General features: G+C 42.8%; 1 protein-coding gene across 2 annotated transcripts; it reads right to left on the reverse strand.

Moving 5' to 3' along the window:
• Positions 1 to 21651: 21651 nt before the first annotated feature.
• On the reverse strand, positions 21652 to 44066 carry SEH1L (SEH1 like nucleoporin). 2 transcript variants are annotated; one of them, XM_081251770.1, is made up of 9 exons: positions 43848 to 44066; positions 41199 to 41249; positions 37943 to 38089; positions 34911 to 35122; positions 29008 to 29106; positions 27597 to 27737; positions 26706 to 26863; positions 25337 to 25487; positions 21652 to 22473 (listed from the first exon to the last, which is right to left on the reverse strand). In XM_081251770.1, exons 1-9 carry the CDS (start codon positions 43956 to 43958, stop codon positions 22269 to 22271), a joined length of 1275 nt encoding a protein of 424 aa, XP_081107896.1. In that variant the 5' UTR covers positions 43959 to 44066; the 3' UTR covers positions 21652 to 22268. The 2 variants fall into 2 exon arrangements, with proteins under 2 accessions (XP_081107896.1, XP_081107895.1); XM_081251769.1 differs by lacking the exon at positions 21652 to 22473 and adding an exon at positions 22600 to 24073.
• Positions 44067 to 52737: the final 8671 nt, after the last annotated feature.

The following is a 52737-nucleotide window of genomic DNA, read 5'->3' on the forward strand; positions in this document are numbered from 1 at the left end:
CTAATACTCACTTGACCCCTTTCCATGCAGTATTTCATTCTCACAAAAGCCCTGTTACTTATTAGCTATGGGATTCTGGGCAAGTTACTTAGTTTCTCTGCACCTCTGTTCCCTCACCTGTAAAATGAGGAATAATATTAACAGCTCCCTTATCACAGTGGGGGAAAGGTTAAATGAAGTGATTTATGTAAATTGCTAAGATCAGGAGCTAGGTGTACTCTTACCCTCACTATTCATAAAGAAACAGAAGCTCAGGGATGTTAAGAGACTTGCCCAAGGTCACACAGCCAACATGGGGTTTTATTATAGATCACGGTGCATTGTTTTTAAAATGTTCAACTGTAGGGCTTCCCTGGTGGCGCAGTGGTTGAGAGTCCGCCTGCCGATGCAGGGGACACGGGTTCGTGCCCCTATCCCGGAAGATCCCACATGCCGCGCAGCGGCTGGGCCCGCGAGCCATGGCCGTGGAGCCTGTGTGTCTGGAGCCTGTGCTCCGCAACGGGAGAGGCCACAGCAGTGAGAGGCCCGCGTACAGCAAAAAAAAAAAAAAAAAAAAAAAAAAAAAAAAAAAAAATGTTCAACTGCCAACACCGAAAAATAGAGATGACTTTCTGTTTCTCTTGAACATTGGGGAAAAAAACTGGCAGCACTGGGCTCACCTTTCTTTCCACCATATTTTTCTGCTAACCAAATCTGTTCCCTCCCATCAGCTAAGCCCAACAATGCCTAAATCTGCCCACAGACTCTGGAAAAAAAAAAATTCTGGGATTTTGAGGTTTACTAGAATGCCTGGATCAAATGCCTGAGTGTGCCCTGGAGCAGATGACGCTGGCCAGCAGCTGCCACCATTCCACGGGGTTAGGGCTCCTGGTTTACCACAGCTCCCAGCACTCCCTGCTGCCCTACACCTGGCCTACTTCTCATGTTCGCAACGCCTGCCTGGCCTCTGGAGGCACCTGAGGCTGTGGAATACATTAGCACACTCGAACCCCTGAGGGATGTGCCAGCGTCATTCTCAGGTGCCGAAGCACAGTCATGGAGACCGTGACTTGCTCAAGGTCACCCAGTCAGTGAGCGTCAGGACCGAGATTCCAACTCAAGCCTACCTTCTCCCAGAGCCAACCTTCTTTGTCCTTTGCCGAGTTTCCTTCCCAGGCTCGCAGGCTACGTGAAAGTCTGCAGGCAGAGACAGGAAAGAAAAATCAGTAACAATCTCTCACCCTGGGGAAGGAATGTAAAGAGAGTCTTCAAGTCGTCTTTCAGGTCTCACAGCCTCTCCTGAAATGACTCTTCTGAGGACAAAGGCCTGTTTCCAGTGGTTAATGGCTTGGTCTGTGAAAGACCCATAGCGGTGAGAACACAGAGCTTACATGTGTCCCTGTTTTGTGACCGCCACAAAAAGTCTCCCACGTTCAGGTTGCCGTCCCTTTTTCCATCTTCAGACCTCGCAGGAAAGAGGCAAGGAGGGCTGTGGCTGACAGACACCCCACGCCAGTCCCGACCCTAGGAGGTGGCAGCACCTAGGCCCCTGAAGAGACGGCTCCCCCCACCCCAATGAAAGCAGCCCCCGTTCCTGGCCCCAGGGTTCGGGAGGTGGGGCGGAAACGGAGGCGGCGCCCGGAAGAGAGATTTCATTTTTTCTCCTCTTCCAGAGCTGACAGCTTGGACAGTAGCTTCTGAGGAACAAACTTTATTCTCAGGCAGACCGACAGGCCTGAGCTTTAAGTGATACCATGAATATTTATGGCTTTTCTCCCTGCTTCTTCCTCAGCCTTGGCCATTACACAAGGTTCCCGCTCACCGCCGGCAGATGCCTCATTATTGCTCCGCGGAAGCCGCTTCTCTGTCCCCGGGATGAAGAGCCACCAGGTGGCGCTGTTGTCTCTCGTGAATGTCGGCGACGATAAATCTACATCAGCCTCTGTAGTTTATGGAGTGCGCTAAGGGCTTTACACAGGTTATATCATTTAATCCTCGCAACAACCCCGAGGAGGAGGCAGTGAGGCGCAGAGAGGAGAGGCTGCTTACCCAAGGTCACACAGCTAGGAAGTATCGAAGACAAGATTCAAATCTATACGCCGGCGGCAGAAAATTTCTGTAGCAAAAATGTCAGTGTACAAACACCGACTGTCCCTGCCTGGGAAAGGCTATGGTTATTCTTTTTTCCTGAAGTTATGTCCTTCTTACGTTTAAGTGTTAAGATGGATTTTCTTTTTTGAAATGATGGAGACGGGATGTGTGGTGGGTTTTCATGTCTTTAATAAGCAAAATTTTAAATTTCCTAGCCAATGGACCTAGAGATTATCATACTAAGTGAAATAAACCAGATAGAGGAAGACAAAAATATCATATGATATTGCTTATATGTGGAATCTTAAAAAAATGATACAAATGAACTTATATACAAAACAGAAATAGACCCACAGACATAGAAAACAAACTTAAATTACTGAAGGGGAAGGAGGGGGGAGGGATAAATTAGGAGTTTGGGATTAACATATACACACGACTATAGACAACCAGCAAGGACCTACTGTATAGCACAGAGAACTATACTCAATATTTTGTAATAAACTATAAGGGAAAAGAATCTGAAAAAAAATATATATATATACGTATAACTGAATCACTTTGCTGTACACCAGAAACTAACACAACTTTGTAAGTCAGCTATACTTCAATAAAAAAAATTTTAATAAATAAAATTTCCTATCCAAAACTTTTTCCCCCCAATTTTCAAGCCCCAGATATTCAAGATCAGGGACCATTTCCCTTAATGGACAAGCTCTGGTGTTCAGTTAGGAGGAAATTCAAGTTTGTACAACAGAATTCTGTTGGTAACCCAGTCACACAGAAGTACAATCAGTAACGCATCGTCTGGTACAAGTGGATGTAGACAGGGGACCCAAGCTCTCTGGGCCTCAGTCTCCTCACTAGTAAAATGGGATAATTACAGCAACTCACGGTCTTGTGATGAGGACTGAGTGAGATGATGCGTGTAACTTGCTTATCACATTATCTGGCCAACAGTAGGTAATCTGGTGTCTGATTTCCTTCCTCTGTGAGGTTCGTCTATCTTGTTCCATGCAGTTGTGGTTTGCTCATTCTCTGCGTATGTAGCGTCCCACTGTGTGAATATGCCACGCTTTATTCATTCTGCCATTAATGGGCATGTGGACTGTTTCACATCTGGGATTTCACAATCTTAGGGATTGTGGTCCTATGAACATTCCAATACATGTGTATTTGTGAACATAAGTACACATCTGTGTTGGGATTATGCAGAGGGGAGACTGTGGTGTCCAAGGTATGGATGTACTCACTTTTAGGAGATACTGACACATAGCTTCCCAGAGTGTGTGTCAACTTACCCAACTGTCAGCCCTGGAGGAGTTCCCGTTCCTCCACATCCTCAGCATCACTAGATATGAGAACTTTTATATACTTTTGACATTCTGGAAGATGTGTGGAACTGTCACATTGAGGTGTCAAACTGCATTTCACTGAAGACTAATGAGCACATTTTCATTTGAGTTTTAGCAATGGATATCCTCTGTTGGGAAATGTCTATTCACGTCCTTTGTTCATTTTTCCTTTTTTTTTTTCCACATCCTTTGTAGGAAATGTGTTTTGAAGAAAGCCTTTTCCATTGCACTTTACTGTCTCTCACTTAATGGTGTCTATTGATGAATGGAACTTCTTATTTTAAAATAATCAATTTTTTCCCTTCATGGTTAGCACTATTTTATCCTAGTTACGTAATCTTTGCCTACTCCCAAAGTCATGAAAACATTCTCCTTTGTTTTATTCTACAAGTATATTGTTCTACCTTGCATAATTAGATCCACAATAGACCTGGAACTGATTTTGAGGTCGGTTTAAAGATCTCCATATGGAAAATTTATTGAAAAGCATGGTCAAATTTATTCTTGTTTTCACTTCCAAGAGTGAGGTGTTTTAGCTGCAATCATCTTTAAGTGCTTGTTGTAGAACCTGCAGTAGTTTATTCATTTATTCAGTCAACATTAACTGAGGTTGTACTTTGTGCCAAGCTCTGTGATGGGCACTGTGGACGCACGGGTGCTGCCCTCAAGATTCCCTGGGGAGTGGACACAGGACATACTGTCCATTGAATGGATCTGTCATTCATCTCTGTATTCTCCAAGCCCCACACAGTGCCCAGTCCATAGTAGGAGCTCAATAAATAGCAACTGCCTTGGGCAACAGAACAATATTATGTCTCTGGCATCTGGACTTGGACAAAAACTTTGTCAAATCACAGCCTGTCCAGTTATGTGCTGTGTGACTCTGGGCAGGTCACACCATCTCTCTGAGACTCAATTTCCTGGTATGTAGGATGGGAGTTTACATTGCAGGGTCTCCTGGGGGTTTAAGGAGCTAATCCACGAAAAGAGCCTGGCACACACTGAGTGCGTGACAAGTTATAGCTTTTGGAGTTAATATTGTCACCATAACGTCAACAAGCCCTGGTAAATACTACGGTCTCCATTCTCCCTTCTGGAAAATAAGGAGGACGGACCACATCACCTCTGTCTCCTCCACACCAGGACCCTAAGGGATCAGACACGGCTGCTGTGAGACCTTCAAGATGGCGGAAGAGTAAGACGCGGAGATGACCTTCCTCCCCACAAATACATCTACCTGTGGAACAGCTCCTACAGAGCACCTACTGAACACTGGCAGAAGACCTCAGACCTCCCAAAAGCCAAGAAACTCCCCACGTACCCGGTTAGGGCAAAAGAAAAAACAGACAAAAGAATAGGGACGGGACCTGCACCTCTGGGAGGGAGCTGTGAAGGAGGAAAAGTTTCCACACACTAGGAAGGCCCTTCACCGGCGGAGACATGGGATGGCGGGGCGAGGGGGTGGGTGCGGAGGGGGGAAGCTTCGGAGCCACAGAGGAGAGCGCAGCAACAGGGGTGCAGAGGGGAAAGCAGAGTGAGTCCCGCACAGAGGATCGCGGCCGACCGGCACTCACCAGCCCGAGAGGCTTGTCTGCTCACCCGCCGGGGCGGGTGGGGGCTGATAGCTGAGGCGCAGGCTTCGGAGGTCAGACCCCAGGGAGAGGACTGGGGTTGGCGGCGTGAACACAGCCTGAAGGGGTTAGTGCGCCACAGCTAGCCGGGAGGGAGTCTGGGAAAAAGTCTGGAGCTGCCGAAGCGGCAAGACAATATTGTTACGGGGTGTGTGAGGAGAGGGGATTCAGAGCACCGCCTAAACGAGCTCCAGAGATGGGCGCGAGCCGCGGCTATCAGCGCGGACCCCAGAGACGGGCAGGAAACGCTAAGGCTGCTGCTGCCGCCACCAAGAAGCCTGTGTGGAAGCACAGGTCACTCTCCACACCTCCCCTCCCGGGAGCCTGTGCCGCCCGCCACTGCCAGGGTCCCGTGATCCAGGGACAACCTACCCGGGAGAACACATGTCGCGCCTCAGGCTGGTGCAATGTCACGCCAGCCTCCGCCGCCGCAGGCTTGCCGGGAGCTCCGTACAACGCCCCCCACCCCTCCCTGAGTAAGCCAGAGCCGCTTAATCAGCTGCTCCTTTAACCCCGTTCAGTCTGAGCGGGAACAGACGCCCTTACGCGACCTACGTGCAGAGGCGGGGCCAAATCCAAAACTGAACCCTGGGGGCTGTGCGAACAGAGAAGAGAAAGGGAAATCTCTCCCAGCAGCCTCAGGAGCAGCGGATTAAATCTCCACAATCAACTTGATGTACCTGCATCTGTGGAATACCTGAATAGACAATGAATCATCCCAAATTGAGGCAGTGGACTTTGGGAGCTACGATATATATGTTTTTTCCTTTTTCTCTTTTTGTGTATATGTGTATGCTTCTTTGTGTGATTTTGTCTTTATAGCTTTGTTTTACCATTTGTCCTAGGGTTCTGTCTGTCCGTTTTTTGTTTTTGTTTTTTTTAGTACAGCTTTTAGCACTTGTTTTCATTGGCGGATTTGTTTTTTGGTTTGGTTGCTCTCTTCTTTCTTTTTTTTTCTTTTTTTAATTACTTTTTAATTTTTTAATTTTTAATTATTTTTTATTTTAATAACTTTATTTTATTTATTTATTTTTCTATCTTTTTTTCTCCATTTTCTTCTAAGCCGTGTGGCTGACAGGGTCATGGTGCTCCGGCTGGGTGTCAGGGCTGTGCCTCTGAGGTGGGAGAGCCGAGTGCAGGACTTTGGTCCACCAGAGACCTCCCAGCTCCATGTAATATCAAACAGCAAAAGCTCTCCCAGAGATCTCTATCTCAACGCTAAGACCCAGCTCCACTCAACAACTAGCAAGCTACAGTAATAGACACCCTATGCCAACCAACTAGCAAGACAGGAACACAACCCCACCCATTAGCACAGAGGCTGCCTAAAATCATAATAAGGCCACAGATACCCCAAAGCACACCATCAGACGTGGTCCTGCCCTCCAGAAAGACAAGATCCAGCCTCATCCACCAGAACACAGGCACCGGTCCCCTCCACCAGGAAGCCTACACAACCCACTGAACCAAACTTAGCCACCGGGGACAGACACCAAAAACAATGGGAACTACGAACCTGCAGCCTGTGAAAAGGAGACCCCAAACACAATAAGTTAAGCAAAATGAGAAGACAAAGAAACACACAGCAGATGAAGGAGCAAGGTAAAAACCCACCAGACAAAACAAATGAAGAGAAAATAGGCAGTCTACCTGAAAAAGAATTCAGAGTAATGATAGTAAAGATGATCCAGAATCTTGGAAATAGAATGGAGAAAATACAAGAAACATTTAACAAGGACCTAGAAGAACGAAAGAGCAAACAAACAATGATGAACAACACAATAAATGAAATTTAAAATTCTCTAGAAGGAATCAATAGCAGAATAACCGATGCAGAAGACCGGATAAGTGACCTGGAAGATAAAATAGTGGAAATAACTACTGCAGAGCAGAATAAAGAAAAAAGAATGAAAAGAATTGAGGACAGTCTCAGAGACCTCTGGGACAACATTAAACGCACCAACATTCAAATTATAGGGGTCTCAGAAGAAGAAGAGAAAAAGAAAGGGACTGAGAAAATATTTGAAGAGATTATAGTTGAAAACTTCCCTAATAAGGGAAAGGAAATAGTTAATCAAGTCCAGGAAGCACAGAGTCCCATACAGGATGAATCCAAGGAGAAACACACCAAGACACATATTAATCAAACTATCAAAAATTAATACAAAGAAAAAATATTAAAAGCAGCAAGGCAAAAACAACAAGTAACATACAAGGACATCCCCATAAGGTTAACAGCTGATCTTTCAGCAGAAACTCTGCAAGCCAGGAGTGGGTGGCAGGACATGTTTAAAGTGATGAAAGGGAAAAACCTACAACCAAGATTACTCTACCTAGCAGGAGTCTCATTCAGATTTGATGGAGAAATTAAAACCTTTACAGACAAGCAAAAGCTAAGAGAATTCAGCACCAACAAACCAGCTTTACAACAAATGCTAAAGGAACTCCTCTAGGCAGGAAACACAAGAGGAGGAAAAGACCTACAATAACAAACCCAAAACAATTAAGAAAATGGTAATAGGAGCATACATATAGAAAATTACCTTAAATGTGAATGGATTAAGTGCTCCAACCAAAAGACATAGACTGACTGAATGGATACAAAAACAAGACCCGTGTATATGCTGCCTACAAGAGACCCACTTCAGACCTAGGGACACATACAGGCTGAAAGTGAGGGGATGGAAAAAGATATTCCATGCAAATGGAAATCAAAAGAAAGCTGGAGTAGCAATTCTCATATCAGACAAAATAGACTTTTTTTTTAACTTCTTTATTGGAGTATAATTGCTTTACAATGGTGTGTTAGTTTCTGCTTTATAACAAAATGAATCTTTTATACATATACATATGTTCCCATATCTCTTCCCTCTTGCGTCTCCCTCCCTCCCACCCTCCCTATCCCACCCCTCTAGGTGGTCACAAAGCACCAAGCTGATCTCCCTGTGCTATGTGGCTGCTTCCCACTAGCTATCTATTTTACGTTTGGTAGTGTATATATGTCCATGCCACTCTCACTTTGTCACAGTTTACCCTTCCCCCTCCCCATATCCTCAAGTCCATTCTCTAGTAGGAAATAGACTTTAAAATAAAGACTATTACAAAAGACAAAGAAGGACACTACATAATGATCAAGGGATCAATCCAAGAAGATATAACAATTGTAAATATTTATGCACCCAACATAGGAGCACCTCAATACGTAAGGCAAATGCTAACAGCCATAAAAGTGGAAATCGACAGTAACACAGTCATGGTAGGGGACTTTAACACCCCACTGTCACCAATGGACAGATCATCCAAAATGAACATAAATAAGGAAAGACGAGCTTTAAATGATACATCTAAACAAGTTTTAAATGATACATTTAAACAAGCTTTAAATGATACATTAATTGATATTTATAGCACATGCCATCCAAAAACAACAGAATACACTTTCTTCTCAAGTGCTCATGGAACATTCTCCAGGATAGATCATATCCTGGGTCACAAATCAAGCCTTGGTAAATTTAAGAAAATTGAAATCGTATCAAGTATCTTTTCCAACCACAATGCTATGAGACTAGACATCAATTACAGTAAAAAATCTGTAAAAAGTATAAACACATGGAGGCTAAACAATACACTACTTAATAACAAAGAGATCACTGAAGAAATCAAAGAGGAAATCAAAAAATACCTAGAAACAAATGACAATGGAGCCACGATGACCCAAAACCTATGGGATGCAGCAAAAGCACTTCTAAGAGGGAAGTTTATAGCAATACAATCCTACCTCAAGAAACAAGAAACATCTCAAATAAACAACCTAACCTTACACCTAAAGCAATTAGAGAAAGAAGAACAAAAAAGTTAGCAGAAGGAAAGAAATCATAAAGATCAGATCAGAAATAAATGAAAAAGAAATGAAGGAAACAATAACAAGGATCAATAAAACTAACAGCTGGTTCTATTTTTTTTTTTTTTTTCCGGTACGCGGGCTTCTCACTGTTGTGGCCTGTCCCTTTGTGTAGCACAGGTTCCAGATGCGCAGGCTCAGCGGCCATGGGTCACGGGCCCAGCTGCTCTGCAGCATGTGGGATCTTCCTGGACCGGGGCACGAACCCGTGTTCCCTGCATCAGCAGGTGGACTCTCAACCACTGCGCCACCAGGGAAGCCCTAAAAGCTGGTTCTTTGAGAAGATAAACAAAATTGATAAACCATTAGCCAGACTCATCAAGAAAAAAGGGAGAAGACTCAAATCAATAGAATTAGAAATGAAAAAGGAGAAGTAACAAAAAAACAGAAAAGCCAGCTTTGAGAGGTGACTGGCAGGTACTTGTGTCCCCAGCAGTGGAGGTAGACAAACTGCCCTTGGCTGCACTCAGGACTCCCTCTCATGTGCCTGAGCCCCACGTACTAATGGAAAACTCCCCCTCCCCAGGCCTCTCTGGGTGCTGGGTCTCTGGGTCCTGTGGGCTCAGAGGCTCATCTTCCATGTTCTGCTCCACCTGCCCCATGTCCAGCTAAGGGCATTGCCTCCGCTGCCCCCAAGTCCCCAGCTCTCAGGATAATTAAGACCATGTAAGTTAGCAATGTTCAAACACATTTTTCTGTTTCCATGTTTTGCTACTCCAAGTGCAGGAGCAATCTAAGGCCTGACTCCAGCCTTTTGTTTTCCTTGTTTGTAAACAAATCAATTTTCTCTGTGGTCCTGACAGGTCATTGGTCTGCAGCATCTTCATGTGACAGAGTCAGGCAGGACCTCTGTAGGTTCAGATCACAATTTTACTGGGAGCAAAACCTGCGAAGTCTTCTTAAATAATGTATCACAAAGTCTTCCACTCTGTGAACACAGGATATCTTTCCATTTATTTGTCTCTTCTGTATTTTGGTTTAGCAATGCTTTGTAGTTTGTGGGAGATGGGATATCTCTGCAGATTGCAGTATGGGGACAGAGGTACCATTGCTGGACACCAGGAGGTGTCCATGGACAGAAAGAGGATGTGGAACTAAATGGAAGAGTATTTTCCATACTATGTGGGACGTGAGGCCTTAAGCAAAATAAAGAGGAACAATGAATCTCCAGATATCATGGAAGAAACTGGTCTGATTAATTTGACTGATTAAATTGTGCTTAATTTGTGATATAACAGTTTTGTTTTCAAGTTACAAACAACTTGAACATAATCTTACTGTTTTTCCCCACCTAAAAATGTATCATAAATTAGGTATCTTTTCTTTCTTTGTATACATTTTTTGTAAGACTGAATTTTGGTCCTATTTGATAATGATTTATCACGTGATTAGCAGACACAGAGAACAGACTTGTGGTTGCCAAGGGGTAGGGGGGTAAAGGAGGAATGGACTGGGAGTTTGGGATTAGCAGATGCAAACTATTATACATAGGATGGAGAAACAAGGTCCTTCTGTATAGCACAGGGAACTATATTCAATATCGTGTGATAAACCATAAAGGAAAAGAATATGAAAAAGAATGTGTATATATATATCTATATATATATATCTATATATATCTGAACCACTTTCCCATACAGTAGAAATTAACACCACATTGTAAATCAACTATACTTCAACAAAATTAAACAAAAATTTTTTTTTAAATATCAAAAAGAAATCACGTGATTAGATGACTCTTACAGATTCCATGTTTTAGCAATGGGAATAAAGACTCGGGGAGATGGTCTGTGAGAGGCCAGGTTAATTCTAAATGGTTGGATTAAATTGTATTGCATCTAGAAAGTAATCACCCGGTGTTTGCTTTTTGCTGAGTTCTTTGGTCATTGTAAAGACAGAGCCCAGCGCTCCTGTATTATCTAATTAAGAAAAACTGAAAAAGTCGCAACTCTAGCTGAAAACTGTGATCCGTGTTCTGTGAGGTGGGGGCTAAATTTCAAGTGTAAAAACAAAAGACAGTGGAAATAATTTATCTCAATATAAGAACAAGTTTATACAGCGTGCAACCAGTGAGCTGGGCTTTCAGTTTTCGTGGAGCCAAACACGCTCATCTCTGGGCTGAAAGGACGGCATGTGGATGTCGCTGGAAGAGTGAAAACAACATAGGCTGGTTTTTTGTTTTTTACCTTTTGGCCCCGCTACGCGGCATGGGGGATCTTGGTTCCCTGACCAGGGATCGAACCCACGACTCCTGCATTGTGAGCATGGAGTCTTAACCACTGGACCGCCAGGGAAGTCCCCTGTTTATTAATCCTGTAGATGTAACTTGTAGGGAATAGGAGGACCCTGATGACCGCACTAATGGACAAATGCACAGTATGTCCACGAGGTGGCGCGAGGACGATATTCTGTGACCTGTGGAAAGATGTGCAGTATTTGCCTGCGGTGCCCCCAGCAGCTGTGCTGATGAGCATCTTGCGTGGCGGGAATGGCTGGGTGCTGAGACCAGGATGAAGACAGTCATGGTTTTGGGGAAAGTTAACAGAGAGCAAGGAGCTGAAGTCTTGGAGCAATGACGGGGTAGGCCCGGCAGCTATTGCGTCCCTGCAGTGAATCCATGTATGGCCCTAAGCAAGATGCTGAAAGAGCACAGTCCCCAGCAGAGAGGTCCAGCAAGGCAGCAGTGTAACCAAGGAGACGCCAACTCCGGTGATGGAAGCAAAGGGTGGAACCTTCAGAGAATCAGCTCAGGACATGTGGGAACTGTGGGTGAGCATCCACGATTCTGAGGCAGCCGGTGGAGGGTTGATGAGAGGCCAGAGGGTGAGGCGCTACCAGGCCCCACCTGCACGGAGCCAGGGGTGATTCAGGCAGTGGGTGGGCTGTGAGGTCGACACCTGGGGGCAGGAGCATCAGACAGCAGGTGTGCCAATTTTTCAGATGTTGGTTACTACTATAATTAATTTTGTGAATGATGGAAATATTGATGGCATCATCGCTTAAAATTCACTGTGAATAACATTTGCTTTGTTTTACCAAGAGCCCAAATCGACCTTTTTTAGTCTTTTATATTATGTACACATTACTTTGATAATGTTATTTAAGAAATAAAATTTCCAAATTGTGTTTCATTTTTAAACAATATTGAATATCTTTAAATTACATTTTCAGAAGCTTCTTTTCTGAGTGTTCACCAATCTCCCCACGTATTGCTTTCGTCCAGTGTTTATTGATGTTGCTTTGACCTTGAAGAAGAGGTTTACATTATCAACAAAATTAAATCTAGACATTCTACTTTATTGTTGCATGTACATATATAATTATTACTGTATAAATATATATATAAGTACAGTATAAATATAACATTAGATACATATATGTGTGTATATGTGTGCATAAATATTTCATGCTTAATCTTTAGCCAGGGCAATAGTGGGTTTTTAAAACAAAAACAACTCTCATTTTAACTTCACTTGATGGCTTTTTAAGATTTAAAAAGTTCATTATCACACAAATCGTATCAATGTTTTGTTAGGTCAGTCTCCCAAGGCAATAGAAGTAAAAGCAAAAATAAACAAATGGGGCTTAATCAGACAAGTTTTTATACAGCAAAGGAAACCACAAACAAAATGAAAAGGAACCTACGGAATGGGAGAAAATATTTGCAAATGATGTGACTGACAAGGGATTAATTTCCAAAATATCCAAACAGCTCATACAACTCAATAACAAAAAAAACAAACAACCCAATTGAAAAATGGGCAGAAGACCTAAATAGACATTTCTCCAAAGAAGACATACAGATGGCCAACTGGCACATGAAAAAATGCTCATGATCACTAATTACTAGAGAAATGCAAATCAAAACTACAATGAGTTACCACCTCACACTGGTCAGAATGGCCATCATTGAAAAGTCTACAGATAACAAATGCTGCAGAGGGAGTGGAGAAAAGGGAACCCTCCTACACTGTTGGTGGGAATGTAAATTGGTACAGCCACTATGGAGCACAGTTTGGAGGTTCCTCAAAAAAACAGAATTGCCATATGATCCAGCAACCCCACTCCTGGGCATATATCTGGACAAAATTATAATTCGAAATGATACATGCACCCCAATGTTCATTGCAGCACTATTTACAATAGCCAAGACATGAAAACAACCTAAATGTCCATCAACAGATGAATGGATAAAGATGTGGTGTGTGTATACACACACACACACACACACACACACGCACACAATGGAATATTACTCAGCCACAAAAAAAAGAATGAAATAATGCCATTTGCAGCAACATGGATGGACCTAGAGATTATCATACTAAATGAAGTAAGTCAGAAAGAGAAAGACAAATACTATATGATATCACTTATATATGGAATCTAAAATATGACACAAATGAACTTATCTATGAAACAGAAACAGACTCACATGTATGAGAGGGGAACTCAGCAGTGGGACAGGAACATCGCCACTCATGTCCCTGTCAAACCTGCCAGAGGAAATAGGGTCTGGGTTTCTTCTGAAGCCTTAGCAAGTAACAAGTCAAGGGAGTTGTTTGAAGTCAAAGCAAATATAAAATGAGGCAGAGTCTGACCTGAGGATCCTTTTGTTTCATGGCTCCTGTGTGAAATGCGTGGCGTTTTAATAGAATTTGATTGTCCTACAGGAGTGTTGATATTTTTCCCCACAAAATAAAAAGAGTAGACTAGAACTTCCCTGGTGGCGCAGTGGTTGAGAGTCTGCCTGCCGATGCAGGGGATGCGGGTTTGTGTCCCGGTCCGGGAGGATCCCACATGCTGCGGAGCGGCTGGGCCCGTGAGCCATGGCCGCTGAGCCTACGCGTCTGAAGCCTGTGCTCCTCAACGGGAGAGGCCCGCATAACGCAAAAAAAAAAAAAAAAAAAAAAAAAAAAAAAAGAGACTACTTGATTAAAAAGATCAAATTTTCTCCCAGAAGCAAGGTTCTCATAACAAGATTATCCTAGAAATCCTTCACCTCTAGATCACTGATTCACAGGGGTGTTTGAGGGGACCCTGGCCGTGTGTGATTAAAGGTTACAGCGAGAGATACCAAGAGCAGCTGCCCAGTGGGTTCCATAGGAGACATCAGGGCCCAGAACCTTGGGCGGGACCTTGAGAGGGAAAAGATATGGAGAGACACAAGAAAGACACAAGAGTACCCAGGCCATGGGAAGGAAGAGGGGTGATAGATTCCAAAGTCTTCAGATGGGAAAAATCAGTAGAACATCACCACCTGTGTCCAGCCATGGCCATCTCTACCTCTGTGCTCCTTCCATGTGGGGATGAGGGAGGATGAGGTGCAGTGGCTGCAGTGAGAATAACAGGGACATCCACCTTATTGTCTGCAGAGAGGAGCTGCCTTCCTATTCTGTTGTCTTCTCCATCAGCTGGAACATACCTGGCACTTTGCATCATGGCTGTTGGTGAGAGGCAGAGAAGAGGAGTCAGGTCTGACCTGGGTCAGCAGGAATGGACTACAGGGTCCGGCCAGAGACAGGAGGCTCTGAGACCTCTTCTCCCTCATGCTGGGACAGGGACCAGTTTTTACTTTTCATCAGCTTCTAGAGGTTGCATGACTACTACTCCTTTTCTAGACAATATTAACCAAGGATTTTTCAGCCCAGAAAAGCATTTAAACTGAAGAGAGATCACAGCATGTGGCCAGGCAGCTGTAGAACACTCCAGGTGCAGTGGAGGTGGGGAGGGGCACAGGCATTAGCACCGGGCAAGCTCAGCAAAGACATGAGGGATGTTCCTAGAGTCGAGGTGGTCCTTGCTACTCTTCTCTATGACTGAGAGGCATCAATTTGAGAGTTTCTTCGAAATCGTCTTGGAATTCTCAGGCCCAAACTCTGTGTCCTCCCACTTGTGGGGACAGGAACTTTGGACATAGGTGACCACTGCAAGGGCACTGCCTGTATCTTCCTCATCAATTCTCACTCCAGTGCTCAGCCCTAGACAACCTGTGTTAGGTCCCATAAATGTCTAATGTACATCCCCCCCACCCCGGACTGGGATCCAGTTCAGGGGTGGAGAGGGTCCCTCCTCAGCTTGTCCAGGCCTTCTGGGTCCACACCAAGCCAGGGGCCTGCCCAGGTTCTAATCCAGATCAGGAATGAGACAGGTGGGCTCCTGAAGCATCCCTCCCTCACCCCTGACCCCACTGTTCTGATTACATCTAGCACAGGTGCGCCCGGCCTTGCTTTTCATCTCTGCTGACAGGTGGGCCCCCTGCTGGGAATCCTCTAGGACCTGGGTGTTGACCTTACTGTCTGTGTCCCCAGGGCCTCACTTAGTGCCTGGCACGTGTACGTGAGGCCAGGAAGAACCTACAAATGCATGGTCAGATAAGACCAGCAAACTATACTTACAAGGAACAAGTCAGAGCAGGGGAGGCTCTGTCTTCCTCATCTTTGGATTCTATAGCTGTGACATCCAGTGTGGTGTTCCCTTGCCAGATTTGCCTGTTTATAACTAACTAATTAATTAATTATAAATAAAATGAACATTCAGTCCATCCATCACACCAGCCATGTTTCACGTGCCTTATAGAGTTATGGGCTAGCGGCCACTATATTCAACAAGGCAGAGAGAACATTTCCATCCTCACAGGACATGGTCTTGTGCAGCTGACCTGATCCGGGCGCAGGTCTATTGGTTGAACTCATCTAATTCAAAGTGTTTCAATCACAGGTGGAATTTCAGGTTGATAAATTTGCAGGTGAGAGTGGTACTTATCTGGTGGGAACTGGGGTGGTGAGAAGTTGAAGAGGGACCCTCTCTCTCATGAGAAGATTTGCAGCTATGATCTTGGTGAAGGGCTCTGGCTCCAGGGAGACCAGGGAAGGCTGAGAACCCAGAGGAAAGAGCCGGGTGATGCCAAGTGAGCCAGCATGGCCTCCACTGGAGTAGAAGGAAGGAGTGAGCCACTCTCTCTAACAACCTTATTGCTCAAGTTTGTGTTTCTAAAGAATGGCTTGAGGAGAGCATATATGACTCAAGCAACGAGGATGAAGACGCTCCAGGTAGGGAACAAGGCTCAACTGCTTTAGTAGGCTGAGGAAGAAAGGTGTAAAATCAGAAGGAAGAGGAAACATGGAGGCTTGTTTTGTGTTTTCCGCATTTTTAAAATTTTATTTATTTATTTATTTATTTTTGGCTGCATTTTATTTTTGGCTGCATTGGGTCTTCATTGCTGTGTGTGGGCTTTCTGTAGTTTCAGCAAGCAGGGGCTACTCTTTGTTGCGGTGCACAGGCTTCTCATTGCAGTGGCTTCTCTTGTTGCAGAGTGTGGGCTCTGGGTGCACGGGCTTCAGTAGTTGTGGCTCGCGGGCCTAGAGCACAGGCTCAGTAGTTGTGGCACACGGGCTTAGTTGCTCCGCGGCATGTGGGATCTTCCTGGACCAGGGCTCGAACCCGTGTTCCCTGCGTTGGCAGGTGGATTCTTAACCACTGCGTCACCAGGGAAGTCCCATGTTTTCTGTATTTTAACGACCTGATAGGAAGAGGTGTATTATGTCTGTGGGCTTTGAGGGTGCTGTGTTTGTAATCACCTTTTCTTGCTTTGTTATTTAAGATAATCATTTCCAGGAGACCAGTTCTTGCTGCCTTTGCCACTGCCAAATACCAGAACCTTTGCTTACGTTTGGTTGGCATCTCTTGGGAATAAAGCACAAGTGTTATTGGGTTGGGATTTTGGGGTTGAGCTGGGATGAGGCCATCTGGTGGGACACGACTCCCTCACGAACACTTGAACCTGGAGACACAGTTCTCCGTGTGCGATCCCGGTGCTGGGTGAGAAGCAGACGCTCTCCCTCTGCACATTCAGGTCTTGTGGCGGCACCTTCACGTCCTGTCCTCAGGTTTACTCCTGGTTTAAGGGCGCTCCCAGGGGTGGGGAGGTTAGACATGACGTCCTCCCAGCTTCCTGCACGGGTTCCTGGGTCCTCCTGGAGAGGTGAGGGGGGAGCACACCCTGGAGCACATTTCTCGCCTCCACTGCTCACCCACAACCCAAATCCTGGGACCAGGAATGAAGTCCATGTTCAGCTGCCCCTTGAGCCCCTCCAAGGCTGGCTGGCAGGAATTCTCGAGGATGCTGTTAAGGGTTGCCGGGCTGGCCCCACACACTTGTCCTCATAGCCCTGCTGACCTGGTCCTCTGGGACTGACCTGCCCCAGGACCGAGCATCTGGGAGGCAGGGCCAGGGGGTCGCTTCTCCTCTCAGAACCCACTGCTGCAGCCAGGCAGCACTGCCCCTGCTCCCCCATACCCCAGCCATGCCCAACCTGTGCCCTTCCCCCAGGCCGGCCCAGGTCCCCTCCTCCCCAGTCCTTCCAGGACTCCAGGAAAATCTAGCAGGTACTGTTTACTCATGTGGGCATATATCCTCCTGCTGGAGAACCCTTGTTGCATCACTTGCAGAGCAAGAGAATTTGGACAAGTTACTTTACGTCTAAGCTTGTGTTCACCCCCTCTAAGGAGCTAGAAAACTTACAGGGTTGTGTGAGGACTAAGTATCTAGCAAGTAACTAAGGTCATCGCCTCAGGCACAGGACAGATAAGTTGTATGTGGAATTGGCTGCCATTCTCTCCCAGGAGGCCCATCGAAACCCTAGGTCCATGACAGGTGCTTCCTGCATTTGGTTGGATTGGTTCATCGATCCATTGATTGATTAGGGAGAGTGGCAGGATACCTACAATTGTTCCTGCAATGTTCCCCTATGTTGGAGAACAATATGGTTGGTGGAGGTTGTGAAGGAGAAGGGACTTTAAGCCAACAAGGGAGGGAAGAAGTAAGGAAGAGGAGGGAGCTGGGAGGAGGGCAGTGTTGTGCACAGAAAGCCGTGGAGATGTGACTGGCTGTTGGAGGCACAGGAGGACACAGGCATGGCTTCCTGGTCATAGTTACAGAATTCGAGGGCTGGAAAAGGGGCCCTAGAGATCCTAGACCCTCTCCCTCATTGCAGAGGTGAAGCCATCAAGGCCCTGGGAGAGATGGAGACAGAAGGGGCCCCGAGTTCTGACCTTGACTCTGATTCTCAGCTCTCCTTTCACATGCCCCCACCCCCAGTATCATTGCTGTCCTTGGGCACTAAAATACTCGTTTGCTGACAGTGAAGACTCTGAAGGGGAAGGCAACTATCTGCATGTAACTTACTCTTTCATCTCCTTTACATTTTCTCTCTTTTTCTAATCCATAAGCTCCTCTATGTAGCTCTTCCCCATCCCCTCCTTCCCTCTTTTTAATGATTCTCATCCAGAAGGACCTGTTCTCATCCAGGCACTTGAGGTCCTGGGATCTTCTATAAAATCTGTACAAACCCTCTGCAGCCATCCTCCTCCACTTTCCTAGCATTGCCCAGGCTCCAGAGTGCCTGCCCACCACCCTGTCTGTATCACTGAATCGTGTTGAGCAGCCCTGAGTGCCCCCCTCCCTGGGGCAGGAGGCAGGTCGGAGTCAGAAGGACTGGGCCCACCCTGCTGGAGCCACCCCAGCCCCACCTGTGAAGTCTGGCTCTGCCCTGCCCCCTCCCACCACTGCCACCAATGGGTGTAGTCCTGCCCTGGGCGCCTCTGACATGCGCCATTGTTTTCTCTCCAGCTGTCAAGAAATTATCTCCTACTCTATTAGAATGAAGGAAGGAGATAAAGTGGAATAAGAGGAAATGGGAGTATGAAACAAGTAAACTGCGGAGGGGAGACAAATAAGGGCACATGGGTTCCATTGCTTCCTAACTTTCTTTCTGGCACTTTGGTAGAACCAGCAAAACTGAGGAGCACACTGGGGTGGCCAGTATCGCATGCAAGGAGACAAGAGGATGGTAAAAATCTATACAGACAAATGAAGGGTGCCCTGAGAACATCTTTCCTGGAAGCGATAACCCACTCCACATAACCTTTTAAGGTTGCTGGGCCAAATCCTCCAATGGCTCCTCCATTTGGAGGAGAGGGCTGTAGGTTACTGTAAGGCCACCTGTGCCTGGCTCCAGGCTGCGTTGTTCACGTCATACACGTTTGTACGAGTCTTCCAGGATTCATTTAATATCTTAGTAGTGCGGGACCCAGCTCTGCTCCACCAACCCCCTTAACAGCAACAGGGGGCATCCCCCACTCAGCGGCTGAATGCTGGATCCGCTAACATTGGATACGATGGGATAGCATGGCGTGGTCCTGACCCTCCCCCTCCCTCAGGCCTCCTAGGAAAAGGGTGAGAAGGACAGAGGCACCTGGGACTCCTTCTCATGCAATCAGGACAGCTCACCTGGGCCAGCTTAGAGCCCTGTCTGCCTGTAGTAGTCTCAGGATCAAGTAGGGGACTCTGCAGGATCCACACCCAGCTGGGAGGGAGCCAACCCCTGGGGGCCCCTCAGCCTCTACAGAGCCCTGCAGAGGGCCTGAGTCACCTCATGGCAACGTTTCTCAGGCTGAGGTTCTGTAGATTTGTCATATGTATGTAAGAACAAAACACACACACAAAAATGGAAGGAAACTCAATGCCATGCTCATCTGGGATAGGGTAAGGGGGCAGAATTATAAATTGCTTATGTTTCTTTAATTTCCAAATTTGTAAATAAGTAAAAAAATTATATATTTGATTATATTTCATCTTTTATTTATTTTTAAAATATTTATTTGGCTGCATCAGGTCTTGGTTGTGGCATGTGGGATCTTTAGTTGCAGCACGTGGGATCTTTAGTTACAGCACGTGGGATCTTTAGTTGTGCATGCGGACTCCTAGTTGAGGCATACAAGCTCTTAGTTGGGGCATGTGGGATCTAGTTCCCCGACCAGGGATCGAACTTGGGCCCCCTGCATTGGCCCTTAGTACTACTTCCACACTTGTTTTAGTTTATCAGGACTGGCCTCCTGTCAAACTCAGTGACGTCTCCGCAGTTCTCTTGACATCTCTTCTTGAAACCTTCCAGCCTTGGCATTTAACTACGCCTGTTCTACCTCTGTCCACACTCAATGAACAAAGATTAAATGGAGAAAATCTCAGTATTTTCTGAATCTTGAAAAACAAATCAAATCCTTAGCTCTAGAGCTGAAAGGATGCTATTTGAGTGTAATGAGCAACGCTCTGCCTACACCATGGCCACACGCTGGCAATGAACTGCTGGAATGTGCCCAATGTTCCAGACTGTCACTCACCCTGAATCCCTTGTACCCAACTCACTGTCCTTCCTTCATAAAGTTCAAGTGACTGGAGGTCTCCCCATGGCACCCAGCAACCTGACAGTGACAGGGATCTACACTCCAAAGTATTTGCAGGAAAAGAGCCTTCACTGTGATGCCAGACTGCCCAAATCTCAATGCTCTCACTTCCTAACTGTGCAGCCTCGCACAAAGAGCTTAAACCTGCAGATGTCCTCATCTGTAAAATGGGGATAATCAGAGCACTTGCCTCAGAGTTTGCTGTGAGGATGAAGTCACTTAACTTGCATCTAAAGAGCACTGGCAAGTGGAGGCACTCAGCAACATTAGCTATTATCTGACCAACTGAAAAGGAAGAAATAGTAATTCCAAACCTCCAATTCCAGGAAGAGCTTGAAGTGGCCCCATGGCCAAGGGTACCTTCCAGGGAATTAGAAGAGACACCTGTCCAGTTAGGAAAGGTGGACGTCTCACATGGCTTCCCTTTACCAACTGCTCTGAGTGGTAACACCTCAACCTCCAATATCCAGCACCTTCTACAGTGTGACCACAAGGTATGCGTCCAGGTTAATCTCCCACTAGCTCCCTAAATGAACCTTGTTCTTTCATTGGACTAAAACTTAATCCTCTGCCTGCACACGCCCTGTCCTCTTCTACATTTGGGCCATCACCCTGGACTCCGCCCTCTTCCACTTTAAGTACTCCAACATGTCACATCCCTTCCAAATCCTGCTGACTCATATAAATCACTTTCTTTAATGCCTCCTGCACCGTTCAACCTTTTTTACAAAGCTGAATCCTCATTACCCTTTGTAAATTCTGTAACTGCCTTCTTCCACTAGAATGAATGTGTGCCGACTACCTTTCTGTTTTTTTTACATATCCCGAAGTGTTTAGCACAGTATCTTGCATATAGAAGATGCCCAATGTTCACTGAATGGGAGGACCTGTCTCAATTCATTACCCCATCCTACCCCACGTACGTCTATAATGATTGAAATCTAAAAGACTTGAATTCTTAATTCTGAGCTAGATCCAGACTTAAAGTGAGACCTCTTGCTTTGAAACTCGAGAAGTCTACTGGTCTAAAACAAGTCCTTTAACAGAAGGAAGACCTTGCCTTAAATTAAAATACAATATACTTTATAAGCTCTTTTTCCTTTGCATGTTAAGAAGCTCTAGCGGTTTGACAGGAAAGTGTCTATTGATAGGAGAGTGTCTGTGAAAATTAGATTATAAGTTATAATATACATTTATAACAACTATACCATCTGTGTGATTAGCTGATAAGACACACGAAATGCTGTTCAAATGTCAAGTAGACATTTGTTGATTCTAGATGTTAGTCTGCATACTAACTTTCTACCTTCTAAATAAATGCCATGATCATCCCCTAATTTCCGATTGTTTGGATTTTTTTTTAGCAATATGATATTTTAAGGAGATATAAATAAGCTGTACCAACCATCAAATAAACTACATTCTATTTTTATATGGCAACAGATTCATATCTTTAAAAATATATTTTATTAAATAATCTACTTGGAGAATAATTACAAAAGCTTTAAACAATAATTCCAAGTAGTGAAAGGCAGTTTCCTGTAAAAGAAAAAAAAAAAAAAAAAAAAGACCAAACAGTCCATATTATGTTTTGCTGCTTTATACACAGGAATGATTTATTTTAAAAACTAGTCAGTTGCAACATTAGCCTGTAAAAATCAAAAACATTTTTTATTATGTCTCAAAGGCAAAGTTAACTTTATAACGATATGTTTTCACATTAACCAGTATGACAAACCATAAGAAACTTAACGCCATAACAGTTCAAAATAAAATGTACAGAACAGGCACTTTGAAGTCAGCTATTGTGTGTAACTCTCACAGTTAATGTTATGTGTACACATCTCATATTTCATCAAAGGTTATCAACCAATGAAGCAAATATTCCTTTGATGCAGAAGCACAAACACATTTAGGTTCCAAACACCATGTTCTGGTTGTAATACGTGCAAGACAGACCCTAAATCAGAAAAATCTTCTGAAAGAAAATGAAGAAAAACAAAAAGCCAGGAATGAAAGCATTTACAAGCACTTGAATAAGGCCTTTAAGTGTTAAATCAGTGTTTTTTAAACCCCTTCATTCTCAGGTAAGGGATTAAGAGGCCGAGAGAGAGATCGTCTGCGAGGGTGAGGATACTGGAGGCTGGCAGTGTCAGCATCGCAAGAGTGCTCTATCAGAGGAGGAGGAGGAGGAGGAGGAGGAGGAAGGAGCTGGGCATAACTGGACCATCTCGATCCAGCCCGTGGGGAATCCAGAGGGGGAAAGAAATACCTGAAACAATGAAGACAGGAACAAAACACCAAAACAAAACAAAAACAACAGAAAAAAAAAAAAAGAAAAAACAGAAGAAAAAGAGAAAAGTAGTAAATACAAAGAGAACCAAAGAGGAAAAAGCACATGCTAGAAAAAAAAGCTTTACTATATTCATGCCAAAACTAACGGAACATAATAGCAAAATCAAGACCCTTACTCAAATCAGGCTCACTTAAGCAAGTATAGAAACTTGAAAAAAGAAATACAATCTGTTAAACTTAAAATGTTAAAAAAATTATCAGTATGAATGTTACAAAAAAGACATTAATTTTATAATTTAAAACATTTTCTAGTCTCTCAGAAACATATTGATGCTCTCCTGTAATTTACAAATCAAATAAGCTTTTTCTTTAAGCAACACTTCACTTGTAGCAGCAGCACATTTTTTAGTGCATACATGATACTGAGGACCAATTCAGATAGACTTTCACATAGTATGGCCAGCTACTGCAACATACTTTTGAAGAAACACAATCTTTGAATGTACTTAGATGTTTTTCTGCAAAAAGATTAGTACAAAATTTTGATAAGTAAAAGGGCTCAAAAATATGTCCTATTGTTATTCTTCTGCCATTTTAAAACTTACCCGTAATACTTTAGCATTTTCTCAAAAAAAGATTTATAGCTTTGTCATCAGAGGATATGAACTAAATGAAGCAGCCAACAAAATTAAGAAAATCCTGGGACATGGAATGTGGAGGTTAACATGCATGCACAATTTTAACAGAGTTTTATCTGCTTCTTATACTATGTTTCCAAATTTTGACTTGAAGGAAAACTTAAGCCATGAAATCACACCATAAAAATATACAAGCACATATTAGAAACATTTATCTCTTTAGTGAATATGAACTGAAAACTTACAAAGATGTTTTCATTTTACTTCTAAATTATAAATGAAGCAATACCAAATGTTGTTTGGCTACAAACTGTACAGTCAAGTTACTTTCACTACTACTTCTCTCACTCCTTCACTAATACTTTTTAAATATTACAAAGAAATAACAGAGTTGTACTGAATAATATCATGTATAAACCAATTCTACAAAAGGTAAACAAATTAGCACTCAAAACAATCTTTATGAAAAATATTCAATCTTCAAATTAAAATTATAAAAATTCATTTTAGCTTACTGTTTTAGAAAATAAAAGACATAAGTCTATATATAGTCTCCAGATGGAATAAAGTGATATTTTCCCTCCTCCCAACTAGCAATGAGGATGGTAACAATTCTTTAATTTTAAATCCCATGTTCGTTTCAGAAACATTTCAAAAAATTGTTTTGGTGACAATGTCTCAACAAAAAGCCTCTCCATTTATATTTCAAAAGTTTCAAATAATGTCAATAAACTGGCTAGCACAAAAAAAATGATATACACTGTATTTTTAAAGGCCTTTTGGACTGCGTTTAGTAGTAAGCAGGCTGTTGGTGTATCTTGGGAGAGGTCAAACGGCGCTGGGGAAGGGGAAAAGGAGCTTGCTTCCCATTCCTGTGTGCATGCAACAAGCAGCAAAACAGCAAAGTTACTCCAGTTAGCTGGTACTCAGCTGTGCTTTCTGTTAAAGGACATAATACAAATGGAGAAGGGAAAATGCATCACAGATCTAACACACATGGTTATTGGCACAATAAGAACACATCAAAACTTCAAAGATCTTTACAAAAGAAAATATGCAGTACAGGCAGCAACCAAAAACCAGATTAAAAAAAAAAAATTAACACTAGTATCTTTGCTTCATGAAATAATCTTTATAATCTGATATCTTCTATGGTAACCTGAAATTGTTTTCATGTAAATACTTAAAAATCAAAAAGCAGGACTCCTTTATAAAAATATAACAATATAAAAATAGTTGAGGAGGGCTTCCCTGGTGGCGCAGTGGTTGAGAGTCTGCCTGCCGATGTAGGAGACACGGGTTCGTGCCCCGGTCCAGGAAGATCCCACATGCCGCGGAGCAGCTGGGCCCGTGAGCCATGGCCGCTGAGCCTGTGCGTCCGGAGCCTGTGCTCCGCAACAGGAGAGGCCACAACAGTGAGAGGCCCGCATACCGCAAAAAAAAGAAAAAAAAAAAATAGTTGAAGAAACTTAAAATACAATTCTCTTCTTTCACTTAAGTTGACAACAGGACAACCACGTGACAGTTTGTTAAGGCTGTGCTTTGAAGTTTCCTAAATAGTGTTCCAAATTATTCACGAAGGCATATTAAAATAATTTTAGCTTACAAACTCACATTTGAAATTTGAATATGAAAACAAAAGGACAACTCTTTAGATAACATTAAACATTCTTTGAGAATCTAAAATACACTAACAATTCTAAAAATCAAGAACTCAGAATTTACCATATCCTCTTACAATCGCCATGAAAATTTTAAACACACACAAAAAAACATTTAATGTACTCACTTTTACAAAGCCTTAGTTCGTGTGTTTTATTTAAAATTTCAGTTTAACCTAACTCAAAGGCCACCCTACCAGCACTAGCAACACTAATGCTCATCTGGGACTACGATCCTCAGTACTGTCCCAAACTTCCTCCTCATCTTATTACTTCAAAGTTATATATGTTTCTGGAAGACCACTAAATTTCAGCATATAATTGAGTTTGTTTAACGGCCTCAGAACCTACCTGTAAATATTATGACCAAGTAATAAGCCAAATACAGAGCTACCAAAGTGCCTCCTTCTCTTCTAGTGCCACAATTACGTGTGAATTTCTTGATTCAATCTTAAAATCCATGAAATAACACACCTTCAGTATAGCTACCAGAATGATTTAAAAAGAAGATAATTTCTAGTTTTCTCACAAAACAGCCTACCTGCCAGCAGAAGATCCGTTTAATGAATTCTGAAGATTTGGGATATTTGAACCTAGGGAAGGATTTGAGTTTCCCTGCTGAGAGCTCCCATTGACAGGGCTCCCATTACCTTTCAGAATACCAGTACACTTCCAGTTGTCCATATAATTAGCTGAAAGGAAAATGGTCAAACTCATTAACATGACTAATACCTATGTTCCAGGACACAAATCTACCATTAAAGAAATAAAAGAGACCTACAGGCTACATATCTCTCAGGATAAATGGTAAAGACATTTTTTTAAATGAAACACATATATCTAAATTTTAACAATTATTTTTTGAAGTTTTTAAAGAAATACTAATTTAAAAACAAAGCTCTCACCACCCATTTCCTTTCCTTACAAGATAAATATTAACAGAGACAATTCTCTAAGCTACCACATTATTACATTAAGTTAATATCAAAATAAAATTCTGTCTTCATTATAATGAATTTCAGTTCTGATGTGTGGGTAACGGAGTCACCTTCTCGGTTAAGCAAGTACAAGTCATGTCCTCATGGATGTAGGTAACAGAACCTCTGGGGTTTGAGTGGCTTATCCAACCTGGCCTAATTGTTTGGATGCAAAACTGGTCACTGCAGACACTGAGCCCAGGAGATCCAAGTTAGGCAGGACAGGGCACCAAAGACCCTGAGGAAAGGGACACCTGGGCTGGTTCTACCACAGCCTAAAGCTGATCATAGGAGACTCAGCCAAACTGCAGTTTGGGAGCAGTAACTCCTCAGGGGAAATGAACGAAGCTATAACTTCGAATCCTAAAGATGGGATGCCACCGACTAGAGTGGTACACAGAGCCAGTGGATAAACATCCGTGGAGAAGTGCAGACCACGCCACAGCACCCACAGTCTGTGTCGACCGTCCAGACCGCCTTCTCTGCTTGGCATTTGTAAGAAACTTTTAGAATCAGTGGCCTCAAGATTCTCTAACTTTGGGGAGCTGTAGAGAAGAAGTGGGGAAGATACTGGATTTTTCTTCTCTTAAGGGCTTGTTGGCTAAAGCAATTGTTTAATCAAGTAAGAGATGACTATATGAGTTTGTAGAGAAGTCCCACAAGTTACACACATAGCAAATGGTATCTTTGGAGGTAGTGTATATTCTGTTACAATTAGTTTTACTTTGTTCCACATGGAAACTTAAACAATTCAATTAGTCAATTACTGCTATGAACTAGGTAAAATGATAAAGATTCAACACAATACGAGACATTAATTTAAAAGTAACTGTAGAAAGATAATTTTTTTTCAAAATACTTCAGAGTTTACATTGCTAAGTGAAAATTCTCAAGTAGCATCATAAAGCAACAATTCCTCCAATGAAATCTTACCTTTCCACAACCTGACACAGCCATCATCTCCTGAAGATGCCAGCACTGTCCCTGTTATATTCCAACTCACTCGCCAGACCTGAGAATTATGATTATCAAACTGAGCCACTATATGGATTTCAAATTTTGTTGGCCCACCAGAGGAAGTAAGTTCTTTCCTGTTAATAAAAAAATTTTCCTGAGGAATTCTGAGTACACACACACACACACACACACACACACACACACACACACACACTGTTCTAAATTAAAAAATACAAATGGTCTCACATAACACGCCATATCAATGTCATATCCATACTTGCCCCCCAACCTCCATAGCTTACTGAGAGATGGGCCATGTCACTTTCATTTGATTCCCCAGTACCTGGCATGATCCTACCACATAAAAGATATTAAGTGACTAAAGAGGATTTTATTCCCCCCAAAAGGTTGAGGAATAAAAGAGTTGATAATGATTAATTTTAAAAGAAAAAGTAGTAGGAAGGGAAGAATAGGAGAGAAGGAAGAAGGAAAAAAGAAAAGAAAAAGAACTGAAACTCACAATTCCAAAGTTAAAGCTAAATAGATTATTCACAATAATGTCTCAGTGCTAATTTAATTTTCCCTAAGTAGACTGCCACCTCTCATTCCTTCAAACATTTATAGAGTGCAATTATATTCAGAGGATCCAATTCATTCTAGTATCTGCCTAAATAAAACACAACTAAGAAAACATAAATCTCCTCTCTTTACTCAATTCCCTATTCCCAAAAGTCATATATTTGTAGATAAAAGATTCATTAAAGAATCCAGTCTTCAGACCACTGTTGCCTCTACACCCTCCTCCACAAATGAAAACAAGCAAGAGGTAAGAGAACTTTCAAATTAGTAATTGTTTCAAAAACTCACCTCACAGGCTTTAATGTAAAAATTCTCACGTCTTTGGTTGCTATGGCAAGAATGTGGAAAGACCGTCCCAAGTTTGGAGCAAAGGCGATATCATGGACAGGATCTGTGACTGTCAGGAGGGTTTCAGCTTTCGCATATTTCCTAAATGAAAAAACAATTTACGTTAAAATTATCAGAAATGAAAATTTTAAAAATCCACATGTCTAGGTATCTCCATTTTCTCCATCTTGCTCACAATGAAGTAGTGTTTATCTTTGCAATATATAATATGTCCAGCCCCAACCCCCAGAAACTGTGAATGTGACCTATCGGAAAAGGGCCTTTGCAGATACAGTTAAGGATCTCAGGATGAGAGAGAAACAGACATTAGAGAAGAAGCCATGTGAAGACACAGGCAGAGATTGGAGTGATGCAGCTCAGCCATGGAATTCCTGGAGCCTCCAGAAGCTGGAAGAGACAAGGAAAGAGTCTGAAAGCAGCACAGCCCTGACAACACTTTGATTTCAGATTTCTAGCCTCCAGAACTCTGAAAAGAAACATCTCTTTTAAGCCACCAGTTTGTAGTAATTTGCTTTGACAGCCCTAGGAATGTAATATAACCTCCCAGGTTTCTTCCTTTAATTTTTTTTTAAGTTTAGCTTAAAACAGAGTAACTAAAACTTAATTAGAATGAGATCTTGATTTGTTAGCCATTAACATCTTTTTTAAGAAAAAGGGTACCTGAATTTCCTAAGATTTGAGTGTAAAGAAAAAAGTTAAGCTGACAACAGCAAGAATTGAGTTTTTAAGTGATGATAAAGGAAGCTACACCAAAGTCTATTTCCACACCTCAGGAGTGTTAAACTACCATCTGATCCTGTTATTCTCCAACTGAGAAGTCTTTCAATGGCTTCACATTACCCTATAAAAATTAAACGTTGAATAGTAGGTCTTGCAGGTATAAGCCTTCCAGATTTCTCATCACACTCCCTTTTACCTATTATGTTCCAAGCACAGTGAAAATATATTGGCTCTTTCTCAACACACGCAGTTTTCTCCATCTGGAATGTTTTGCCCTCTTTGTCTGGCTAACTTCTATTCATTCTATGGGTCTCCTTTTGAATGAACCTTCCTTGCCCCCTCCCCCTAGGCATAATCTCTTAACATCCTGATTCTCCCAGTTTATAAAATTCATCACCATTTTTCACCTTTTTTTTTTTGTTTTCCCTTCATGATGGTACATACTGGGAGATCAATTACCTTTTCCTCTACACCACTCAATTTTATATTACCAGAGCAGAGAACTTAGCGTATCATAGGAAATCAGTAAATATGGGACAAATAATGCATAACTGAGTTAATGAATAAAGAAATAACATTTTAAAAAATTAAATGCAATTCAGAACAATAACTAAACCAAAGCAGTACTGACCTGGTGTTTTCATTATATTCGAAAATCTGAACCTTGGCCATTGCGTTTGGGCTGCTGTCATCACTTCCTACAGCGATCATGGGGGAATGAGCACGAGAGCTAGAAAAGAAAAGTAGAAGATATTTTACATAATTATAAAGTTAATGCACATTTAGTTCAGAGAATTAAAAATGCATCCAGCAGCCATGCAACCCACCAGTCAGCGTGTCACTGCAGACTAGACCCCTGCCACGCCCGGCACCACACACCCAGGAAGGGTACCCCAGAGGTCTCAGCCTGGGGACTGAGGACACCGGGCTTTCACCTTGTTTTTAACCACATTTTCTTACGGCTGAGATAGAAAGTAGTCCTTTTCCCAAAACAAAAGGCTTCAAGCAGTTAATAGATTTTTTTTTTTTAAAGACACCTAAGAGGCATTAGAATTTTTCTTTCTAAAAGATCTGGTCATTAACTATAGAATGAAAAGTAATTTTATGGTGACCAAATTCATGGCAAAAAGATTTTTACGTGCTTCGTACAAAAAGAACGCCACCCCGATGGAGGAGGAAAAGTAGAAAAAGACCACCCTCAGGAAGGCATGCCTGTCATTCTCTAGTCTCCAGACTCATTTGTGGTCAACTGCGTTTTGAAAAAGGCAAAAGATAAGCAATAAGAGAGTGAACTCTACTGAGGTGGACTCTAGGTTGAATCATTTTTTTTCATTTCTATGTCTAATTTCCTAGATATTGATACCCTTTGCTTCCCCCATCCAGATTAAGTAATACCTCTATGAACATGACATAGAGGTATTGTTTAACCTTTGATCTTGATATTGTGATCTGCCAATTTCATAAAGCTGAAAACAATATGCGATAATTAAAAAAAAAGGTTTAGGTGTTTATTACTAAAGCTTCTGATAACGACATCACCTAATATAAGGAAAAAACCAGGTAGGGACTTCCCTGGCGGTCCAGTGGTTAAGAATCTACCTTCCAATGCAGGGGACACAGGTTCGATCCCTGGTCGGGGAACTAAGATCCCACATGCCTTGGGGCAACTAGCCCACGTGCTCTGGAGCCTACACGCCACAACTAGAGAGAAGCCCAAGGGCTGCAACTAAGACCCGACGTGGCCACAAATAAATAAACATTTTCTTAATTAAAAAAAAAAAGAAAAATACCAGGTAAACTACAAAGTGTTATAGTAATAAAATAAAATTACAAGTTACTTATTATAATTCTTGGCTACTCAAAGGGATGTAAATCATAGTAATTTCTATATCTCGAAAAATTTCTTTTTTCAATGTTCCACAAATGTATTTATTTGAGCAAGGACAAGTACATTTACAGTAATATATTCTAAAATTACTGAAAATATAAATTTTTAAAATATTCTAAAAAATAAATTATGAAACATCCAGATAACAACCTGAAATGAGGATTATCTCATTTATATACCCATAAATAAGATGACCACATTTAAACCATTTTCCAAATATGACTCATAATTAAACAGTGAGCAAAACCATCCAACTCTCTGACTGAATACAGGAGACTGATCACCTCCATCTCCTTCCTACGCCTCCAGGGAAATGATGAAAAACTAACACTGTAACAGCGCAGAAATCAGAATGTGCCATCAGAAATCATGAAATCTGGAGGATTCCAGGAAGCAAAAGGAGATCAGACAGTTAAAAAATGCTAAGGTAAAAAGAGCTCAACAACTATCATTAAGGAGGAAGTTCTAGAAGCTCCAACTTCTAATCAATAAGCAAGTAAATAACGAATCAATCAATCAACCAATAGTAATGAGTAATGGGGCAATCATGAATTGATTCATTTAATAATCTGCAATCAGAAGAGCCCCATGGTTGGCAGCTGACTCTGCTCTAGGCTAAAGAAAGTCTGAGGAAGGATCCTAGTGAGATGATTAGAACTTATAAGAGGAGAGATATGAATCTGAAATAAAGTAGCACTCCAAAGCTGGCAGGGAGAGGGACAAGAAGAAAATACATTAAAGTGCTCTATCCCCCAAGTCAAAACCTCCTGACTTTGGCAATTTGGGGGTAATGCCCCCCTGCCAGCTCCCTCTTGGTTGCCCTACAAGGAAACTCTGCCAAACCACTCCACCTACTTAGTCAAAACTCAGCCAATCCCCTAAGTAAGAGAATGAGCTGTTAAGAAAACAGCATCTAACAGGAGAAAAATACCAACACCAGTTCTCTCTAGCAGCCATCACAGTCTCCTGTTCATAAACACAAATACATGAGCAAAGACTAACATGCACTTGAGAAAAACAAGGAGTGTGACAGTTAAAGACCAAGATATACAAACAGTTCTTTGAGGAAACAGATCTTTGAGAAAATATAAAACAGCCTACAGTCCACATCATATGCAGATTCTACATTTGTAAACTGACCTACTTGCTAAAATTTATTTGCAAAACCAAAAGTCCAATACTTGGGGCATTCATGGGCCTTCCTGTTTCACCTTCATGCTGAAAAACCAGTGTCTGTTTTGCACTCTATTTACCATCATGTTTTCTGCATTTTGTTCTTTGTGTTGATGATTTCGCTGTGCAGTGCTGACGTGTTGCCTTGTGTTCCTAAGTTTAGCAAGGTCATGATGTTCCTTATGGAGAAAATACCTGTGTTAGATAAAAGCTGCATTCAGGTGTGAGTTAGTGTTGTTGGCTGAGTTCAATGTTAATGAATATATGCTAAATAAGGTGTCTTTAGACAGAAATACACATAAAACAAGGTTAAGTACTGATCAGTTAACAAAAATGTGATCAGAGGCTGGTGGCACCTAATCCTGTATTTCCCCTGGGAGGGGTGGCTCAGTATTAGCTAATTCAGTGTTCGCAGCAACTTGATAGAACATAACTACTACAAAAAAGGAGACTTGACTGTAAATCAAAAAACGTAAAATTTTTAAAAATTTTAATTAGGATCCTCAGAGAAATGTTGTATCCATGTAACAAAAACTGACTGGCATAAAAAAAGGAGTTATCAGAGAAAACGAAAGACTTCTTAACAATTAAAAATGATTGCCACCCCCACCAACCCCCAACATCACTGGATGGTATAAAATGGACATCTGAAGAACAAGTTGGAGATCTGGAAGACAGAGTAGTAAATCTCCAAACAATTTTAAAGAAATAGAGAGTAAATCCAAGAATAATCAAAGATGAATTCCAGAAGGACAGAATCGAGAAAACAGAAGGATAAATTATCAAAGAATCCTAAAATATCCCCAATCTGAGACAAGGACCTTCACCTTAAAATGGACCACTAAGCATCAAGCAGGATGAATTCAAAAAAGACCAACATCTAATAGTGTATGTCTGGATTTACTTTAAAATAATCCAGTTTTGGGCTTCCCCGGTGGCGCAGTGGTTGAGTCCGCCTGCCGACGCAGGGGGCGCGGGTTCGTGCCCCGGTCCGGGAGGATCCCACGTGCCGCGGAGTGGCTTGGCCCGTGAGCCATAGCCGCTGAGCCTGCGCGTCTGGAGCCTGTGCTCCACAACGGGAGAGGCCGCAGCGGTGAGAGGACCACGTATCACACACACACACACACAAAAATAATAATAATCCATTTTTTTTTGTTTTGTTTTGTTTTGTTTGTGAAGGTGGGGAGGAATATACAGATTAAACAAGAGTAGCTTTGAATTACTGTAGCAGGTGATGGATATGTGAGGCTCTGCCTATTATACTTTTAGTATATTTGAAATCTTCCCTAACAGAAAAATGTTTTAAAAGAAAAAATACCTGGAAACATCCTAGTATATAAATTTTAGAATTCTACTACCTTAAACCATACAAAGCAATTCTAGGAGTTTTAATGACCCAAGTGTGAAAGGCAAAACCAAAAACCTTTCAGAATACACTTAACAACATCAAGGTGGGGAAGAATTTCTCAAATAAAAAAACAAAAAGCACTATAACAAATATAGAAAGACTGTTAAGTGTGGCTATATTAAAATTCAGAACTTTCTGCAGACTATCAAAAGTCATGATAGTGTCAAAATAACAAACCACAAACTCGGAGAATATACTTGCAACTCATAGTAAGACAAAGTCCTAAAATCTTCCAGAAAGACTAGGCTACCTACAAAAGATCCAGTATCAGACTGACCTCAGACATCTCACCACCTAAAGTTTAAAAGATTCAAGAATAGTACTTTGAAATTCTTACATTTGGAACTTGGCCGAAGTTCTAAAACTAGCCAAACTACAATTAAGCATGGAGAAAAATTAAGACATTTTTGGGTATGCCAGAATTCAGAAAGTTTGCCATCCATCCCATATAGGAAAAAAAGTTACTTTAAGAGGTATGCGACCAAAATGAAAACAAAAAATCCAAAGGCAACTCGTGATATGGAAATTGTGACAGCCAAGTATAACCCAGAAGTAAAGGAATCAGTAAAGAGAAAAGAGCACCCATCAGGAGTTAATGCCATATTATTCTGTGTGAACGACAGTTTTCATGAAATAGATTACATTTATGTCTGTAATGAATATTTACATAATCTAGTCTTATAAATTTGGTTGCTACTTAATATTTAGAATCAACTTGTAGTCAAAAGATAAAGTACTTATATGTGTACTTAACACATATAACTTAACATTATTAAATGTTTACAAAACGTAAATAGAAACATTGTAGATCTTGTCACTGTATAAGCAATATAACAAAATATTAGGAAATGGGAGGGTGAATGTGTGGTAGAAGCAAATAAAAGCTAATTTCCCCTTTTTTAAAAGAGAGGTGAGTCAATATATAGTCTAAAAATTGATAAATCACTAGAGAAATAAGTATTTGAAATTAAGATAATTACCAATATAACTAAACAACTATTAACACTTACACAAATAAAATATCTTGTCATACCTTCACAAGTGGAAAGCTTTGTAAGTGTGCTAAAGTCATCTTTCACAAAATGAGTATAAATACTGTCTAAAGATAACACAGCAAGAACCAAAGGTATAAATAAATCATTTAAAAATAAAATAGGGCTTCCCTGGTGGCGCAGTGGTTGAGAGTCCACCTGCCGATGCAGGGGACACGGGTTCGTGCCCCGGTCTGGGAGGATCCCACGTGCTGCGGAGCGGCTGGGCCCGTGAGCCATGGCCGCTGAGCCTGCGCTCCGGAGCCTGTGCTCTGCAGGGGGAGAGGCCACAGCAGTGAGAGGCCCGCTTACCGCAAAAAATAAATAAATAAATAAATAAATAAAAATAAAAATAAATAAAATAGTGACTACCAGAATTAAAATCTAAAAACAAAACTACTAATAGCGTTTGGTTTTAGGGAGTAAGGGAACTTTTACCTCTCATTTTGTACTCTTCTAGATTATTTGAATTTTTTTATCAGGTGACTCATTACTCTTTTAATTTTAAAAAGTTTAATAAAAATTAACTACGATACCGTCTTAGAATCACACTCTACACAGCAGTTAAAGGAGTAAGGAAGGACTAGTTACACTGACACATGGGAAAATGCCCATGATGTATCTGTAAGTGAAAAAGGCAAATTGCATGAAAGGAAAATGTTATGTCTAAACATGTCTGTGTGTTTTGTGTCCACTTGTACATGATAGCATATACTTTTATTTGCATATATTTGTGTGTTTATAAACACACAAATTAAATATTTGTTATTAAATATTTATTTTATATGCATGGAAAAAGTCCAGAAGGCACACCAGAATATTTACAGTGGTTGGCTTCTTCTGTGGAGTAGAAATAGGGGTATAAGACACATGACAGGGTGGAGAAGAGAGAATTTTTATTCTACATAATATACATTTTTTAAAATAATGAACAAGACTACTTAAGAAAAGCATTTTCAAAAAAATAAACCATCTGATGCTAAGTGTAATAATTACTAGGCTTATATCACCAGAGGATTGCTGTGTAAGCATACCTTGAAGGGTTCCAAGAAATACAACTACAGCTTAGCTTGCATGAGATCTCATGTTGCAGAGACCACTGGCTGAGATTCATGACATCTGGTGCCTCGTAGATTCTGACTATACCATCTGCTGAGCAGGTTGCTAACATAAGACCCATATGCTTAGGAGCAAATTTCACGTCGGTAACGGATGTTCTGCTGTCCACTAGCGTTGTCCTCTTGACCTGAAAAAAAATTAACAATTTAAATTAAATACAGGGACTTCCCTGGTGGCGCAGTGGATAAGAACCTGCCTGCCAATGCAGAGGATACGGTTTTGATACCTAGTCTGGCAAGATCCCACATGCCGCGGAGCAACTAAGCCTGCACACCACAAGGAAGAGTAGCCCTGCTCGCCACAACTAGAGAAAGCCCTCGCGCAGCAACAAAGACCCAACATGGCCAAAAATTTTTAAAAATTAAATTAAATCTTAAAATAAATAAATTAATTAAATACAAAAAAAAAGGATGGCAGAGTGGAAAGAACACAGGCTCTGAAATCACACAGAGCTCCTCTGCCACTTACTAGGTATATAACCTTGAATAAGGTATTCAAAACCTGTGTGAGCCTCAATTTCCTCCAAAGCACTTAACAAAATACCACATACACAGCTAGCAATCAGTAACAAACCAGTGACCTATAATCAATTACTCCCTCTATGGCAGAAGAAAGAAGGCCTTACGAAGTCTAACTTTATTAAATTAGGTAAGTATTCTCTTCTTAAGCAGATAGGTCAGTAAACCAGAAAATGTTAGAATTTTCATATGGGCAGTTTTGTCATACAAAGCAGGCCGCAAGCCGCAAAGTAAAAGAATTAAGATTCTTTAACAGCAGAATGGAGGGTGTGAAACTTCTTCCATCAAGTGTAAGTGTTAGTCCTACTCAGACTGCTACCATCCACTTTTAAAAGAAGGCATGTAGTAGAGACCAAGCGAATGGTACGAAGCTGGCATTCCGGTAATTAGAGAATATCAGCATAGCATGTACCAGTTACTGTCTGGCACCTAGATGAGATGATTTTTGACTGAAAATGTCAATAAAATTTAGAAATCAAGAGTTTACTATCTATGGTTACTGAAATACATCTTAAGGTGTCTGAATATCAAAAGAATATCAAACTTCAAAGATAGCATAGCATCTTTGCAAACTTTTGTCTAAAAACACCACTGAATAATTAATAACACAAATGCTGAAATATCAAATGTATTAATGACAGTGGATGTAACTAAAGACAAATAATTAAGTTCGAAGAAAAATCCTTTCTATGCCACCACTCCTAAACCCAACCTATAGTATGCTAACTGATCCATCTCAGACTGACTGCTAGAAAAATCCTTTCTATTCAAGAAATGTCTCTGCTCCCCTGCCCTTAAGCAACTGTTTGCCTGAGGAAGGCCCTGGTGCAAAGGCAATGAGGCCAACCCCTCCCATCATCTTAAAAAAAAAAAAAGTCAAACAATATGAATAGTATGCAAGCTACAAACCTACAGTAATTAGAACAATGTGTTATGGCCTAAGAATAGACAGACACCAATGGAATAGAGTCCAGAAATAAACTCTCCATATATGGTCACTTGATTTTCAACAAGGATGTCAAAATCATTCAATGGGGAAAAGACAATCTTTTCAATAAAAAGTGTTAGAAAACTGGATATTGACATGTAAAAGAATGAAGTTAAATACTTACCTTATACCATGTACAAACATTAACTCAATATGAATCAAAGACCTAAACATGAGAACTAAAACTACAACACTCTTAAAAGAAAACTTTGGGGAAAAGTCTCCATCACAATGAACTTGTCTATGATTTATGATACCAAAAACACAAGGAAACAAAAGAAAAAAATAAAAACCGGACTTCATGAAAATTTTGTGCACCTACGGACACTATCAAGAGAGTGAAAAGGCAAATCACAGAATGGGAGGAAATATTTGGAAATCATATATCTCTTAAGGAATTAATATCCAGAATACATAAAGAACCCCTACCTACAACTCAACAACAAAAAAATGGGCAAAAGACTTGAAGAGACATTTCCCTAAAGAAGTAAAAGGTTCTGGTAACAATTCCAGTTCCAGTGGGGGTGGGGGGTAGAGGCTGTTCCCCACACAATTCTGACGCCAGCAGGGTGTCCAAGGAGAATTCAACTCAATTTTGACACTAACTACCTGGAGATAGCATCAGATTCCACAAGCTCAGAGTTCAGTCTCACAAGGCCACCCTTCTTCAGATGCCAGTCGAAAACCCAGGTTGTTACCTGTGCTTCTAACTGACTGGTGTAACTCAGGGACAGTCACATGGAAGAGATGCACAGGCTGGGGACAGGTGCCCAAGGCTGGGGAGAGGTGTGGAGCTTCCATGCCCCCTCCAGGCACCACTCTCCCCAAATCTCCAGGTGTTCACCAGCCCAGAAGCCTCCGAACCCTGTCCTCTAGGGCAGGGGTCCCCAACCCCTGGGCCATGGACCAGTCCCAGTCTGTGGCCTGTTAGGAACCAGGGCGCACAGCAGGAGGTGAGCAGCAAGCAAGCAAGTGAAGCTTCGTCTGTATTTACAACCGCTCTCCGTTGCTCACATTACCACCTGAGCTCCGTGTCCTGTCAGCATATGCTGAGTTGTATAATTATTTCATTATTTTATTATTACAATGTAATAGTAATAGAAATAAAGTGCACAATAAATGTAATGTGCTTGAATCATCCCGAAACCATCCCCCTTTGCCCTCCCTGTGGAAAAACTGTCTTCCACGAAACGGGTCCCTGGTGCCAAAAAGGTTGAGGACAGCTGCTTTAGGGGTTTTATGGAGACATCATTACACACGTGTGAATGACTACCTCATTGACTATTGGTGACTACATCAATCCCCAGCGCCTCTCTCCTCCCTGGATGTCAGGGCGGGTGGGACTGAAAATCTTACCACCCCGAAGTGTTCTTGGAAAGACCACTGCTCCTCGGGTGCTCATGTTCCCCACCCACCAACCCACTGCTAACAAATGTCTCACCCAATGGCTCTGTCCACGCAGTTTATCATTCGATTCTCCTACTATTTCTTCCCAGACAGCAGCTGTTCGGTCAAAAGAACAGGAAGCCAAAACCTGTCCAAATTCAGGATGGGCCCATGTCACACGCCACACAGATCCACTATGTGTCTGAGGAATTACAAAAGCAAAAAATGAAAAAAGCTGAGTTTAGTCACTTGAAGAAACAGAATACAGATATTTTTACTTCAACAAAAGGAGAAAGCTATTCAATTTAACATTTAAAAAGTTAAATTCTAGGGAATACCCTGGTGGTCCAGTGGTTAAGATTCCACTTCAGGGGGCATGGGTTTGATCCCTGGCTGGGGAACTAAGATCCCGCATGCTGTGCAGCGCAGCCAAAAAAAATGTTCAATTCTAGCATTTTTAATGTTTAGAAGATACTCTGTATTTAGGATTGCAGCCCTTCTAGAGTCAAATTCTTCTAACATTTTACTAATAAAGAAAAATCCAGCTGGATAAAGTTGACCTCTTTCAGTGCTAATAACAGTTGGAGACTCGGTTCAGAGTTTAGCCTAACAAAGCTTTTAAACAGAGATTCTATCAGTCCACTGTTTTTTTTTGTTTGGTTGGGTTTTTTTTTTTTGCGGTACGCAGGCCTCTCACTGCTGTGGCCTGTCCCGTTGCGGAGCACAGGCTCCGGACACGCAGGCTCAGCGGCCATGGCTCACGGGCCCAGCCGCTCCGCAGCATGTGGGATCTTCCCAGACCAGGGCATGAACCCGTGTTCCCTGCATCGGCAGGCGGACTCTCAACCACTGCGCCACCAGGGAAGCCCTGTTTTTGTTTTTGTTTTACTTGCAAATTTCCTCTATAGGAAACATCCACCTGATAAATAAGAGTAATCAAAATTATATGCTTCAAAAGCCTGACAGTATAAGAAACCATAGCAACAAACTGCTTAAATGATTCTGATGTCTGGCTAGACAATGGACTATTCTAGGAAAAGAGGCAATGAGAACAAATATAGAGAAGTCCAAATCCTTGTATTCTGAGGAAATAATTTAAAGTTCAATAGCATTATCTTTATAGATGAAAAATGTCAAATTAGTTCAAATTACTATTATCCAACTTTTTGTTGACAAAAAAAAAGGCAGAAAAGTCTTAAAGCATTTCACATCAACAGAATTCATTTGTGCTTTCCAGTAAAAATACTGTATGACAACAAGCACCAGTCCACCAATGATGTTTACAAAATCTGTTTCAAGCTTCTGTATATCTAACACTTTTATACTCAATAATCTCAGAACACTTTCATAATCCAATAATTTCTACATGGTAACAGCGTCATCATCCAATGGTAAACTCTGCACCCCTCCCTTTTTTTTTGGCCGTGCCATGCAGCATGCAGGATCTTCATTCCCCGACCAGGGATTAACCCATGCCCCCTGCAGAGGAAGCATGGAGTCTTAACCACTGGACCACCGGGGAAGTCCCTGCACCCTTATTATTATTATTTTTTTTTTTTGCGGTATGCGGGCCTCTCACCGTTGTGGCCTCTCCCGCTGCGAAGCAAAGGCTCCGGACGCACAGGCCCAGCGGCCAGGGCTCACAGGCCCAGCCGCTCTGCAGCATGTGGGACCCTCCCGGACCGGGTCACGAACCCTTGTCCCCTGCATCGGCAGGCGGACTCCCAACCACTGCGCCACCAGGGAAGCCCTTGCACCCTTATTTTTTATCCTTTGTTCTGTCCAGTCTTTTTCATTTCACCTTTCTTATTTTTACAGGCTATTAAGTAAAAGATGCACTAGGGCACTGAGATTCTGCTAAATGTTAGATTCCCAGTAAAGCACAATCTAACTAAAGAATAAGGATTGCACAAAGGTGTTCACCACAATAAAAAGGAAACAACTTAAATATCCATCAGCTAAACAAAATCGGGTATATTTGTTGTTATATTTGTTTTGTTGCTATAGTTATGTTTAAAAACAAACCAAAGTACTTATGAAACATGTTGTTAAACTAAAAAGCAAGAAATATGAGTCTCCTTTTGGAGTGATAAAAATAAGTTTTGGAACTAGCCAGAGGTAGTAATTGTACAACACTGTGAATGTAATAAATGCATTCACATTTATTTGTTTACTTGAAATGGCTAATTTTATGTTGTGTGACTCTCACCTCAATTTAAAAAAAGGGGAGAGGACAAAAGATTTGAATAGACACTTCACCAAAGAAGATAAATGAATGGCAAATACACACATGAAAACACTATCAACATAATTAATCATTAAGGGCATACAAATTGAAACCCAGTGAGACACCACTTCACACCCACTAAGATGGCTATAATCAAAAAGACAGACTGGAACCCTCATACATTGCTGGTGGAATATAAAATGGTGCAAGCACTCTGGAAAAGAGTCTGGCAGTTTTCAAGAAAGTTAAAACATACACAGCCCAGCAATTCTATTCCTACATATCTAAGAGAATCGAAAATGTTTGTCCACACAAAGACTTGTATGGCATGTTCATAACAGCATTATTCATAAGTGCCAAAAACTAAAAACAATCAAATTGTCCATCAAATAGTGAATGAATAAATAAAGTGTGGCTTCATCTATACAAGGGAATACTACTCAGCATTACAAAGGATCGAACCACTGACACATGCCACAACATCAATGAACCTCAAAAACATGCTAAGGAAAGTAGGCAGAAACAAAGAACTACATATTGTAGAATTCCATTTATATAAAATGTCTAGAAAAAGTAAAACTATACAAATAGTTCAGTGGTTGCTTGGGGCTTAAGAGGGAACGAGGATTGACCCCAAAAGGCACAAGGGAAACTTCAGGGTTGATGGAAGTGTTCTAAAACTAGATTGTGGTTATGGTTGCATAACCGTGTAAATTTACTAACACTCGTTGAACTGTACATTTAAAATTGATGATTCTCAAGATACATAAAAATCTACCTGAGTAAAACTATTTTTTCTAAAATGCAAGAAATAAAACTATGTACAAAACATCACAACTATTAAAAAATATATAAAGGAAAAAGGGAAGAAATACTGAGATGCAAAAAATAATTAGAATGATACAGAATTTCAAATTTCTTATTCTTAAATTTTCTGAAGTGTATTTGTTACTTTAATAGTGAAAAAAATGTAAGTAAAAGATATAAATTTTACAATTCTCTCAAAGCTGAACAGCAAGTCACTAATGCTACCAAATAGTAAATGTTTCAATTCTTTCAAATCACTGTAAAAATAAATACTAACCTTCCAGCTAGCAGTGCAATGCCAATCCCCACTTTCACTTTTATCCCAGACCTGTAAGAAAAAAGATATTTTATACCAAGAATTCCTACAAATTAATAGGAAAAACATTAACATTAGTCAGTACGAGGGCAAAGGAAGGGAACATAAATTCACAAAAGAATACAATCAGTAAGTAAACATTCACTCATTCAACAAAATATTTATTGAGAAACTTGGATACGTCAGGCACTGTGCTAAGCACTGGGGTCAAGGAACCATTGCTCTACTAGTTAATGGAGACAATATCAGTTACAGTCAAGTCTGGTTACTTATAGCCATTATGTCCTAGTTACGTCCTAGAATGTCACAGTAAGCAGTGAATTGGCGAATACCAAACCACTCCTCCCGGGGAAAATATTGATAGGTGAGATTCACAGGAGCCTCTGGTCACAATATATTTGTCAGCCAATCGATACATAACCTTGTTTTATGTGTGTATGTTTAAAAACACCTTAGTTGGTATACATTATTGATTCAGTAACACTGAACTCACTGCCAACAGTAGCATAACTCACGTCTGAATGAAGCTTCCCTAACACACACTTTCTCCATAGGGCACATCACAGCCTTCTTGCTTGTGGAAACTCTATGCAGCACTACACTTGGGGACCACTTCAGACAGTGGAAATCACCAAAAAAAGAACAAAAATGTGAAAAATGTGACAGTAAATAGACAATGAGGACACTTGTTTACATTATGAAAGCCTGAATCATAAGGCAGAGTGTCACCTGTCCAACCTCAGCTGGGAACGCACATCTGAAAACTCTATAAATTTTTTTGCCACCCAGCTCATGTCAACAAACAACCATGAGCATTGACTTTGGGGTTACAAATAAATTTTAAAGAATAAGCAAATTCACAAATACAAAATTTGCAAATAATGAGGATCAACTGTATATATAACGAACAAAAACAAAACATTGAACATTACTACCAACAAAAAATACAGATTACAATAACAACATGACATTTTAACCTGTGTTAAAAAAATGTAATGATAAACAGTATGGTGGCTCCTCAAAAAACTTCAAATAAAAATAGAATTGCCGGGCTTCCCTGGTGGCGCAGTGGTTGAGAGTCCGCCTGCCGATGCAGGGGACATGGGTTCGTGCCCCGGTCCGGGAAGATCCCACATGCCGCGGAGCGGCTAGGCCCGTGAGCCATGGCCACTGAGCCTGCGCGTCTGGAGCCTGTGCTCCGCAACGGAGAGGCCACAACAGTGAGAGGCCTGCGTACCGCAAAAAAAAAAAAAAAAAAAAAAAAAGAATTGCCATGTGATCCAGCAATTCCACTTCTGGGTCTGCACCCCAAAGAGTTGAAAGCAGGGCCTCAAGGAGATATTTGTTCACCCACATTTATACCAGCATTATTCACAACTAAAATGTAGAAGAAACCCAACTTCACTGACAGATGAGTGATAAGTAAAATGCGGTATATGCAATATATATTTTTAGCCCTTAAAAAATTTTTTAAGTTTAAACATTCCCTTTTTCAGGAAAGAAATTATGACATATGCTACATGTATGAACTTCAAAACATTATCCTAAGTGAAATCAGCCAGTCACAAAAAAGACAAATCCTGTAAGATCCCACTTATATGAGGCCGCTAGAATAGCCAAAATCAGTGACATAAAGTACAAGGGTGGCTGCCAGGGGCGGAGGCCGGAGGGACCGGCTAGTTATGCTTAACGGGGACAGTGCGAAATGAGAAGGTTCTGGAGATGGATGCAAAGATATGAACATACTTAATACCACTGAGCTTCACGCTTAAAAACGGTTAAGGTGGTAAATTTTGTTACGTGTACCTTACCACAATAAAAAATAATTAAAGAAAAAAAACTGCAATGATAACGCCCGACACGGACAACTATCACACTGATACTCTTCACCGGCAGTTGTAACACAGTACAACCTGCAAAAAGGTAATTTGCCAATTACTCTCAAAAGCTTTTAAAATATTCACTAATTTCTCTACCGGAATGAGTCTAAGGAAATCATTCAGAAAACATAAAAAGCTGGATTAATGAAGATTTTCACTGCAACACCACGACAGACAAAAGCTCCGTACTGGACGACACACTAGGTCCTAGTGACTTGGAGGCTGAGCTCTACTCGGATAAGGAAACACACTCGGCTAAAGGACGCTAATTATCGCGACACTCCCACGGCGGGGCGGGCGGAGGGGCGGGTGAGAAAACCTGGGCCTCGCAACACTTGCAGCCCGGGAAGTGGGGCCGGCTCACCCCACCCACTGTGTCGGCGCCCCCGCGACCCGGGTCCCAGCCTGACCAACGAGGAGCAGGGCCTTGGCGCCTGGAGGCCAGCCGGGCGGCACTGCAGAGTCGGCGGGACCCGCGCGCCCGGGATCCCCCGCGGCAGGAGCGCGCACGCCGCCGTGACGCACGCACGCCCCCGCAGCCGCGCGGAGGCGGCCCAGGCGGCGTTGACTCCACAATAGCTAGGAGGAGGGCGCCCGCCAATCGGCCTGGGCTCCGGACCTCGTGCCCGCAGCGCGCCTCAAGTCGGGAGTCCACTCTCCACGCACCCCTCCGCTCGGACGGCGGGCCGCGCCCGCTCCCGCCCCCTTCCGGGCTCGGCCCCGCGCGCACCTTGACGCTCTGGTCACTGGAGCAGGTGGCCATCCGCCGTCCGTGGAAGTCGAAAGACACATCGTGGATGAGATCTTTGTGGTCCGCCGCGATGCTGCGCGCCACAAACATGGCTGCGCCAGCCCCTCCCTCTTCCAACAGGACGGCGCGGCGGCGCGCGGACTGCAGCCCACCCGGACCTGGCTCCGGGGCGCGCACGGCTGTGCTTCCCGCGGGCCGCTCGCGCGCCCCGGCTACGCCGCGTCCCGCCCCCCAGCCCGTCATACCCTGCGGGACCCCGCCCCCGCCCCATCATACCCCGCGCGGTGGTGGCTACTGGACTTCTTGGGGCGCTGGCCAGCCTCTTGGATGCGGCGCTCCCTGTGCCCTGAGGAGAGTTAGAGGACTCTGTCGAAGTGTGGAAATTGGGGAGAATGCTAAGGTTAAGACTGTCGTCTGCGGGCCTCGGCCCTGAGTCAGTCTCGTACGTGTTTGGGCGTGTGTCCCCGGGAGACGGGCCGGGCAGGAGTGGGCGCGGAGAGTGGGCGGTGCGGTCTGTCCGGGGCTGTGCCGGGCGGCCGGAGCGCAGGCTCCAAGAAATAGCGGGTGGGCCCGGCCGTTTCCCGCCCCCCCCACCAACCCCGGGAGGGGCTTAGCCTTGCTGGAAGTTCCTTCGTGTGCTTTCCCCCCCGCGCCCCCCCTAAAAATGGTAAGATTTTATTGGTACTTTTAGAGGCAAACCCCCAAACCCGTGAGCTGCAGGTGTGATAACTAAGAACTACTGTAACTGCTCTGAGGTCAAAGACATCATTTCCAGAGAGAGTACTCACTATCTGTGAAGGTTTGATAGATTTATAAAAGCTCCAAACCTTAAAAAACTTTGTATAAGCGAAGTTTAGAGACAGTAAACACAGCGGTTGTTGCCAGAGATTATCCGGGTGAGAGGTTGAATAGGAGAGTTTTTTTTTTTTAAAGAGACTTCATTTTTTTAGAGCAATTTTAAGTTCATAGCAAAAGTTGATCAGAAAATACATAGAGGTCTCATACTGGCAGCTACCCTCCCCACTCTCAGTATTAGCAGCACAGTCGTACATTTGTTACATAGCATATTACTATCACCCAAAGTCCATAGTTTACCTTGGGGTTTGCTCTCAGTGTTGTACATTCCGTGGGTTTTGACAAATGCATGGGGACATGTATTCACCGTGATAGGGTTGTACAGAATGGGTCCACTGCTCTAAAAATCCTCTGTGCTCCACGTAGTCATCCTCCCCTCCCCCCATCCCTCAGTCTTGGGCAAACATTGATCTTTTCACTGTCTCCATAGTTTTGCATTTTCCAGAATGTTCTGTATAGTTGGAATCATACAGTTTGTAACCTTTTCAGATTGGTGACTTTCACTGAGTAATATGCGTTTAAAGTTCTTCCATGTCTTTTCATGGCTTGATAGCTCATTTCTTTTTCACACTGATTAATGTTCCATTGTCTGGATGTATCAAAGTTTATCCATTCAACCCCTGAAGGACCCATTGGTTGCTTCCAAGTTTTGGCAATTAAGAATAAAGCTGATACAAACATCCATATGCAGGTTTTTGTGTGGAGATAAATTTTCAACTCCTTTGGGTAAATATCAAGGACGATGATAGCTTCCTCATATGGCAAGTATATGTTTAGTTTTGTAAAAAACCTCCAAACTGTCTTCCATAGTGGCTGAATCATTTTACATTCCCACCAGCAATGAATGAGAGTTCCTCACCAGCATTTGGTGTTATCAGTGTTCCAGATTTTGGCCATTCTAAGAGACATGTAGGGGTATCTCATAGTTTGTTTTAATTTTCATCTCCCTCATGTCATGATATAGAACATCTTTTTATATGCTTATTTGCCATCTGTATATCTTCTTTGGTGTCTGTTAAGGTCTTTGGCACATTTTTTAATCTGGTTTTATTTTCTTACTATTGCGTTTTAAGAGTTCTTTGTATGTTTTGGATAACAGTCCTTTATCAGAAGTTTTATGTTGTTTTTCGCAAATATTTTCTCCCAGTCTGTGATGTGTCTTCTCCTCTTGACCATTTCTTAAAATTACATAATTATTACATAATTATTAGACTGTTTACTGTAAGAAATGTCTTACAATACAGGTACATACAAAGGAAAAAGTTAAAGTCCCCATTTACCCCACAATCTAATCTCCCTGCCTAAAGAATATGATTGTTGCTCTGTACGCCTCCACACATTTTCTATGGGATTATAGAGTACAAAGCATACATGTGTACCTAGTATCAGAACGTTTGTTTGGGTTTTTTAAAGTAAATTTACTATACTAGCTTTTGCTTTTTAAAAAATGTCTCGTATGTCTTAGACACCTTTCCACATGGGTCTAGTTCATTCTTTCACTTTTTTAAAAAATTTATTCATTAATTTTTGGCTGCATTGGGTCTTCGCCTCTGCACGCGGGCTTTCTCTAGTTGCAGTGAGTGGGGGCTACTCTTTGTTGTGGGGCGCAGGCTTCTCATTGTGGTGGCTTCTCTTGTTGCAGAGCACAGGCTCAGTAGTTGTGGTGCATGGGCTTAGTTGCTCCGCGACATGTGGGATCTTCCCGGACCAGGGCTCGAACCCGTGTCCCCTGCATTGGCAGGCGGATTCTTAACCACTGAGCCACCAGGGAAGCCCTCTTCGACTCTTTTTAACATATGCATTCCCAAATACGGACAAATTGTGGTTTATTAACCATTCTCCTGCTAATGTACTAACCTGTAAAGATCACCGTAGGCATGCTTTATTTCTTTATTCATATAGGTTTTATTATATGTGTTTTTTATAGTTCTAAAGGTTTTCTTCATACAGTTTTACATGTATTAGGTTTATTAAAACTTTTAATAGTTTTTTTACACTATTGTGAAGGGCTGTTTTTCTATATTGTTTGTAAGAAAGCTATGTTAGTATATTTATTCTGTGTCTGTTCCCTTAATGGACTCAATTCATTTAGCTTCTACGTTGACTCTCTTGGGTTAAAAATTGTACCAGCTGCTAATAATGAGTTACAGATATTTTCTATCAGTCAGCATTCGATCACAAAAACAGTATCCACTACAAGTATTTGAAATAGGGAATTTAACACAGGAAATTATAATTATTATTATAAATATGTTGGAAGCAAAAATTAAGAGCAAAAAGGGAACATGTGAGGTTACCCAGAGATTAATTACTGCAGGAAACAGTCCCCCTACCAGGGCAGGAAGAGTGAAAGGGAAAATAGGGCCTTCCATTACTGACCCTCAGGCTGCTGGTGCTGGAATGTTCACCACCAACTGGCAGGAATCTGGGAGCCAGCACCCCGGATGACCCTGCCAGTGTCCAGCAGTAGCCACAGCCAAAGGAGCAAGGGATACAAGCTCTCCACAACTGAGGTTCCTGGAGCCCCTGCTGCAACAGCGGCATCCAAGCTTATGGCATCCTACAAGTGGTTGCATTACAGCACAGATTGAAACCCAGCCTCACAGGCAACCTCTGCTATTAAAGGGCGTGGATTGGGAAAAGAAACAGTTGGAATGGGGACATGGGGCAGGTCCTGATGAAGCTGGGGATGCTGAGGCCTAAATTCTGTGAGTGCCAGTAGAAGCAACCCTTCCACTCCATCTGAGGACAGTGACCCTGCTTTGCCTGAGGAGCCTGTAATAACCTCTTATGCGGCAGTTGCCTTGAAAGACACTGCTGATCATCCTCAAGACTGGCCACGGGCACCCCTCTTCCAGACCCATAGTAAAACATGTCCCAGTAAGCCCAAAGGGTGAGGCACAAAGTTTGACCCAGGAGGAGGTGTACTATGCTCCAAAAGAAGTGTTACTTTTCTAACTTATGCAGACATAATTCTGGGGAGTATCTGTGGGAATGGATATTAAGAGTGGGATAGGGGACTTCCCTGGTGGTCCAGTAGTTAAGACTCCACGCTCTGAATGCAGGGGGCCAGGGTTCGATCTCTGGTCAGGGAACTAGATCCCGCATGCTGCAACTAAGACCCGCCACAGCCAAATAAGTAAAGAATGTGGGATAATGGTGGAAAGTAAATAAAGTAGGATCAGGCTGAATTTACTGATAACGAACCCACTAAGCAGAGATTCTGGATATAGTGTTGTAACTCAAGGGGTTAGAAAGGGCTCGTTTGGGGAGGTGAGACACTGACCAAAAGATAAGCCACACTAAAAGGTAACCCACACTAAATGAAGACATGCCAGACCTGCCTTGGTCTATCGTAAAGGAAGGGACCCAAAAGGCCTAGGAAGGGGCTTCCCTGGTGGCACAGTGGTTGAGAGTCCGCCTGCTGATGCAGGGGACACGGGTTCGTGCCCCAGTCTGGGAAGATCCCACATGCCACGGAGCGGCTGGGCCTGTGAGCCATGGCCGCTGAGCTTGCGCGTCCGGAGCCTGTGCTCCTCAACGGGAGTGGCCACAACAGTGAGAGGCCTGCATACCGTAAAAAAAAAAAAAAAAAAAAAAAGTTATAAAAGGCCTAGGAAGGTTAGAGTGTGAGAGTGGATTTATCATGTAGGACCTGCTCACCCACTCCAGGAGGGCCTGGAGGACACACCTTGCACCATGACTGTGAGAAATACATTTGTGAGGGAGCCCCAGCATCCTTGAAGAACTCCTGTGGTCACTCCTTCCTGTAGGCACAAAATTACAGTGGGAACTGCCACCAAACTGGTATCCTTAAATGGGAATAATTGGATCCAAGGAGAGCAGGATAATTGCCAAAGACAAGGTGGGGCCAGGTACTGTAATGGACAGCAGATTCAAAGCAGTAATTAGCATAGTCTTATTGGCAGAGGCCTATGGCACTGACTAGTTGATCATGGTGTCCCTAGAAGAAAAGAGATGGGCAGTCAACTAATTTACTTGTTCTGTGTCACAGGAAGAGTTCTAGATCAAGTGCACAAACTTGTGTCATAAAAAGAGTCACGGCCTTACAGTCAACGTCAGACTTGACCCAGTTTACAGACCCAAAAACACTTGAATAAAGGGGAGGCCAGATCCCCTTGAGGAAAGACCCTGCTGTGCTGGCAAAAACAGACACTGAATCTTCCTCCCAGCCTTCCCTCGGGATCTGGGGCCTTTTACCACAGTGATTATGCTCTGAGGAAAAGGAAATAATTAGACTTTTCAAGAATTACTGAACACTAGCTCCGAACTGACCCTAATTCAAAGTGACCCAGAACATCATTGTGGTCCACCAGTCAGAGTAGGCCTTGTGGAGGTCAGCTGACCAGAGGAGTTTTAGCTCAGATGTGTCTCACAGTGGGTCCCCAAGCCAATGCTGTGGTTATTTCCCCAGTTCTGGGATGTGGTTGGGGTAGGCAGCTGGCAGAATCCTCATGTTGGTTCCCTGACCTGTGGAAGGAGGGCTATTTTTTGGGAAGGGCCAAGTGGAAGCCACTAGAACTGCCTCTACTGAGGAAAGTAGTGAACCAAAAGCAATACTGCAGAGATTAGTGCCACCAACAAACACTTGAAGGATGCAGGAATGGTGATTCCCATCACATCCCAATTCATCTCACCTACTTGGCCTGTGCAGAAAACAGGTGGATCCTGGAGAATGATGGTGAGTTATCGTATATTTATCCAGACAGTCACTGCAGTTGCAGTTGCTGTTACAGATGCAGTTTCATTGCTCAAGCAAATGAATACATCCCATGGGAGCTGGTTTGCAGCTGTTGGTCTGACAAATGCTTTTTCCTCAATACTTGCTAATTATCATTTCCACCAGAAACAGTTTGCTTTCACCAGGCTTGGCCAGCAATGCACTTTCACAGTTGTCTTGGTCAGCTTGGGCTGCCACAATAAAATACCGCAGACTGGGTGGCTTAAACAACAGAAATGTATTCTCTCACAGTCCTGGAGGTTGGAAGTCCTGGATCGAGATGTCGGCAGATTTCATTTTAGGTGGGAGCGCTCTTCCTGGCTGGCAGACATCCACCTTCTCACTGTGTCCCCACACAGCCTCTCCTCTGTGTGCAGGAGAGAGATCTCTGACGTCTCTTCCTCTTTTTACAAGGACACCAGTCTTACCAGATTAGGTCCCACCCTTTGACCTTATTTAACCTCCCTCCCTCCCTACAGGCCCTATCTCCAAATACAATCATGCTGGGTCCCAAAATTCATCTGTTGAAGCCCTAACACCCACTGTGGTGGTGCCTCCAATTGCGGCTGCTGTACCAGATGTGGCTTCATTGCTTGAGCAACTTACACATCCCCTGGCACCTAGTATGCAGCTATTGACCTGACAAATGCCTTTCTTGCCGTACCTGTGAGTGAAGACCACTAGAAGCAGTTTGCTTTCATCTGGCAAGGCCAGCACTGTACCTTCACTGACCTACCTCAGGGGTGTATCAGCTCTCCAGCCCTGTGTCATAATTTAGTTCACAGGGGTCCTGATTGCCTTACTCTTCCACAAAATATCACACTCGCCCATTATTCCTGACATTATGCTGATTGGATCTAGTGAGCAAGAAGTAGCAACTATGCCAAACTTACTGGCAAGACATTTGTGTGTCAGAGGGTGGGAAATAAATCTGACAAAAATTCAGGGGCCGTCTGCCTCAGTGGAATTTCTAGGGGTCCAGTGGTGTGGGGCGTGTCAAGATAACCCTTCCAAGGCCCCTCCTGCAACCAAAAAAGAGGCACAATGCCTGCTGGCCTCTTTGGACTTTGAAGGCAACATATTCCTCACTTGAGTGCTACTCCAGCCCATTTACCAAGTGACCCAGAAAACTGCTAGTTTTGAGTGGAGTCCTTGCCCCCCGACCAAACTATCTTCTCTGTTTCAGTCCCTGCCTGTGGCCTCATGGGGCGTTGCCCACAGTCAGTTGACTGAGGAAGAGAAAACTCAGGCCAGATAGACAGACGGTTCTGCCTGGCCTGTGGGCACCAGCTGCACCACTGCCGCCCATCTCTGGGACACCCCCAAAGGACAGTGGTGAGCAGAAGCCCTCCTGGTGGGCAGAACTTCCAGCAGTGCACCTGGTTGTTCCTTGAAAGAGAAATGGTCAGAGGTACAACTGTACACCGATCCCTGGGCTGTGACTTGATGGTCAAGGACTTGGAAGGAACATGACTGGAAAGTTGGTGACAAGGAAATTTGGGGAGAGATATGTGGATAGACCTCCCTGAATGGGCAAAAAACATGAAGATATGTGTGTCCCATGTGAATGCTCACCAAAGAGTGACCTCAGCAGAGGAGGATTTTAATATTCAAGTGGATAGGATGACCCGTTGTATGGACACCACCCAGCCACCCCTGTCATCACCCAGTGGGCTCATGAACGTGGCTACAGGGGCAGGGGTGGGGGTTACACATGGATTTCCACTCACCCAAGGCTAACCTGGCTATAGCCACCACTGAGTGCTCAGTCTGAAGCAGCAGACACCAGCACTGAGTCCCCAGTATGGCATCATTCCCCAGGGTGACCAGCCAGCTACCTGGTGGCAGGTTGATTACGTTGGACCACTTCCATCATGGAAGGGGCAGTATTCTGTCCTTCCTGGAAGACACATTGACTCTGGGTATGGACTTACCTTCCCTCATGCAGTGCTTCTTCCAAAACTCCCATCCATGGACTTACAGATTGCCATCATGGAGTCCACACAGCATTGCTTCTGATCAAGGAACTCTCTTCACGGCAAATGAAGTATGGCAGTGGGCCCCTGCCCATGGAATTCACTGGTCTTACTCTGTTCCCCGCCGTCCTGAAGCAGCAGTCGTGATAGAATGGTGGAATGGCCTTTTGAAAGACTCTGTTACAGTGACAGCTAGGTGGCAGTCCCTTGCAGGGCTGGGGCAGGGTTCTCCAATATATGGTGCTGTTTTTCTCAAAGTCAGGAATCAAGGGGTAGAAATGGGAGGGCCACCACTCACCATTGCCCCTAGTGACCCACAGTGACATTTTTGCTTCTTGTTCCTGCTCTGCCTCTGCTCTGCTCTGCTGGCCTGAAGGTCCTAATTCCATCAGGAGACGCAACAATGAGTCCATTGAATTGGAAGTTAAGACTGCTTCTCGTCCACTTCAGGTTCCTCATTCCTGTGAATCAGCAGGCAAAGAAGGAGTTACCGTGCTGTCTGGAGTGACTGGCCCTGATTCCCAAGGGGAGATTGGGCTGCTCCTCCTCAGTGGAGCTAAGGAAGAGTATGTCTGGAGTACAGGAGAGCCCTTAAGGTGTCTCTTAGAATTACCATGCCCTGTGATTAAAACCAGGGGAGAACCACAACCCAATCCAGGCAGGACTACTAATGGCAGGAATGAAGGTTTATCTCACACCAGCAAGGAAAGAACCATGACCGGCTAAGGTACTTACTAAGGGCAAAGGGAATACAGGATGGGTAGTGGGAGAAGGTGTGTTACAACCGCCAGTGATCAGTTGCAGAAATGAGGATGTGGTGGTTACATGTAATGGTTACGTGAATATTTCTTCCTTATTTGGTTACAAATAAAGATATATAGAGAGGTAGAGATATATATATAGATATAGATATATCTATCTGGTAAATAGCTTTGTCTTCTTCCCCTCTTATTCCCTTATTATATGACATAAGAGTACAGTATTAATTTACATCATAGAATTATGGGACATCAAGACGAGTAAACATCACTCCAGGACTTTGCATCCTCTCCTGGGGAAAGAGTCAGTGCGTTTTTCAGTTGTTCCCAGGATGTTCGTTGTATCCCTGTTCCCAGGCTGTTCGTTGTATCATGCGAGGCAGATGCTAGAGAATGCGAATGGGCCTCATCCATACTGTTGAAAGCCCTAAGAGCAAAGATGGAGGTTTCCCAGGGAAGAAGGAATTCTGCCTCAAGACTGTAGCACAGAAATCCTGCCTGAGTCTCCAGCCTGACAGCCAGTCCTATAGACCTCAGAC

The sequence above is a fragment of the Mesoplodon bidens genome (genome assembly GCF_964165515.1).
Source record: "Mesoplodon bidens genome assembly, chromosome: 13".
Taxonomy (NCBI): Eukaryota; Metazoa; Chordata; class Mammalia; order Artiodactyla; family Ziphiidae; genus Mesoplodon; species Mesoplodon bidens.

Excerpts from the sequence above, each read along its gene's own strand:
- SEH1L (XM_081251770.1), bottom strand. The coding sequence starts at position 43,958 with ATGTTTGTGGCGCGCAGCATCGCGGCGGACCACAAAGATCTCATCCAC. Across the intron at positions 41,250-43,847 it reads CCAGTGACCAGAGCGTCAAG|GTCTGGGATAAAAGTGAAAG; the intron begins GTGCGCGCGGGG and ends TTTTTCTTACAG. Across the intron at positions 26,864-27,596 it reads TTTACATTAAAGCCTGTGAG|GAAAGAACTTACTTCCTCTG; the intron begins GTGAGTTTTTGA and ends TTTTATTAACAG.